The sequence below is a fragment of the Micrasema longulum genome, unplaced genomic scaffold, assembly GCF_059751315.1.
Source record: "Micrasema longulum isolate JH-2025_06_02 unplaced genomic scaffold, ASM5975131v1 h1tg000419l, whole genome shotgun sequence".
NCBI lineage: Eukaryota > Metazoa > Arthropoda > Insecta > Trichoptera > Brachycentridae > Micrasema > Micrasema longulum.
This window is the reverse complement of record NW_028277619.1, coordinates 174,341-246,429: the sequence shown is the minus strand read 5'-3', so window position 1 is coordinate 246,429 and position 72,089 is coordinate 174,341. Positions and strand designations below refer to the sequence as shown.

At 31.3% G+C, this 72,089-nt stretch overlaps 4 protein-coding genes across 4 annotated transcripts; 2 read left to right on the top strand and 2 right to left on the bottom strand.

The window, feature by feature from the left end:
* Window positions 1-50,145: 50,145 nt before the first annotated feature.
* Window positions 50,146-53,192, bottom strand: FRG1 (FSHD region gene 1). The gene is made up of 4 exons (XM_088226287.1): window positions 52,956-53,192; window positions 52,500-52,879; window positions 51,693-51,891; window positions 50,146-50,817 (listed from the first exon to the last, which is right to left on the bottom strand). Exons 1-4 carry the CDS (start codon window positions 53,012-53,014, stop codon window positions 50,670-50,672), a joined length of 786 nt encoding a protein of 261 aa, XP_088082413.1. The 5' UTR covers window positions 53,015-53,192; the 3' UTR covers window positions 50,146-50,669.
* Window positions 53,193-54,488: 1,296 nt separating this feature from the next.
* LOC148281695 (uncharacterized) lies at window positions 54,489-59,021 on the top strand. The gene is made up of 3 exons (XM_088226285.1): window positions 54,489-54,837; window positions 55,884-56,070; window positions 58,397-59,021. Exons 1-3 carry the CDS (start codon window positions 54,761-54,763, stop codon window positions 58,643-58,645), a joined length of 513 nt encoding a protein of 170 aa, XP_088082411.1. The 5' UTR covers window positions 54,489-54,760; the 3' UTR covers window positions 58,646-59,021.
* On the bottom strand, window positions 58,974-62,230 carry LOC148281694 (THAP domain-containing protein 1-like). The gene is made up of 4 exons (XM_088226284.1): window positions 62,004-62,230; window positions 61,707-61,923; window positions 60,745-60,867; window positions 58,974-59,862 (listed from the first exon to the last, which is right to left on the bottom strand). Exons 1-4 carry the CDS (start codon window positions 62,072-62,074, stop codon window positions 59,407-59,409), a joined length of 867 nt encoding a protein of 288 aa, XP_088082410.1. The 5' UTR covers window positions 62,075-62,230; the 3' UTR covers window positions 58,974-59,406.
* Window positions 62,231-62,299: 69 nt separating this feature from the next.
* On the top strand, window positions 62,300-63,636 carry LOC148281693 (nuclear receptor-binding factor 2). Its single transcript, XM_088226283.1, is given in 4 exon segments — window positions 62,300-62,453; window positions 62,614-62,704; window positions 62,707-62,790; window positions 62,793-63,636. Coding segments are annotated over 4 exon segments (909 nt in total). The 5' UTR covers window positions 62,300-62,429; the 3' UTR covers window positions 63,503-63,636.
* The last annotated feature ends 8,453 nt before the right edge of the window (window positions 63,637-72,089 follow it).

The window sequence follows — 72,089 nt, the reverse complement described above, 5'->3', positions numbered from 1 at the left end:
TCTGACTCAAAATGCATAACTTCAAATCAGAAAAAAACAAAAATACGGTTTGCGTATTATCTGTGTAGTGAAAAAAAGATTGAGGAGCGAGATGTCTTAAAAGATTTGTTCGAAATTTCATCCATCGAAAAGTTATTTAATTTCATGAATAACTTCGCGAAGGAATGTTTGCTTCTTAGAAACAAGTAAAGGCTTTCAAGATATTATTTTATGATAAATCGAGTAACTTGTATGATATTACTAATTGTCGTGAGAAGGGTTACTAGAACTATTTGCTAACTGTAAGTTATTTTAGAAGTCACATTTTGCTAAATGAATTTTCCAGAAAACAAACTCTTCATTAAAACTTACTTCTAAGTTATATATTGTTAACATCGGGTTAGTTTTAGATTAAATTGTTTTATTAAGAATAAAAAAATCTGTAACTTATGTGAATACTGAGTAACTCTAACCTAAGGTGACCTTTTTTTTGGACGAAGGAGTAACAAGCTACTCACAAGTGGACTATTCGAATCTCAGCTTACCAATTGAGACCGCTTTCGCATTACTTCAAATGGCAGCCATTCTTGTAGATTATCGACTTCTTCATTGTTTGGAGCCCCTATCGTATAATTAGTATTAGGGGTTCGGGACCAGACCATGCACTGCACGCTGTCTATCTCGTTCATCGGCTTCCTTTGCAGTCATGTTTTTTTTTCGCAAATATTTTGAATGTTGTCCATACAATTTCTTTGTTGGACGTAGCAACGTAACCTAACCTAACTTACACGTGAGGTATTTTAAAAGTCATTAAAAGCAAATAGTTTTTAAGTTATTTGTTATTAATGTCAGATTTGTTTTAGATATTATTTATTAAAATTACATAATTAAATTTAACAACAAAAATTCTTATTTTTAGGTAACTAATGTGAATTTTTTTACGTTTTAAGATAAAAATCTAAACCTATGTGAACATCCTTAAAATAATAATTCACAAATTATAACTTAATTCAATAACGTAAAAAAAAAAAACAGGTCAAGATAATTAGTTACGGTGATAATTAATGGTATTGGGCACACTGTTTTTTATTATTGTCTTTCAACTCATCGGAAGTTGAACCCTAAACCCCTGTAAGTGAGGCAATTGTCTTAACCGCTACACTACGGATACAACATTGCTGTAGGTATTTTTAAAAATAATAATACGTATCAAAACTTAAATGTATGGTTATGGTAAGAGTAATATTTTTTTACTCGGCTACGCTTCTATTTTAGACTCCGGATTCGATTTTCTGTAAGATCACAAGAATAAAAATGTAATTTTTCTCAAGCTTTCGTGTTATATGGCGCACTTTACTGCGGTATCTAGGCTAAAACCTGTTGTGTTACAAAAAAAACCAAAATACAATACTCGAAAAAATGCCTTTTACCAAAATTTCATCAACTGGGTCGGTGCCAAAAGCATATAAAATTATTTAATACGCCTTTTACTTTTTATTAGGGATTCTTTGTCATACATTTGCAAAAAAGCTAAGAAATTCTACCGCAAATAACATTAAACCTAGTCTCACGTGCGAGGTCGCCATTTTATACGAAGAAGATTTTTCCTTCGCCAGAAAGAATTAACAATTTTGACAGTTTTTAGTGTATCTAAATGTTTGCAGATACGGCTAGATTTAGTGGAATTATTGAGATTCAAATTTATTGCAACATGAAGGAAAATGTTTTTCAGAAAGGATTACGAAACTCTATTTGAAAATTAAAAATCAAATTTAGAGTGTTTTAAGGCATTGTCTAGAAAGTAAAATAATTAGGCCATATAAGTCTCACCCACATCATGAAAGGTTTCCGCTCTTTCACTTTACAAAAGTCAACACATAAAAGAGTTAATAAAATGTATATGTTTAATCATAGGCAGATTGGTAAATGTTACACAGTGTGTAAATTGTCAACATAAGCCAGAACGACAGGTAAGCCCTGTAATTATCTAGATGTTCATATTCCCTCAGAAATGTTTTCCCTCTCAGTTGCAATAAATTTATTTTCTATATCCACCTAAACCAGCCAATAGCAAAACTGTAAAAATGCCTGGACTTCATTTTTCCTTAATAAAAATGTTCTCAATCTCTGTTTTTATATGTTAATTTTTTAAATGTTCTTATAAATCCCGCCTTAATAAGGTAAAAGCTATCACGACTTCAATTTGCCACTCACTGCTAAGGAGGAGTAACAAAACTGGGGTGAAAAAGCTCGCCTTTGTTGAGAAAATAATCCCGTATTAGCAGATTATTTTCAATACGGTAAAGAAATACGTTCGATCTATTTTTATTATGCCTTATCTTTTTAATCAAGAAATCGAGGCGAATTTGTATTTTTTATATTAATATCACATGTGTTCATAAATTGTATTGACATCCTTGTGGCAACCATTATTTTGAATTTTGTATCATTTGAGTAAGTACCAAAAAAAAATGTTTTTAGACGAAATTCGTGAAACTACTGAATCATTGTGTACATTTATATATAACTATCATTTACATTTTAAATGTTAAGTTATTCATTTTTGACAGGCGACATGGCGCAGTTGTTAAAGGGGCCAATTGTGAAACTAGCGTCGCGGGTTTGATTCCCTCTAGTTACAAAAAAATTCAACAACGTTTTTATTTTCAATTAGTCTGGATTTTGTGGTGTATAATTCATAACTTTATCCATTTCCTTTCTTTCCTTTCTGCTGACAAAGTATCTCAAATAGAGGTAGAGCTGGTTATTCCTTTGAAAATAAAAATAAATATTACTGCCTGTCAAATTAGCATTAGCTTAGTGGATGATCATGACAAATCAGAAAACAGTTTATAGGAAATCTAAATTTTTGTGAATACGTTTAAATACTATTAAGCGTGTTGTCCAGATGCCCTTTGAAATATATGTATGTTTATGTAATAATATTTCATTGCTATTTTTGCTTTTATTTAATTAAGTACGTGCTTTCACTTTCCATTATTTTGTATCCTTACTCAACACAGGGCCCTTGGCCTCATGGAGTTTGGGATACGTTATTATTGTATTTTTTGTAATATTTATTTTATTGATTTAACTTTTTGTACATCATTTTATTCGTACGTTGGCGGGCCTTTAGCCAAATGGCAATTTCTTCCAACCAACCAATACATACATGTATTTGTATGAATAAATAAATAAGTGTTTCTGAGTGATTTTTTAAACTACGGTAATGTATTATGTTTTTAATAAGTATATTAATTTTGTTTTAGACTTCTAAAAACACTCGGAGATGTCGAGGATATTCATTCACATCATTTAATTTTTTTCTATGATATAAAAAAGACTTTTGTAAAAATTTCAGATTAAAAAAAAGATTTTAGGGGTCGCTACCGAGCTTTTAACTTTAAAAATTATTGAAAATTTTGGGTTTTCTTTTATAATTTTTTATGTTCATATTAGTTTATTTTATTAAAAAAACATACAGTCATACATAATTAACATATTTTTTTAAATCAAGACCATATTTCTACAAAATTAAATTATAAAGGTGAAGACTAAAGTTGTATTAATTGATTGATTTAGTTACTAAATTAGGTCGATACGTTATCCTCCATACTATTGCTATTTTACTAAAAACCTTTTCATTTATATTATTATTTAACACCACATCGTAATTCCTAAAAATGTAATTTCCTTTGCAATGGGCTCTAATTATTCTCTGACATGTTTGCTTTTTTTTAAGTTGTAGGAATCCATAAAATTATGTTTCAAAAATCAAAAAAATTACAGTAATTCTCTGTCACAGAGTAGATTAAAACTAAAGGGTGCCCTAAAGAAAATTAAGAAACTATTTTTTTCGCCTGCTTTAGGACCATCCTACTATACGCCTGTGTAAACGATGTTCATTCTATGCCAGTGATTCTACGCGTATATTTTAACAAACATAAAGGCAAAATGGTTTCTATGATGAAACGAAGTCTGCTCCTTGGAGAACGTTTACTCTTGTACAAGTCTCACAAAGATCCATACCATTTCAAAATATCACTAGTGATTCCTAAACCTACTATCCGTCTTTTTCATTATCTCTTTATTCATTCTTTCTCCTGGTCTCCCCTCATTTGAATGAGCTCCCCAAATCTTTTGGGTTATTTCATCCGAGAATATTTATTTAACATCTCAACGCGAACTACAGGCTTCAATGTCGAATAATAGATAAAGATCCTGTTTATTTTTTGAAAGAATGCGTTGGATAAATCGTTGTAAAATAAATTGGAAAAACATCAAGGCTTAAGTAATATTGGTTGATTTTTATACTACAGTATATAAATCGGACTGTATAAAAATAACACTGAAGTTTTTATTTATTTTCCTGAAAGTAATGTTTTCATGTGTAATTTTAATGTGGATTCTTGTAAAGTATTTTTATACGTTAATTTATTGAGAAAAAAAAACAATTTTCAATTTATTTAAAACATTTTAAAAACATAATTGAACTTTATTTTAAAAATTCGTGAAAAACATAGTTCTTATCAACTAACAAGTCATATGCGTTTATATTAATTGGATAATAAATTAGAACTAAGTTTATTCAGCCAATAAAAAAAACTGCTAAAATTAATACGATGTTGAAGAAAATAATTAAACTGCGTAAGTAATGAAAGAACTCATCCAATTTAATATGTTTTAATAAGCTGACCGTAGACCGATTGATTATTCCATAAAAGTCATCATATCTTACAATGCTAATAAAATAATAATTTACTACATAACACACTATAATGTTAAAGCCCATGTCAGTAATAGAATAAAGAAAATATCATTAATACGATTATTCGGTAAAGAAAGACTACGAAAAAAGTTTTTTTTTCTTTCGGTATAAACGTAAACCCTATCATTAATAATCGTACGCATTTAATTTCACAAAACCACTTTTTGAAGAAAAAACTAACCCTCATTATGTTCTTACCGTGAGGAAGATACCACCTGTTGGGAGCTTTTTACCGTGACTTATATAAAATAATTTTAACATGAAACGTTACAGTAAAAAGTCAATAATACATATTTTGGTTATTATTTTTTTGTAACATATCTACAACAATCTTCACCCAAAATCTGTTTAATAAACATGACAATATTTGAGTTTGTCCAAATGTTCGTAGACAAAAGACTGGATTTCACCCCCTCGGGAGTCATTAAGATTAACAAATTACAACAGGGATGGAGAATACTTTTAAAACGGAAATATGGAGGTCTAGGCATTTACAGGGCTTATGACCTGTCATTGGCTGGTTTAAGCGGCCACTTTACACACTATGTAACATTCACCATTCTGCCTATGTTTGAACATGAATATTTCTTCAACTCTTCTATTTGTTGATTTTAGTGAAGTTAAGGAGCTGAAACCTTTTTATAAGCCCTGTAAATGCCTAGACCTCCATATTCCCTTATTATAGTCTCAGTAGTTTGCTCGACCAGCGAGTATACACTACGTGAAGATGTTTTTATTCCTGCACTGCAGACTAAAATGTGGTGTAGGAAGTCGTCTGAAGTCCTAAATCCAACATCTCACGCGTGGCCCTCACTTTGCTCTTCAAAAGATTGCTTCAAACTTCATGAATAAAAGGAAGTCGGTACTTACATGAGTTTTGAACACTATTCATTAAAGCAAAAATAAAATAACGAAATATGTTTTAGAATATTTAACTAATAAAATTGAACGCTGAAGTAAAAATTATTAGAATGTTTTCTAGTTGGATCTTGGTAATAGGTAGCGGGCTACAGGGGTAGAAAAAAATGAGCGATCAGTTCGTAGGTGCTTTTATAGACTTACCTACGTCACTTATCCTCTTGGTTTTCAACCTGTCCTGTTTGTTGTCTATACTCATTACCTACGGTTAGCGGTACCTACTTCTGAGGCACTACTTTATGTAATAGATGCAAAAATTCCGAATAAAGTCAATAAAAATAAGTAGTAGTAAAACATTATTTAAAATTACCGAAAACATGGTTGAAAATGCGAACACAGCTTTATTGTAGTCAGTAAGTCGTTAGGTTCTTGCTTAAATTTTACGCTAGTTAAAAAGTTACAATATAATCTTGGTTGTTTCCACAGATACTCGTATTAAATTATCTATTCAGTGGTTGTTTAAAAAAAACTGTTTAAGTTTCATTCAACGAGTATTATCGTATTCAACGGAGGCCCTGTTTCATACAATAAATGGTGATACGTACAAAACCCATTTTTGTATGATTTCTTCTAGTATTAGCTTTCATATGCCGATTTTCCTTCATTTGAAATATAATACGCTAGTCAATTCAGAGATAGTTATATTAATGAACGGAGTCAAAAAGTTCCTTAGTTGTGTAGAAAAGTTCGAAGGACGTGTTTACCTTTTATACTGATTAGTCATTTTAGGCAGGTGTCCGCTCTCAAATGGAACAAAAATAATCTTTCGGAGCCTACCGATGTCTATTTTTAGTCTAACAATAATTATCTCTTGCTTAAGGCGAAATTTAAATGAGCTGCGAGAGTATATATTTGTTATTATATTCTCTTAAATTTAATATTTATATTTTCAATTAGTTAAATAACTTCTCTTTTATTTTTATGAATAACATGATAGAGCCACTTTAGTAATACCTCAAGGGCACTTTACAAAGTAATTTATGAATATTGATTTTAATTTAACCTAAAATGTATGTTAAACTTTTTACAAATGATTTCATTCGTGCAATAACATTATATTCTTAGCATAATACTTTTAGAGCGCTTTACAAAGTGATTATAAAAATATTCATTTAGATTTTTATTATGAATAAAGGATATAAATGAAGAGCTGATTTAATAAGGTTAAGAGGACAGATTCTTTAAAAGAGGCAAAGCCAAATTTACTACAAATGTAACGGTCAGCGACAGTTGATTGTTATTATTTTAAATGACAGATTATTCATCATTCAATTTTGATCGCTTATTAACTGAAGTTTTGCGTAGATATTTTATTATATCTGTGTATTTTGTGAAGTTTTGGTAGCATTACTTTAAGTAACATATTCTTCCTTACTTCATTTCAATTTTTCAGATTACCAAAAAATATATTGTGAGGCGTAAAAAGGAAATATTTCTTGGTGCCCTAGTTTAAGTCAAACGAGGCCTGAAGGACAATCAACATAGACACGAAGGGCCGAATTTTTCCAGCATATAACAGAAGGAGACAAATGACTGATTTCAGCTTGTAATATTATATCATTAGTGTAAACCATGACGTATCTATCCATATAAAAGCCCTAAAAGCATTTATAAATAAACAGTCTGAAAATATATAGCAAACGTGAATTTGCCATTTCATTTAATTCATTCTGGTTTTTCTTTGAGTTAAAAGATTTGCCTCTAAAATATTTCGAGCGGAGCCTGTTTAACATTTTTTCCATCTATCGTTTTCTTTGTCGCAGCAAATCTTTTGATAAAATTGTTGGTTAAATCTGAAACAACCCTTATTGTATCACTTATTTTTAAAGAAACTGAGAATCAAAAGACTGAATACATTACTATTGGCACGACAGTCGTTAACGTTCAGAATTACGAGAATTTTAGGCAAGCGTGTTTAACTGTCTCAGTAAGCATTTACAGTATGTGGTTTAGACAACTCTTGTTATTGATTTATTTTACAGTTTTTGCAATCTACAGAGTTTTTTAACCTGTTACCGGTTTCATCGCTTTCGTGACATCTTCAAGACTGACCAGAAAGTATCACTCGTCTTTTATTTCTTTAATAAATTACAACGGTCGGATATACTTCCGTGTTAGATTATCCAGATTTAATATTGTTTCATTGCAGTTAGTAAGAATTATGTAGGTAATTAAATGATACGCTATTACGTTTGCTTGCACGAGATTTGTTTTTCACTGAATTTACAATGGTAAGAATAATTTATAATCAAGAGTTTCAGAGACTAATCTTAACATTTTAGTTCGGAGGCTGTTGGCGTGGAAAATAAAACGATATGTTTTGTGTTCTTCTTTAATTATATTTTTAAAGCGCCCCTGGCTTCCCGAAATATATCATTAGCAAAAAGTAAAAATATAGTAATTCCTTAGAAAATGTAGCATGAACGTAATTTATTTTACCCCGTGGGTGTTCAAATAAACGATGGAATTCAATAGTGTACTGCGAACTTCGATCTACATGTTTTATATAATGTACATTGTACATACGCACTCGTATATTACACCTTTACTGCCTGGTGTTACCGAATTGGGGAAAGTCTGTATGGAAAGCCAAATGTGGAAACTTACGATAAAATGTTGCGATTATTTTCCTTTGTGGTCACACTCCGAAATATATTTTTTGGCATCTCTTAACGTTGGCCGTTTTTGCCGATTCAGCAATTTTACATAAAGGATTTTTCCCCTTTCACACAATTTACATTACTTATCACAAATATCACGTTGTTTCAATACCACGCACATACTTGTTTAATACCACGCACATACTTTACTAGAAAAATGTTCGTGACTTTGTTGAAAAATCTCAAAACACCATTTTAAATTTTAAATTTAACAGTGTTGATAAATAAAAAAATAATAAAAAAAAATTACTGTTAAGTTTTCCTTAGAAGAGATTTTCCTAGCGAGGGGGACTTTTAAATTACTTTTGTCTTTAAAATATTTTACAAAGTAAATACAAATATAAAAAAAATACCTTTAACTAACATAATCTCTATTTTGTATTTCAAATATTTTTTTAAATTGTATTTCATCAAATTTCTTATGGATTTATTTAAATTTAAAATTGAATAATAATTGGTCGATATTACATACATTGAATTTATGGAATCTATTGCGTAAACTGATGTTTTTCCATCCCATGTATGGGTGGAATAAAGCATACGGATATGTGTGTGAAATAAAACTAGAACCCTAAACGAGACTTAGAATTTTTATTTAATCTTGCCTGCATGAATAAAATAACAAGATTCGCCAAAACAATAATACCGATGCATTGTCTGTGCGCCATTATTCAGGATATTTTATTTTATTGTTAATTTTTTAAATTTAAATTTATTTTACTTTCTTTTATTTTATTTTATTTTATTTTATTTTATTTTATTTTATTTTATTTTACTTTATTTTATTTTATTTTATTTTATTTTATTTTATTTTATTTTATTTTATTTTATTTTATTTTATTTTATTTTATTTTATTTTATTTTATTTTATTTTATTATGAAACAGTTATACATATTATGTAACTATTTAAAGTCAACAAACAGATATAGTGTATAAACTCAGAACAAATAACAGATTTCCATAAAGTGTACTAAGTTAAAAAAGAAAATATATTACATAAATATAATATATATATATAAATACATATAAGTTCATACATATGAAAATGTTTATTTCATTTATTTATTTTTATAATCAAAGAAAATACTTTTTTATTTTAAATGAACAGTTATTGTAAATGGGGCGGGTTTAGGACAAGGGTGCATGAAATGAGGATAAGGAGGGGAAGGGAGATGTCCATATTTATTATTAAAATGTCTAATATATTACATAATGCATTTTTAGTGTTAATTTAAAATCTGACAGAGTGATGTTTGTATAGTCTATGACTTTAAATTTTGTATTGTACACTGAAAAGGTCCTACGAAAAAAAACATTTTTAACATACGATGTTTTACTTATTGGTACATGAAACAAGTCGTACCGTCTACAAATCCTGGTTGGAATATGTATTGTTATAAAACTAAGTAATTCTGCACTGTCAACTATTCCTGTCATAATTTTGTGACGCAGTTGTTGGTTCGCACACACTCTGCGGTATTATAGAGAAGTAATTCCATGGTAGGTGGAAGCAGCGAGAGTTGATACATAAGAAAGACCGATTATGTATTTTAGGAAAATTTTAATTTTGTTCTGAATGTTTTCTATTCTTGTTATATATATGGCATACTGGGGATTCCATATCTGAGATGCGTATTTCAAATGGCTTCTAACAAACGTATAATATAATCAAATTAAGGCCTTTTGATTATTAAAGTGTTTTCTCATTCGAATTATGAAATTTAAGATGCTTAATGGTTTGGAGGTAACTTTATTGAAATGCGATTCAAAAAAGTAGTTTAGAGTCTAAAACAATCCCAAGATCTTTAATTTCGTGCTTTCTCATTAGTTCATTATTGTTTAGTTTGTAATCAAAATTAAGATTTTTTTCTTTTGAATGTAACAGACACATATATTAATATTTAAAAAATGTTAATTTTTAATACAATAGTCAGTTAGACGACTTAGATCGTCTTGGATCACAATTAAGATCGCCTTAATCATGATATAAGAATAATAATTAGTATTTTAAATGTTTGTGAAAATATGTTATTTGCATACATTTTCATTTTAATATTTTTTCAAATCAAAATAAACACTGTGTGCACGTTGTACACATGTAAATTAAATCTACTTCATATAATATTTACATCTCCTTTGCATGTAGTATTACCAAACGGAGGAAACACATGGTCTATTATGGTCTATTACAGGCTATTTTAAATTATCGTCCTTCACCCTGCGTAAAATTTAGCATTATGCCTTGGTTTAACAGCTTTCGATTTTTGTGAACTAAAAAAGGTGAAGTTTTTATTGATGTACCTGAAATTAATCTGGCTAAATTCCTTCACCAACTAGGCAATGTACTTTTAAATGAAATAATTTCAGATTATGTCTAACATAATAAAAACCCGTATTATGTAAGAGTTTATGTAGCTAGTATTACTCGTCGCTAGAATAGAACCTGTAATGAAAATCAGACACGGAAGGTGCTTCATTGTTGGAAGTATCTTACAAATTGAAAAGGAATTTTCTTGCTTCTTCTACTTTCCTTGACTTAATGGAGGGGAATGAAAAACTGAAAGGGAAATTAATGGCTTGCAAAAATTAAGTAGAGTGATAGAATGTAAGAATTTCCTTAGTGAACTTTTTGTCGTTGTTTCAAGAAAACAGAGAAAACGATTTCTTCTCGTGTTTCGTCTAATTACATTCCACTAAAATGTGTTGAATATTTTGTTCACGTACAATGTTTCTTAAAAAACAACATTAAACATTCTACCCAAGGGCCATTAAATTTTATAATAGATTTTTATACTCTGAAACTGTGATCCTCATTATTTTGTTATACTTTTATCAACAATCTTATGATTATTGTTGTAATTAATGCTACTGAAAAAAAAACTACAAAATGTTTTTTTATTAAAACATCACTTTATTTATTAAATTTTAAATCTGATGAATTTTTTTTTTCTTTTGAATTAAAGACAATATTTACATATGTCACCGCCAAATCGTGAAATCAGCCACTCAATTGTCCAATAAATAGTCTAGCTATCCAACTAGGCTGTTCATGAAATGATGGAATTCAAATAAATGGCTAGGTCTTCCCTCTCTGTTGAAATAAATTTAAATATGAACAACTCCCTAGGGAGGAAATCCAGCCAGTCTGCAAGCATTTGGACATAATCAAACATTGTTGAATTACTACCTGGTAAAAGAAGAAGTATAAAAATAGGAAAATTGTTTCCAGGCGTTGCCTAGTAGGTGATTTGGTTCAGCCGGATGAATCTCACCCACGTGATAAAGGTTTCAGCTCTTTTACTTCACAAAAGTCAACAGATGGAAGAGTTGAGGAAATGTGGATGTTCAAACATGGGCAGAATGGTGAATGTTACACAGTGTGTAAAGTGGCCACTCAAACCAGCCAATGACCGGTCATAAGCCCTGTAAATGCCTATACTTCCATATTCCCTTCTCGAAAACTTTTTCCCTCTCTGTTGAAATAAATTTAAATGGCCAGGTCGTTTGTTGAATAAATTAAAATGGTTCAACGTTCAACGTGTTGGCTGGTTGAAAACTAGCCCTTTGGAAACTGCTGAGCTAAAAACCAACGGGCTGGGTTAGGATAGGTTGTATGAAGTTACGAAAAAAAACTAATTGATTTTCATTATTGAATTAACCCAACCGATCTAAACTTAAACATACTTAATATTATTGTTATATTAAAATTGAGAGGCTTGAGGAGATTTTTAGACCTTCGTCAGACGTTGCTTACAACATTTTGGCTAAACGTCCGTAAGCCATTCAATTAAATGCCGGCATGAATGAACAGCCTTGCCGTCCAATTGAGTGGCTGATTTGACTATTTAGCGGCGACATATACAAGTATATACCAAAATAATATTATAACCTCTCTGCATGTTTGTAGAATAATTTATCGTTCTTTGCATTTTTGGTTTATGCTCTTTTTTTGCTATGGAAACTATTATTGAAAAACTTATCTGAATTATATATTTTAATACGTATAAAATTTCAACAATGTTTTGAGTATGTCCAAATGCTTGCAGGCTGGCTGAATTTTCTCCCTAGGGAGTTGTTTATATTTAAATTTGTTGCAACAGAGAGGGAAAACAATTTAAAGAAGGGAATATGGGAGTATAGGAATTTACAGGGCTTATGACCTGCCATTGGCTGGTTTAAGTGATCACTTCACATATTGTGTAATATTCACAATTCCACCTATGTTTGAACATCCACATTTCCTTAACTCTTCCATTTGTTGACTTTTGTGAAGTAAAAGAGCTGGAACCTTTATCATGTGGATGAGATTCATCCGGCTGAACCAATTCACCTACTAGGCAACGCCTGAAAACAATTTTACAATTTTTTTATACATCTTATTTAGGTAGTTGATTCAACAATGTTTTGAGCATATCCAAATGCTTGCAGACTGGCTGGATTTTCTCCCTAGGGAGTTGCATATATTGAAATTTGTGGTAACGGAGAGAAAAAACAGTTCTCTTTCAACTTTTCAAAACTGAATTTTCTAACAAGTTGGGACATAAAAATGAAAAATTATGCTTCTGTAAAACTGCGTATTATGTGTTTTAAATAAATATAAGATTATATTCTAAATTTCCCACCATTTAAAGAGCTCAAATTTATTGTTATTTCTTGTTTCAATGTAATCTTAAAACACACTTACATTAGTTCTAAATAACTATTATATAAACAATATGTGATTTTCTATCACAATTTTACTATGCAAATTTATGCAAATCTTGTTTCGAAGTTTATCTTTTAAAATATTGACGTAAGACTACCTAAATGACGCCTATAAACACTATACAATTTTGCACCGAATCGATTGTCGGCGCAAGTCTTATGGAAATTATTTATGAGTGTGATAAGGGTTTGCTTTACGAGCCCCTAAAATTGTCAGTGTGATTGAATACAGATAGGGCATTCTTACCATTTTTCTAAATATATTTGAAGTCATAAAAAATGGCCTAAGGCCTTAAAAAGGTTTTATTAATACATAAATTGTCATGTTCCTGTCAGCCATTTTTCTTTTGAAAAATTTGAAAACGGGTCGAGATTTAAACATCAATATCATTTCGATATTGAAACATTTTTTTTTTTTAAATGAATAACCCGCTAAGCCTCTATTTTGAGGCTTGTCAGCAGGTGAGATAGAGGAGGTATGTAAAGAGGTAATGAAAAATACACCACAACACACAGACCTATTGAGGAAAAAACCAAAAAAACGGAAAAAACAACGGCGGAAATCGAACCCGCGACGCCAGTTTCACAGTTGGCCGTCTAACCAATTGCGCCACGGCGCCGACTATCTATTTTATTTTTTATTTTGTGAGGAATGACATAATAAGAGAACGGACGTAGCAAACTCCGGTGACAACTGTCGTCAAGCGGAGGCGATACGGTTGGCTAGGTCACATACTGCGGATGCCTCCTGGAGCCTTAACTACACTTGCCTACATTACAAGGCATCGGGTTCTTGGCATCCTAGACGTCCACTGCTGACTGTTTGTCGGCAGTTTATGTCAGAACTTCGGGACAAGAACCTGACATGGGAGGACACAAAAGAGGTGGCAGCCGATAGAGATAGATGGAGGATCTTTGTGGATACCATTTGCTCCAACTAGGGAGCGGACATGGAATGATGATATCATTTCTAAATACACCGTTTTTCTTATATGTAAAATTTAAAGTATTAAATAAAATTTTAGAGCCTAACATGAAGTGTTGCTGTAATATTTGCCCAATGAAGAATAACTGGTGAATTTAATGAATGAGAATGGCTGTTAAACAAAATAAATTAGTCTAGTTGGTATATGTGGAACACGGAAAGTTTAAAAAACTGTTTTCTGAGTTTTTTTCAGTTCTGTGTTTGGGTATTTTCCATTTTTGTTTTATTGCGTTTCTGGATTATTTCTATTTGGTCGAAATATTTTTGAAACATTTTCAACATTTTATTGGTGATAATTTCATTCTTTAAAAATATTTTTTCACCTGTTTATAATAAATTGATATTTTAAACCCCAAAATATTCGCTGAAAAAAACAGAAGTTCAAAAAGTGCTCTTAAACGTACATTGTTTTCTTATTTTAACTGAATACCTACAATTCTTAGATTTAAAATTCGTTTACCTAAAATTGAAAACATGTTTTGATCTAATGTGTACCATAGTAAGTATAATACAATGGAAACAGATATTTGTCTTAGGTAAATATTATTACGATGTCTTGAAATAACTAAAACCTTTCACAAATGTATAACAAAGCATTTGAATAGTAAAATTGACTCACAAACAATTAAACCGCATAATTCGTTGATGATATCAATTAATCGAAATAATCAGGTGCACCTTGATGGAATGGAAATCCGTTTGTCAATAATATCAAATTCTTTTTTCGAATTTGAATACATCAAAGCTTCTTTATTTTAGCAATCACCTAATCTCCTTAATCCCGCATAAAGCTTAAATAAAGTCTCTTGCGAGTACAAAGTTATGGGCGTTTCTTCACGTTCTTGTATGTCGGTATAACTAAGCCTAAAGTTGAACACGTTTGATCAGCAGTAAGCGTGGCGGGAAACCTCATTACTTGTTCATAAATCCTTAAGCTTCCCATACACAAACATACGTAGCACCTACGTTAATAGGACACAGGACCAGTGTAGGGCCCCCACTCCACCCTTTCTTGCTTGGAGAATATTGTCAAGCGCTGTCACTGTCTGCGGATCCATTAAAACGATTGGACTCGTTTTTTAATTCTAACTTGGACAGAAAAGTTTCGATTGAACACGATCATTTATGTACGAAAAGAAAAGGGAAAATTTCAAAGGAGGTTTGAAGAAGGTGTCAAACATTTTAAGTGATTTTGTCGAATTACTTTTTTAAACTTTTATTCTGATCCTAATGTCGCACTTACAAAAATACCTTGAGTTTTGCCGAACAAAATGTGCAAAAATGTTTTCTTAAAGTAGTAACCGGGTCATGTGATGCATTTATTTAAGTAGTTGTACAAATAAAAAATTTCACCTCGTTATACCTATGTTTGCTAATAATGGTCCCATGGCTAGTATTGCAGGCTCACGGATCGAAGGTTTGAGGTTCGAACCCCGCTTTACTACAACTTGATTCCCGTTTTCTTATTGTGGGTTATTTAAATATACCCCAAAATTGAAATATTTAGGTAAATCACACAAACGCAAATATACATTTTTTGTTGCGGATATCTACCTAAATTACACCACATAAGTACTTATAATTATCGGTGAAATATTTTGGGTAAACTCAAATGATCAAAAATGTTTAACCAATGAATTTTGAAATAATTCAATTTTTTTACTAAATGTGGACTGTAACCTGAATGATGAATTCCGCTAGGCCAAGGTAATGGTTTTCTTACATTATTGTACACCTAATGGATGAAACACTGAATTTTCCAATCGATTGGATTTTACGATTTGGAATAACGATTATTATTATTAAAATTTGTACTCTTATCAAATATTTTTATTTCAAATCAAATAAATGTTAACTCACTAACATGTACATTAAATAAATTTTAAACACTGATATAGAAAATTTTTAAAGTTTTAAATTATCATGTAAATGACTAATAATAAAACAAGCTTGGGGGAGGTTCAAATTACGGGGATCAATTACAATAGCGCCCTACACAGGTCGCTGTGACGTCAGGAGGTTATTTAGCACTGACATCTATGTTTAATAACATAACTAATTGAGACAAGACGATGACATGATATTAACTAAAAATGCTGGCATACATAAATACAATACCAGACAACATTATATCCACATTAAAAAAGTAAAAATAAACATAGTACAGTCAAAAATACTACACAATGGACTTAATCAGTACAATGCCTTACCTTTCTACTTAAAAAGATGCATTGGAGACAAATTTAAAATCAACCGGAAAAATCACATGATGACTAACTATGCTAACCAGCGGTGCTATTCTAAACCGCTTTCGCGGCCGTAGAAAACACATTTATCTCGCGTATTTTTTTGTGTAAAAGCTTTTTCTACGGCCACGAGAGTGTTTGGAATATCACCTCAGATGAGACGTAACAAAACTAAACATTATAATATGTTTATATAACGCTATAGAGTTTTTAAAAATAAATATCTGTTTTTAAAAAATCGAAACGATAATGAGGCATGTATACTTGATATAATTAACTGTCGTGTTTTCATACTTATAAATTACGTAGACAGTATAGTTAAGGCTAAGTTTCAAAGTTTAAATCTGCAAAGCATCGGACTCTCAATAATCACAAAATATTGCCTACAACCAAGGAATTTGTTAAATTATTTTTTTCGTATCTTGTTTTGTGTGTTTAAACATTAGAATGATTTCGTGATTTTGCATTGAATAGATTTTCCACTCTCACTTTCCTTCAATCATCCTTTACCACTCCTTATCAATTTCCTTATTTTCTTTTCCACTACCTCCTTGTTTTGTTCATATTTATTTTATTTTAAAATATAGTATATTTATTATTTATGTAGTTTAAACTTCAATCCGTCGTCGCTTTATTACAGTATTATTTAGTGAATACATATAATTGGATGGCAGGCCCTACTATGTATACATTTTATATAGGTTTTTTAAAAAATATACATTTAACCTGTACATCTGTTTGTATTCGAAATAAATAAAATAAAATAATCTTTATGATTACATTTTTTAACCTCATTCGATAAAATTGGACAAGTAGCTTAAGGCAAATGTGCGTATATCGCATGGTATAGGAGATGTAGATGTGTTTAAATTCTATAGACATAGCAAGGATGTTGAAATACTTTTTTTACTCTTTTTTATGTTCATATACGACCGTAAGCTGCCTTAACTGTGTGTCTAAAAGCGCTCGCGCTCGACTGTATGTGTAAAAACATTAGTTGGTGTGTAATTTCAAACGATATGTGCAAGCATGTCGGAACATTCTAGTAAACAACCATTACATCATAATTGTAGAACTAATATAATGGTTCTGTGAAGCGTAGTTCAAGTTAGTCAAATAATAGAAAATGAATATAATACCAAAGAAAATACAATAGAAAACTACCTGCTGTATAAATAACCTACTTTGAATGGTTTACCAAGTAATACTTTTCATATAAACCCAACATTAAATAATTATTTATTTCAAAATGTTCATTATTTATTTATAATATTGAATATCAACCCTAGAAAGTTAGGCATATGTAAAAGAACATTAAAGATGACCATACATTAACAATAGAAAAATAGGCATATACATTAAAGATTACCATACATTAATACTAGAAAGATAGGTATAAATGATTACCATACGTCGATTCGATGTGTACATGATTTTTTAAAATTTATTTATTTATTTATTTATACTTTTACATTGTTTGCATTCAACAATATTTTGAGTTTGTCCAAATTTTTGTAGACAAGGACTGAATTGAAGGAATGTAGATGTTCAAATATAGGCAGAATGGTGAATGTTACACCGTGTGTAAAGTGGCCACTTAAACCAGCCATTGACAGGTCATAAGCCCTGTAGATGCCTGGACTTCTATATCACCTTCTCTTAAATGTTCTTCATCTTTGTTTGTATTCTTTGTTTATACAGAATAATGTAACTGGGGTGTTCCGTGCCGAGAGAAACATTTTAAAAAATGTGAAACATGCCTAAGATTATCTATTTAACAAAATTTACATAATAATAACAATAAAAAAACCGTAATTAATCCAATTAACCTAATTATAATTAACATAATAAACAATTGAAGTCAGTAATATTTATAAAAAACATAACCAATTTATATCCACCAATATAAAAAAATTCATAAACAGTGCACATATTTTACCTATTTAGCTTGATCCACTCATCGATCCGTGCGCAACCCACCTCCACTATCCATTTCTTAATGGCAATTTTATATTGTGAGAACTTACTAATTGTCCTTATGGATAATGGAAGTAGATTGTACACTTTAACCGAGTAGTAGGCCAATACAGTTGTTTACAAAATACCAAATTACAAATGTTTTGTACATAGAGAAAAAACTCATATTAAGAGAGGGAGTTCATTTAACATGAATTATTTATAAAATTAGGGTTAAGAAAATCTTGTAAATTAGTGGGTTTTTTTTTAATGTGTACGATAGATCCTTTTTTATAAATAGGTATCATTTGAAGATATATCTAGTTCTTTTAAAAATGAGTTTAAAGGGTAATGTATCTCTGTGTTATAGAAAAACGAACAACAATAATTAAAACTTACTTTACAAATCAAAAAATACAAAAATACACTTGACGGAAAATTACAAACGCTTGTATATATTCAAGTTTTCAGGGGTTTTTTTAAAAAATACATAGATTTGGAATGAAATAGAAATCAAAATTGTAGAAATATGGATAATCAAATATTTATAAACTTCAATTCATAAAATACTAAATCGCTATTTTCTTACCTTTATCAAATATGAAGGGCAATGTATAGTTCGAATAATAGAGATTTTATGTTTTTTTTTTTATATTCTACTTTTACTACTTACCTAATACCTCTATCCTGATTTTAATATTATATTCCTTTGTTTATTTACCGCTACTCTTTTCTCATTCTGCGTGTATTATTTATTATTTTCATGATTTCTGTAGTTTTTAGGAAATGCTTTTATAAATACAATCTAGAAGATCGTGATGTGAATGTATAAATAAATAACAGGAAAAAAGGAGGATAGGTTAGAAACGTAGAATAAATTTAAGGGTAAGACGGGGAAAAGGGGAGTATTGTCTGAATATAATCATTATTCTCCAGTTGAAAATGAACCTTTCTCAGTGATAGTGAACTTCTTAGAGAATATTTAATGAATTTCGGTTGAAAAGACATTTTCTCTGTATCAAAAGGTGATCTTAACTACAGCTGAGAATTCTCAGACATGAACAGGCTAAAATGTTTCGTTTAAAACTGACGGTTTATTTTAAAACTTTTACTGAGAACACTAATTTCTTCAAGAAGTTTTACATTCTCATAATGTTTTACATCTTTTTGAAATTAAAAGGGGGTTATTCTATTTAAAACGCATATTTTGTAATTGTTTAACGGTTACGTTGTTGTTTAATGTTATATTTTATATAATCAAAATAATATACTTGAATGTAAACTCAAAATACAAGATATGGTACATAATAAAGACAGTTATAATTATTATTTATAATATTTTATATTAACGTTAAACTCAAAAATTTTATCGTTCTGTTAATTTAATGATAAAGTAAATATGGTAAAAATAAAAAATTCCTTTCATTAAGGATTATTATTATTAATGTTAGGGATCAGTGTTAATTTAAACAGTCACATGGATTTAAAATAAAAAATAGATAGTTTATCTACATTCATTAAGTAAAAAATATATATCATTTTTGTAATTACCGTATATGTAATACAAATACACAAAACTTAGATGTCACGACATAAACATAAATAGCTGGAAAACTGTTTTTTATTTCGAATAATTTTAATATTTAAATTAAAAAGATAAATTCATTTTATGTTTCCACTTATTTTGGTAAATTGGAAAAGCGTAAAGTAGTAATTTGTTTTAATTGACGAAACAGTCAGGGGTCTTTAAGTCACGTGGATAGGCTAAATAGGTACTCCGCATGCATGGGTTTCTCGAATTATTACGTTTATTTCGAAAACCCATATACTGTGTCACACGTCGTGTCTTGATGTCCGAAATCCCCTGACTCTGTCAAGCCAAGTCGTCGAAAGGGTCGATAGTTTCAAATACCTGGGACTATAATATGTTATGGAAAATGGCAGCTTTCAAAAAGAACTGGGAATGCTGAGTAAGCGCCGCATTCAACAGTATGAAGACTGTCTGGAGATCGGATATTTACTCAGTGAAAATCAAATGCCGCATTTATATCGCCTGCATAGTACATATTCTCCTCTACGGATGTAAATCGTGACACTTCACTATGACCCGAACCAATAAAATACTGTATCTATGTTTGAGAAGAGTTTTTGGTGTGTGGTGGTTTGACTTTGTGAGAAATGAAGTAAGGACACTGTAAACTCCGGTAATAACTGTTATCGAGCGAAAACGATATGGTTAGTAGGGTCATATGGCTCCTGAGTACCTTAATTATACATCCCTACTTTACAATGCATTAGGTTCTCGACGACCTAGACGTCCACTGTTCATCAGCAGCACATGCTAGAACTACAGGAGGCGAACCTGACTTGGGAAGATGCCTGGAGGATCTTTGTGGACACTATATGCTCCAACTAAGGAGCGGACATGGAATAATGATGACGAATATTTTTTTTCTCTCAATGCTGCTCAGTTATTTTGTAATTTTTTTTTGTACAAAAATAAAAAAGTAACCTTTGACTCTTTAGCGGTTCCCATACGAGCAATTCCACAATAAGCAGATTGTGAACTTTCTTCGGTTGTAAGAAAGAACGCAGACATAATTTTACTAAAGATAAAGTATTGTTACAAAGTGTGTTTGTAATCTATGTGCCCGAAAAGATCCCAAAGAATCCTTCAGAATTGAAAATGTGTTATCTTAATCGTATGTGGGATAAAAGGACCTCGATCGTTGAGACTTTCTTACGAGTTTCAGGGTCTAATATAAAGAGAGGACAAACCTCGGTATTGTGTTTTAAAAGGCTGAAATTTGCCGTTTCAACTCAAATAAAATAACATTATTCCCTTTCCGCACTTAATGGTGCATAGGACACTTCATCGGAACACCAACCGCAGCATATCTTGCTCATTTTTTGTTACAAGAAGGTAAGATGATCCAGCGAATATGAAATCTAGGGTAAAAATACCTTTTGAAATAAATGTTCATGTCAACCATGTCGAGAATGAGGAAGTTCAGCGGTTTTTTTCAAATTTTTTATTCGTTAATAGACTGTTAAACTAAGTCAATTTTTTTTTTTTAATTTTTACATATCGTATTATCGGCGCTGCGATTTTTTAAAGTTTTGTATTTCTGAAATAACTCCGCGTGTGACGTCAGAGGTTCATTTCCGCTTATTCCCATTCAGTTCTTCCTATTGGTCCAGAAGCGACAAGCAGACCGGAAATCTTCCATAGCTCTCAGATCATAGGTTGATTCACATGAACCAGCGACGTCATTTAAAGTAGTGCGTTTTTATCAAAATATTTTTTATCATTTTTTCTGTACATTTTCAAGAAACTTTGCCGTACAATTGAATGCTCTAATTTTTACCCCGCGTAAGAAAATATTTTTTGTATCCAATTTCCCGTAGGGCTGAAGTTCCTCATTAAATCCGAGACCTATCTTATGGTAGGCAAACGCGCTGACTTAAAGACTATTATGACGATAAATAGAATTATAAAACGTTGTAATTACCTACGTAGTTATCTGTCAAAAATTGAAAATTAAAACAAACTACACTTACTTGATTTAAAAATATTTCAAGTTTATATTGGATACAAAAAATCCAATGACGATTATTAATGGTATTTTCAACCATATTTACAACATGAGATTTTGACAAGTTTGCAATGTATTTTCTTTTTCGTACAATTTGAACAGAAAAAAAATTAGTTTTAAAAATACCAAAGCATAAGACGTTTTGATAAAAATCTTAGTTTCGCGAGTCAAAGGGAAGGAATAAAAAAAGCAATTCATTAAGTGACTCTTCTTATATCTTTCAATGTTCTTGAATGGCTTTGTAAAGGAAGTACTATGGTATATTAGAGAGCTGCTTCAGAAAAATTCAATTGACTGACTCCAAGGCATAAAATTCTTTTATCTATACGAAATTGGTGAAATTCGTCCTTCTTAGACAAACAAATAAAGTGGGTTAAAATTGATATACCATGATTTCAAACGCCAAATTGAGGTTGTTGAATAAATCTTGTTTGGGGCAGAGTAAACACATTTGTAAATGCGTTTTATTTAAAAATATTAAAACTAATAATTGGATACGCTAATACAGTGTTTTTTAATCTGTAAGTCGTGACCCAGGGGGGGGTCACAATGCCTTAATTGTTTACAGTCGCAATCACGGTAAAAGTAAAAAGCAAGAGCTTTCAGTCTTAATTTTTTTATCTGCGCTATATCAGGTCCCGCTGACGTTGGCAATCACTCTAGAGCAGGCAGCCCGGTCCTGCGCCAATTGGAACAGCGCCTCAACCCCGCTCACTTCCGTCCAGTTGCGGATGTTTCTCAGCCAGGACATCTCTTGGCTTCCAACTCCACGCTTTTTCTCGATCATCCCCATCATGATTAGCTGTAGAAGCGCATATTTGCTTTCGCGTATGATATGGTCCATATATGCGAGTTTTCTCTTTTTTTTTGAGGACAGTAGTTCTTTTTCGGCACTAGCTTGTCCACGGCACCTCCACGTTGTTAGTACATGAAATTGGTCTACTAAACCAAAATAGAAATTTAAAATGCCGAATACTCTTCTAGTGGAATGGAACGCCTGTTGAAGACTATCAACTTCTATATAAATATCAGCTTCTCCTGACGAGTTTTAAGTGGTTTCCTCATTTATTTATTCATTTTTTTCACACCATTAACGACCTCCGTGGTGTAGTGGTCAAGACGCTTGACTCACGCACGAACGGTTCCGGGTTCGATTCCCGGTGAGAACACAAAAATTAAAATGTGATTATTCTCAAGCCTGGGTATTATGTGATGTAATTCATCACTGTAATTGGGCCTACTGGCCTGTTGTTGCACAAAAATAAAATAAATAAATAAGTAAAATAAATATATAAAATATAATAAATAATAGAAATAATGTGTCCTCACCGAAGTTACCCGTGCCAAGGACACATTATACACTTTTTTCTATTTTTTTACATGTAAGAATATAAAAAAAAAACACTTAATATACTGTGAGAATATTTAATTTCTGAAAACCTTTATTATTTATATCATAAAACGCATAAAAAATAAACAAAAACATAACAGAAAACTTTACATTTGTGGATACGGTGATTCAATATTGGTTTGGGCAAATAAGATAATTCATTTTACTACTGCGAATTCTGGAGAAATTTCTAATAGGCCAGCTATAGAATATCCCTTCTGATCTCAACACTTTAAGATAAAATAAAAGCTCAATAAAAGCAGAAATTTCCAGTTTTATGAATAATTAATCTTTTACATAATAAGCGAGGCAAATAATAAATGCAACTTCCATATATTTTTTAAAAAATAAGCACCTCTACTTTGGTGACCAAATATGTCCTCCTTAATCGGTCCTACACTACAACAAAAATACAGTAATTTCAGTGAGAAGGCTTTACATATTAACTTTTTAACAATTTGTCAAATCATGATTCTATTTTTGAGACCCAAATAATCAACAATTTTTTTACCGGACAGTATTTCATAGATCTTTGTAACTTTAAATGTTCCTATTTTCGAAATTAAATTTAAGGCGACACAAGTAAACCGTGTTAATTTTCTCATTCATTTTGGAGACTAGGAACGTTTATATTACACTTTCAGTATGTTTGTAGTACAAAATACAGGAAGGCACGCAAGTGCTTGTACCGGGTGTACCGTTAACATAAAAAATGCATTAAAATTTTCTCCCCGCTTATTTTTCTATTCATAGGAGTAAAAGGCAACTCTGACTCTCATTTTTTCAGGCTCTTGACATTAACCATATATCGTGTATAAAAGACTACCTACATAGAGTCTTTTATGAATGAATTAATAGGTAACTAATGGACTAGTGCCAGGAGCCTGAGGTGGTATTTTATTTGGCTATTTTTGACATACGCATCGAACCCAAAAAATACGCACTGGACTGCTATTTATACACTCCGTATATTTTGTATCGTATTTTTCAAATTTCGGTATTTGCGTTGCCCAATCAAGGGTTCAATACCTATTTTGGGTCATTTATATTTTAGAAACTACGCTGGATTTGCGTTCGAGGTTTGAAATTTCCAAGTTTATCGAGAACGATGAAATGAGGAAGTTTAGTGCTACAGAAATTGGAAATTAAAAATGTTTTTTTCTTCGTCTTCTTTATTTCCTTCATTGTATTTACCTAATGATGCATAGGGCACTGCATTGATTCACCAATCGCAGTATATCTCGATCATTTTTTATAACATGAAGGGAAGATGATCAGTAGGGTGGGCCGATATATTTTTTTTCCAAATTTTGAAATAAAAGGGGTCTAAAAAGTTTTCCTTTGGATAACTCAGAAAACAAAAAAGCAATTTTTTAGACCCCTTTTACTTTGATGTCTAAAAAAATAAAAAAAACTTCATACATCATCGACCCACTCTAACGATTAGCCATACGCTTCAGGTGCCAGTCCAGGGACTGTGAAATATTCTAGTGTTAAAACACCGTTTTCAATATTTTTTCACATGAATCGTGTTGGGAATCAAACCCGAAGCCTCTTGCATGGCAGGCAAACGCGCTGATCACGAGGCCACGAAGTTTTCTTACACCCTGTAAAAATTATAGCATTTTATTGTACTGCAAATACTTGGAAAAATAATAAAAATGAAAAACTTTGAGACATCACAGGTCACGCAATAACAACCAGTAAATTAGAGCGTTGTGATAGATATCAGGTTTCTCTAGGTAGCCGTGTTTTCACTTTTAAATGTCTTCATATATAAATTCTTGGCGTCGCGGGTGGTGTAATTTAAAAATTTCAAAACTTAAAATAATCATAGCGATGATAATACAATACACAAAAAATGGGGCCTAAACGCTTAATTCATAGCCAGTTAACAAATAAAAATATATTGAGTTTTTCTACTGACATTTCTTGGTGGAACTGCATTTTAATTATAATAATAAAAATACTACTATCACATCTCGGAGATTGTAGTAATTTAATTAGTAAAATAGCTAAAAGAAATTAATGTTCTATTGCATTATATAACAATTAAAATATGGAGAAAACGTTAATTAATAATAAAGATATAAGGGAAAGGGATACTTACTCAGGCTCATATTTCTTACGCTGCGGTTCATGCGAAGCCGAGTACGTGGGTCAAACGGGAAGGTCGTTCAAAACTAGGATTAACGTACACTTCCAAAGTTGGAAAATAACAAGAAAAACTCCACGTTTGCGAACCACCTTATTGAGTCAAATCATGTTTTTGATAAAAATACAAATGTTCGATTCCTTCACACATGAAGCAAAGGCCAAAAATTAGATAAACTTAAAATTTAAGAAATAAACCGTTTAAAAAATAGCCCTGATAAAATAATATTTAACGATTAAGTAACACGTGCATTCTCCATTATTGTATCCATTAAATTACAAACAATGAAACTAATCGATAAGAATTAACTGCCGGGAACTTTTGCTTTCAGAGAATCACTTAATTACCCCCCGGGCCCGGAGACATACCTGTCGATGGAACTACCAACCAGCGGCCCCTGTTATAGTTTTAATTAATATATGTTTAATTAATATATGTAATTCAAATACATTTTTATTATAAAACTTCATAAAATTATATATTTTACACCAGTTTTTATTATAAACATTCAAACTAAACTTATATTCTTATAATTGTTATTACCTTATACTTAAATGATTTTAATTAAAATTATTTTATTAACATAATTATATAAAATCATGATTTAAAACCCCTGCTTGCACTTGTATATAACATAGAAATTTGTTTAGTCTCCCACCAGTCTGACGATGTCGGTCATGACGAAACCCGGTCACTGGTAAAAAAAAAAAAAAAAATATATAAATAAAAGTGGAAAAAAACTATAAAGTATTTTTATTATTAAAAATAAAAATATATTTAAAAAATCACTGAACTTTCTTATTTGTCTACAAAATCACGGAGTATCAACCTGCCTGAAGAGGATTTGATATTCTTAATTCATAATATACCTGGTGCACGATTAGGCATTGAAAACTGGTAAGAACCTGATTTATTTATTACCACAACTTCTTATAGTAATGTTGTCCCTTTTCAGGAATAAAAAGCACAAAAGGGCAGTACAAATATGCCTTTAATAACAACAAGGATGTGCTGTGAGACCTACAACACAATACTGATTTCAACCTAAAATGATACGAAACCAATAAGAAAGGAAAAAAGGAATCAAAAGAAATAAGTTGGCAATATTGAATTAAGAAACTTATTTCCCATATATTTATGGCTTAAGCAGTGCCATTTAATAAAATTTATTTACATTTTCACAGTTTTAAATTGAACTCAACACGTTCAACTATATTATTCATTCAAGCTTTCAAATTATTAGGTGTATTTATTTCTTAATTAAAATTAATTCAGCGTGATCCTGCGAGTTAACCAAGTTATAAGAGAAACGTCCGTGCGCCTAGCGCTAGGCAATTAGCGTAGTATTTTTAATAAAAACTTTCAAATACTTCAGCTTTTCTACGCCAACGGCAAAACAAACCATTCAATAAATTATCACTATTCAGTTAATTGTTTGCATTAAATAAACGCAAGACGAATAAGAATAGATAATTGATACTAATAATCCTGCCGGATTAAAATCTCTAATCTCTCGTTGAAATGTCAAATTATACTTTTTTTTTCTATGGTCAAAACGTTCCTTATAAGGTGTGGGGGCTTTAAAGCGGAAACCGGAAATACTACGCGTAGATATAAGGAGTGACGTCATTATTTACGATTTTAAAATGAATACTATTTTTAACACTTTTTATTTATTTTTGCGTGCGTTTTTGAAATATTTCATCCTACTCCAAAATTTTTAAATAATCACGTGTACACGAAAACATTCTTAAAGTTTAATTCTGGATTGGGCTGTAATTCCTCATTGTAAAAAATGCTTGATTATTCATTTATTTTTGAACGGTATTGTAAATTGACACAAATGCTGTTTGTGTGCAAATCTTTGCTTTGTAGACAAATAGTAAATTTTAATTCTCCATCTATCTAACTAGAACTGAAAAACAGACAAAATCGTTTGTGAAAACAATTATGTGTGGTTCAGTATGGATCATGAAAAAAAATCAAATTTACTAGTATATGCGCATACATACACACATAAATGTATGCATTGATGTACACGTACATAAATAAAAAAAATAGTCAAATAAATAATAATATAATAATAATAATATCACAAAAAAATCATAACAGTAGTAATATAATACACATATGTACTGTGCAGATATTGAGCCGAGAAGCATGCTACCGTCGCGGGATATTTGGCTCTTCTACTCCGACCAGCTGCCGGTCTTATATGATAATCAAAATGCTGTACATATATAGATATAAATTAAAAATTGTTGACATGCAACAATAATTAATGGATGGTGGGACTAAGATTCACCTCATATAAATGTAGGCTCAGTATTTACTAACCATTACGTTTATTATAAGAAATGCTAGCTGATATTATGCCATAGGAATAAAAATGCAGTATCCTATGCAAAAGCTAATGCGTATTTCTAATATTCCATTGCATAATAGCGGAGCAATGTTTTACTATAATTGTAGTGTTCAGTAGTTTAGATTCTCCGAATCCTATATTTCTAGAGTATGTGTTCTAATACAAGGGCCGTTTACATGTGAACAATATAATAAATATGACAGTATTGTCATGTCCCAGATCTGTGAACAGCCTAGACCGCGCAAGACATAACGCTGGGACAGTAATATTGCGTTCAAACCTATCCAAATGTTTCATTATTTTTAAATACAAATAGTCATTTGCAGTTAATAATAAAACAGTTCGATCCCTAGTTCAGTTATGCAGTTTTTGTAAAAAAAACCCCTCCAATTGTAGAGGATATGTGTTATTCAGGCATTGTAACATAGGCTGCATTATTTGATTTGCACTCAATAAATTTCCGATCATCAGACAGCCTTCATACTGTTGAATGCGAAGCCTGCTGTATCTAACTGTACTCACAGCTTCTTTTAAAAGCTGCCATTTTCCATTACATGTACTCCCAAAAATTTGAAGCTCGATCCTTTCGATGACTTACGGAGGTACAAGAAAGAGATAAATCTAAGTTTATCAATAATATTCTCATAATACTTAAAACAAATGACTGACATCCGTTTATTTTGAATAAATTACTAGGTAGTCCGACAAATATTTGCCGATTAATTAATTAATTAATTTCTAGTCTCTCCGGGAAACTAAAGTATCGTTTGCATGTGGACAATTCAATAGATGTGGCAATATTGTTTTGTCCCAGCTCCGTGACAACCTCGATCGCGCAGAAAATAACGCTGGTACAATACGAAAATTCGGGCACAGTTCACACGTGAGCGCTGTAAAAATGAATACACGACGGGGTTCATTACGAGCGAATTCACGAAAAATATTATTAATTTTATAACAAGATGTATAGGGATTGTTAATGGATGAACTAAATAATAAAACGATTTTTTTCTGTCGCCATTTTCTTTTTTGGAAGTTACGTTTATGATAAGCAAATCGCTATTGTCACAAGGTCCTGTCCGTATGTGTTCACACGAGGACAATGTGGCTGCTCGCTGTCGCTGTCGCGCGTGGTGGTGGATGTACTCATTGTTACACGGAGATGGCCTACTCGTCTATCTCGGTGGCAATGTCTCAGGACAATGTTTTATTCTTTAAATTGCCGTTTACACGCGGACAATGGTTGAGACCTGGGACAAAACTTAATGTATTATCTACGTGTAAACTTCCTTTATTAGTCTATTTAAAATATGTGTAAGAATAGCTTTCCGTGCTTACAGTAGATTTTAATTACATTAAGCGACACTTCTCCCGCCATACCATGCTATTATTGTGAAAACGGAATTACTAAGAGCATATTCTAACATTTTGCGGACACGGAATATTTATGAACGAATTTAAATATTCTTATTATAGTAAGAACAATTGTTATCAAATTTACGATACTAAAAATATTATCATTGTTTATTTATGACAGATGTAATTTTAATTAATTAATTTAATAATTAATTTAATTTTAATCAATTTAATAATTATTAAGTATTTTAATTTAAAGCAAGATGTCACCTGCAATGGGCGACAGTCTAGAGACTAAGCTCTGCATGATAAAAACACGCCTTAAATTAATGTTACGTCGATTTGGCGGAAATCAAACCTGGAAAAGTTAGGTCAAGGCGCCAGCCAGGCGGACCAAACTCTACCTTTTTTCAGATTTTTTATGTAAGAGCAGCCATTGAAACCTCAGATACGGTAGACAAATGCACTAACAAAATACAATATTAATGAAAATTTGAAATTTAATAAACATTTTAATTTATGTTTTGCTACGATATTAATTTACGTTAACTTTCAAATTCTAAAAAATACGTTCTTGCAAATGATAACAATTATGGGCCCACAAAAATCCTTCAAAATGTGTGTTTAAGAGCGTACTGGAAAGCTAGGCATAAAATTAAGCAGAGGCACGAACAAACAAGAAGTGGAAACCAAAATGCGTGGGATGATTACTTCGAGTGTTGGATCCCAACTCAATAGGGGATGTAATTGATAAATTGGTGATGAAGTCCTCTTCAGATACACCCGAAATCCCTGTTAAATTATTTTGAGGCAAGAAAGTTATTCTCTCGTGGCTAGGGTAGGCTGGAATGTACATATTTCTATAGAAGAGATGAAATTAAGTAAATAATAATATATTTCAAACAATCATGAAAACCACTGAATTAATTTGTCTCTGGATTAATATTGTATGAAACGGTTTAATTAACTGCTAATAATTAATCACTAACGAGTAATCTACCAGTGGAAGTATCCACTTAATTGCTTATCTTTATGGAATATTCTTTATTATAAACATTCAACTTTCTGGCTTAGGGTTTTCGGTTAATCATCATTGTTTAATCAACCAATTTGCCTACGTGTAATACAACAATGCAATAAACAGTCTGAGAGAAAAATATGTAAGGTACTGAGCCTAAGCTACAACTAATATTTTTTTACGGAAAATTTTCATATTCAATTTTTTTTTGGAGTAAATACAACGCACAAATGTCATTTTAGTATAAATTTATTATTATTATTGTATTGTAAAATACAGCGTCTTAAAAATATGATAACAGATCATTTTTCCAGTTACTTCGTATTTTTTATGGTTATATTTATTTATTTATTTTGTTCATTAACGCTCAAAAGGCATTTACAAAAAATGAAAATGGAATACATGCTAACATACTAAATAATAAACAGGATATACAGAAAAAAATTGTGAAATTAGTTAAAAAGGATATGATAAAAAGTTTTACAAAGTAAAAAAAAAAACAATAATAACAAAGGTATGCAAGAAAAAACAGTAAGCATATAAACAAAAAATGCAAAGATATAAGCTTATAAAATAAATTCTGTAAGGCAAACAATAAATAAAGTGTTACGGTAAGCAAGAAAGACATTTTTAAGTTAAATTAATTAACAAGCAAGCATATATTATCACGAAAAAATAAGAAATAAAAATATGTATCTATGAAATGCGTATTTGCCAATACTACAGTGCAATTTGATAAAATAGTAAAAAATAAAAAAACAAGTATAAGGTAATGAATATAAACAAGTAAGTATTATTTTTAATTTATGAAATTGAATTGTCAATAATAGTTTGACGAGCAGCTACAAATAAACTTGATATTGTGGATTTATAAGATGGTAAAGAATTGTACAGAATGTCTGCAGCCGTTCCATAAGTGTTACCTAACCTATGCAGTCTCGGTATCAATGAATTGTTTTGTTGGTTGGAAGAAGTACTGGAGCAATGAAACAATAAAGTACTCCTAGTGTTGACAGCAGGCGTAATACATCATATTAAGTGTTATAAGTAGTATAGGTGCGAAAGTTTTCACAGTCACTGTAATCAATATGTTTCTCTTTAAGGTGATACCGTGTGTGTTGGATTTGTTCCGACGTTTCGGCAATAATTGCAGGAGCTATTTTTAGGGTGAACGGAGAATTGTAGAAAAAAATATGTGTTTAAGTACTAGTAATTTGTAGCTCAGTCGGCAGTGACACATTTCTATTCGTTTTCGAAGTCAAGGAAATAAAGGAAAATGCATTATTGACTAATTTGTTCTAAAATAATAAAGAAGAATATATTATTGACCACTGTTAAGCTGTAATATTTCATTTGTTGTCTCCTTTTGTTTTTAATTGGAATAAATCGGACACACCTCATGTTAAGACCTATAAGATAGGTAACATGAGAACTATCTTCTTCTTCACGTGTCATGTCGGGTCCCCCGGACGTTGAGATACTTGGAAGGAAGCTATTCCTATCCTGAGTGCGAAATAGCTCCTCCACAGTTCTAATCCTGGTCCATGCTCGAATGTTTCGAAGCGAGGAAAGCTGTTTTCTTCCGACCCTTCTACGTCCCTCGATCTTCCCCTTCATGACAAGCTGAAGTATGGCATATTTATCACCTCTCAACACATGGCCAAAATATGAAATCTTACGGAGCTTAACAGTGGTAAATAGTTCTATATTAGTATTGGCTCTACGTAATACTTGATTGTTGGTTATCATATCGGTCCAAGATATTCTTAACATTATGCGGTGGATCCACATTTCAAATGCTTCAAGACGGTTTATAATATGAACTTTTAGAGTCCACGCCTCTACACCGTACAGTAAGACAGACCATATATAACATTTGACCATTCTTTGTCTCAGCTTAAGGTTTATATTATCGTCACAAAGAAGACTTTTTATTTTGTTAAATCCTGTTCGGGCCGCTTCTATTCTGCATTTTATCTTAATGTCGGGGTCTAGATTTTCTGTGATGGTGCTGCCTAAGTACCTAAACTGTTTCACTCTCTCAATATTGATACCTTTAAGTTGGAGATTTACATTTAGATGACTCTCTCGGCTAAAAACCAAAAGTTCACTAATGAAAACTATACACAAACGAATATAGTTAATTACCAATAAACGTCAAAAATTTATTCAAATCCTATAAAAAAAAAATATTTCTGTTTTAATCATTGAGAAATGATAACTACAAATCCGTAATAAATGTTCAGTGAGCTGTTAAAAAAACATCATAGGTCTGCGAAAATGGTACACCTACCTTTGTGTGGATAATGACTATATATCAAAGTTTTGCCACCACACACACGCCATGCTTAAAAAATCACAGATTTTCCGTAAATTGTGAGAATGTCTTAGTAAAAAAATTATATGTCGTATTGTCATAACACAATTGAAATAATTTTAACAACATTGACACATAGGCATGGCCTGAGCCCTCAAAAATAATGACACCTTAACATATGCCCAAACGCTCAGTCATCTTCTACGCGTATTTAGTCGTTTTTAGACCGCCGGCAAGGCATGACGTTCAGAATCGATATCAAAATGCCTACTTGTGTCATGAAAGCACGTAAAAATCTTTCGAATAAACATTGTAAAAAGGATTATGTAACTTTTTGACGGTAAATATTTGTTCATTTGAGTGATTAACAAAGCTTAAAACAATTTGTTTTCAAATATAAATATATTTTTTTGTAAACGTTAAACTACGTCTAGCGGAGCAATTGCTAAGCGCTTCACGTCAAACTACCTCAAGCAGTTTTATTTATAGGGCTACAATGAAAGGAATTTATTTTAAATATATAACAAATGTGAGTAATATCTGTACCTCAGAGGCAGACGGATGCAAATCCAAACGTCAAATGATCAACACAAGCCTAAAGAATCTACTTTCTCTAAATGATTTCTAATAATTCAGAGCATTAATTTATATGTTCAGTATCTTAAGACATCCATTCTTTCACTATAAGACTTACATTTCTTTAAAATTAATGGACATGATCATAAACTGGATACGAAAATCGAAATATCATTTCATCAAATTCTGAATTTGCATCTGTCTGCCTCTGAGGAAAAAAAAAATATTTTTGCATTCCCTTAAACCCAGCAAAAATAAATAAATGGGTCGATATTGTAACGAATTTAAGGAAAGCATCTGATTGGAATCCATCAAAAACTTAGATTGTTATCTTTAAAATACAAACTTATTTATGTATAAAAAATTTGTATTTTCTAATTTTTGGTAGCATATGCATGATCGTTGAATTAAACAAACTTACGAACTATGGGTGCATTTTCTTGTCACTACTTTTAAAAATGTTTTATTCTATGGGGCGCGTCTACGTATCAATATGTCAATGGTTAACAATAATTCTATAAAAATAATCTTGAACTCATACTTAGTATATATCACGAAAAAGTAAAAGGTTATTTCGTAAATCCCCTGTTAGGTAGTTTTTTCTCTAGGCACCAGATTTTTGCGGTGAATTGACGTCACTTGATAATCTCGCCTGTGTTGTTTTGAAATGATGTGATAAAATATGAAAACCAACTTGTCCATTTTAGTGAGGCCTCCGTGGCCGCGAGCACTCGTATTACATAATGTACATCCACGAACATGTACTTCGGTCTGTATGTACACGTGAACTGGATACATATATTGCCGGCTAATTATTTATTCAAATGGCCGCTTCACATAATCCACGGGCAGTGCTGGAAAAATAATTAATAAGGAAAATAATAGGATGTGTTCCTGTGGAGGGGAAATGGGGAACCCATTTCCATTACACGAATTTAGTATCCGGAAGCAATTTATCTTTTTTTCGTTAAGTACCGTTTCAACATTTTACCTTGATGTATCATTTTGCTTGTTGGTTACCTAAAAAAATATTGTTAAAGAATCGTTTGTGGCGATTTAATAATGCAATAAAATTTTATCATAAGGCTATGATATTGATGATTAGTTTTGTGAAATACGAGTAGGTACGTCATTAAAAAAAAGAGAAAAAAAAAGTTTTATTTAAATTTGTATCAGTTACTGCAGATAAAAAAATAATCAAAAATTATTACAACTGCATTTACTGCGTTTTAGTTGATTTTTAGAGAAAACTGATACTTTTTTTAAAATATAAGCAGTTTTAATAAAAAAACACATTATTTTTTTAAAAACCGCATTTTAGTTATTTTACAGTCAACTTAAGAATATACTTTTGACGTTTGCACGCTCATGAAGTTCTGTAAATATTGACAGTAGGAAACAAATGCCGTACTTTATTGTTAAGTCGCCGCAATATTTACGTACCATCAGAAAACCTCAAAAACTCAAAAAATCTTCATGTATCTAAATTTCGCCTAACGAAGTTTGGCAATTCCCAATTTAATAAACCGCCCGATTTAAAAAATGAAAAGTCAGATAGTAAATCTAAAAATTTAACAATTAAAAAATATTACTTGAATCATTTTAAAAGTGATAGTTATAATTGTAATTTCTATGAATTATGAATAATACTGTGTTTTGCACGTCAGATTTAATAACTTTAAAAAAAGTTTCATTATAATAATACACCATTATTTTTTGCTTACAAAAAGTGTCATTGAAAAAAAAAATATTGCTCTAATTTTATAATTGCTTAAATAACAATCTTCTAAATATGCAACTTTCTTGACGCAAAAACGGAGTCGTCTTTCAAAATATAAGCTTATGAGATTCTTATCACCCTCAAGAGTGTCATATTGATTTTTAAGAGTACTATCTCTTCTTCGGGGAGTTAGGGACGCGAGAGGAAGACGAAGAAAGATAGTGTACGCGTGTTGACTGATGAAGGAGGGCCCTAGAAATATCAGGAAATTACTCTCGCGAGATATCTCACCCGACAAACATTACATTAAGAAGCTATTTATGTTATCTAATATGACGTAATTCGGATTTTTAAAAAAACGTTTGAGTGTTAGTAATAAGATCATCGGCATTTCCCTATTCGCATCCAGCGGTGCATAGGAAACTGTATTGGAAGGTAATGTCGTTTGTCTTACGTTTTTGTGCCATTGTAGTAAAACTGATTTCGAGTGAGGAATTTCGACTGACCCGAAAGTTTTATTGTACGAGAATGAGCATGTATAAATGAAAGACTACACTTACATATTTATGGAGTTTATAAAAACAAAGAGAAATAAAATAAAATACGTGCTAAACCTAACCGTGATAAGTACGTGAATTTAATTTACGTTATATGTTGAAAGTCGTTGTTAATGATGTGTCAAAACAACCGAAATCAGCGCCGGGCGAAAAGAGTCAGAAACTAAGTCTTTCAGTTGCTGGTGACCTGCTGCGTTGCAAGTGTCCATACCATCAACAATATAGTATCGCAGTATAGAACCACCTTTCAAACCAACATTTTACGTCCACCCGGCAGGCAATCGCGCCAACCACTACACTACGTGGCGGACTTATCTCCTCTCGATTTTCTTTTACAGGATTGTTACATGAGATAAGGTGGACGTCGAGTTATTTATTTTGATATTATTTTACACTCTGTATTTATTTTTCATCCGCCCTGAGACAGAATAAGTACAAAGATGATGTATAATATCTCAATGTAGAACATTAGTGAGGCATGTAACTACGAAACAAATATCTGAATAAAAAAAACGATTTTCTTTTAAAGTAACTAGGTAATTATACTGAATTACCATTTTATATTTACTTCACATATATATAGTGAATAGAAAAATGACAAATAAATTAATTAAATCAAAAAGGAACCCTCATCTCATAATTTTTGTTGAAACATCGTATGAAAAATTAAATGTTTTTTTTATAAAGTCTGATAAAAAAAACAGATGATACCGCAACAAACGAAAAAAAACGATTGCTAGTATAAAAGAAGACCCCTCATAAGGGATTTATACGTCATAAAAGTTTTACACCGCTCAATTTGTAAAAATAGTTTGAAAACTAGCTAAGATACTAAAACCCTATTTATATTTAAATGTATTTTAGCTGCTTTCATATATTTTGTACAACATTAATTGTTGATCGTTTGTATAAATTGAGATAGAAAATATTTTGCATATAGAATTAAACTTTTGTAACTGAACAAATTCTAACTTTCCAAGTAGTAATCATATTTACTGACATTATTGTACAAAGACATATTCAGACTACATTTTTTGTCATTTTATTTTCACCCTCTTTATAACTTTTTCCCGTTGTTGGTTAAATCAATTTAGACGGCGACAATATGTATTTTGTAAAACTTTTTCAATCCCTTTGTAATTTTGTTTCTATCTCAAGCGAAGCGTGAACTTCTCTAAAGCCGTATAGGACTTAAAAATAAATCAAATCAAGGGTACACGGCAAAAACGGGGCCACTAACAAATGAAGAATTTTACAGGAAAGCAAAAAAAAATTATAAAAAGATTATTTGTGGGACACCAAGTTCATATATCTAATAAAATAGGTTTTCAATTAACGTAATGCATATTTTTAAATACGGTCACTGGAAATGAAAGAAACAAAGCGTCTTCTTTATATTTTTAAAAATAACTAGATTCTTAAATTGGCAAAAACAAGCTGCAGCAATTGTCACTGTGTTTTTTCAACCGTGGCCCCACATTTATTTCCTACAATATATTAGAAGACAGGAAGGCAAATTTTCTTAGTTTTTTACATTCCATTCAATTGAACTCGTTTAGTTGAAAAAATGGCATTGATTTCTTGAAAATTGAGAAAATGCAATGAACTCGTTCTAGCCGTGTACCCTTTAAACGTATAATGAGTACGTTGGAACTTAACTTTTTGTTTCAAATCGGATGTCACGATTTTACGAGACATCGTTTTCCGATACTTATAAAAGCATTAAAAGAAACCTCGGACAAATTCTTTGCAGTTCATCGTACTTAGGGATTAATCTTTAAGATGTCCGGGTGGATTTACGACCCTGTCATGTATTGAGGGTGAATGTAAGAAAAGTGGAAGGGAATAGACGCCATTACGGGCAATGGCAAAAAATGGTGACCCTTGTTAACTTTTCGCGGGCTCTCCGCAGCGCGCTTTTAGGCAACCGCTTTTTATCGCAAAACGGTGGCCCGACTGAACTACCTTTTGGGGAAAATGAAACTTTTTGTGGATCCAATTAATCGCATGAATACATATTTTGAAACTTCGTAAATTGAATCAATCAAGGAAAATCAATTTCATAAACGCAAATTTTTTGTTTGAAAAATACAATAAAATATATTATCTAGATATCGCGTAATATTCATTGCCCTTTTTTCAAATTAATTGTACGATAAACTATGACTAATTGTTAAAAACATAAACAGGTTTGTGAGAAATTACCCATTTTTTAAAGAAAAATTTATAAATAAATTATAAAATAGTAAAATGTTTATTTATAATTTTATTTGGTCCAAAAACGATCAAAATAATATTATAAACAGAAATATTCACATAAAAAAGACATCATATTTTTAACATATTACAACAGACATGAAGAACATTTTACAGAAGAGAATATATATGTCTAAGCATCCAAAAGGCTTGAAATAGGCAATAAAAATTTGTTAATTATTAGTTGCATAAAAATACTTTTAATTTGTAATTTTTAATTCCCACAAAAACGGAAATTCCATTGGCCACGCCCCTCATACGTCACGACTTATGTTTATTTGTTCCTGGCCATTGAAATTTGTTCATAATAATATCGCGAATCTTGACGTCACAATAACCAAGACCAAACACGTAGCATTTTCCTAGCAACGTATTTTTATTAAATTACTTTTTTACATTTATGTATGAAAACATTTCTCCACAATATCCATATTGATTTTGAAAATACAATCAATTATTCTTAATCCATTTCATATATTTTAATCTGTATTCGTAGTATGTGATATTTCCCTATTGTACATTACAAAATAATAGCAATTTTTTTAAAAATTATTACACAAACATATATTTCAATAAACATCTGGACAACCCGCTTAATAGTATTCAAATCAATGCAATATCTCGCAGCAGTCTCCTGCAATGGTCTCTTTCCTTAGACAAAATCCAAACTTATACATTCTTTCTGAAAATGGCTTTCACTTTGGAGAACTTAATGTGTTCATCCAGAACACTCTTGGGGCTACAAAAGAGAAATTCCTCTGAGCAAAAGTTGTACATGTTTTTTTTATTTCACAGGAAACGAACACATGCTTTTAGACGTGGCAGATTAAGGTACTAACTGCTGCATTGCGACGCAGTTATTTTATTTTTTGATCTTATTGTTAAAAACCAATGCATTTTTCTGGCGGGTTATTGAGGGAAAACATTAATAAAACACTTTGCTACTAAAGCTAAATAAGAAAGCGCTCAACATAGGCTCCATATTATGTATGTTAATGTCCGTTCTCCATAAATTCGTATTTTCTTTAAACAGTCGGAAATTTAAACGCCCGCGGCCCGTCTGTTCCATATCTTTAAAAACAATTATCTTTTTTACGCTAATGTCTGGCCTTATTTTGATTAATGTCGGTAAGTAAGTAAATTTCATGATTTTCTCAATTTTTTGTGAATACTAGGAAAAATTATTCACCACGGAAAAACTGTATTGTGCCCGTTATAAAAATACGCCTTATTCTTGAAGTATGATCAACTAATAACATATTATAGTAAGTGCTACTTATGTTTTTTTAATAATATTTTTTAAGGACTTATTTTTTTTTAATGAGATAATAATAGATACACTTGTATTTATTTATTTAACTTTTTGTACCTAATGTTAATTGTACATTGGTAGGCTCATTGTCAAATGGTTATTTTTCCCATCCCACCTATAAAATAAAAGTTTCGTTTTCATAATTCAAGTTACAAAACATATTCAATAGAAAATAAAATAAAAAAATATATAAAAATATAAATAACTGTGTTTGAATATAAATAACTAGTTAATCCGTGTAAATAGAATTCACCTTGCGTTTTGAAAAAAATAATTCATGATAGCGGATTATTAATTAATTCTCTAAACTGACAATATGAGCTACCGGATGCAGCCAACAATCTATTAGAAATGTACTCAGACCAGGGAAAATCTATATGTAAAAACACTGACTAACCTTGTGTTGAGACTTCCTTCTTCTCGTCAATCAGGAAAATTTGTGATCAGAACACTGCAGGCACACAATTTCGTCTGGAGGCGGCGGATGATGATGAACGGGGATGGATGATGAAATGTTATAATAATAATAGGCGAAGTTATAATAACTTTCACAGCGAATAGCGAAAATACTTCTCAACAATTCGAAATACGCGCGGACATAACTCGACAAAAAAGTGAAGAGAAGAGCGGGGGGGGAGCAGTGTAGCCAAACCAACAAATGTCCCGTCAGGCGTAGCAATCTCACAAAACCAAAATTAGCCAGTAACTACTTACACATGATTCTTCTAGCTAAAATACATCGAAACAAATTATCGGCTTAACCAATAACCTTAAATCAATACTATTACTCAATGGGAAGAAAGAAAAAACTTGTAGGTAGTCATGTTTTATTATTATTTTGCTCTGCATTTAAAAATGTCTATCTTAAAACAGATTGTACGTAGTTAAGCAGACTACACATAATCCATAGAAATCACCACAAATATGTAGCTGATTGTAGGAATGTTTATGTTAATAAACCTCATTGTTATGATACTCTTTAATAACTCTCTTAAACCGTCGTAAAAGATTTACACCGATTGCACTGCCGTATGGAGTTTATTAAGCATTGACCCTTTTCTACTAGAAATTTCTTAACTCGTTATTATAAGAAATACTTAAATCGGAAGCCAATTATATAATATTACAGCTATTTATCTACGAAACATTTGCTTTAATCCCAAAACTCTTCAATCTATTGTGAAGAAAGAAGGGATTAGAGGTTGCTAATAAAAAGTTGACCCGAATTCGGATCATCGGATATCGTGCTCACTAAAAACCTTTTGTGACCAAAGAAGCGTTCTTTAAAAAAAATTCGACCAGGTGCGGGCGGCAAGCTTTCGGAAAAAAATAAATAGGTTATTTGGGGCATTAAGAGGAAACGTGTTCTGACTTTTCTTCATGCAAACGATCGTATTTTTTCCCTAGATTATGGAAATGGAGAAGTATTTTTTTATACCCTATTGTTTTATATTTACCATTTGTTTGGTCATTGGTCTCTATAGTTCGACTTTTTTGATCAATTGTATCTTATGGGAGCTAGGACCATCCGAAAACCCATGAAAACACCCAGCTTTATCTGACGTCTTTGGACGTATGGTGCGGTATACAAATATAATACATGAGGGTATCAGAAGCAAACTTAGAAATCTCCACAAATTATATAAAAAAGGAAAATGAGTTATTGATGCCAAAATAAACTATACATAAATACCTACCTAGCTAAAAAATAGCGTAATTCAAATCCGTCTGTAAATCTTGCAAAAACATGCTTTAATTATACTACTCGACACCGCAAACGCAAGCCGCAGCGTTCTTTATTGAGTTAGTGAAGCATAATTAGAAATCTCACAATTATTTTTTCAAAGTTTTTCGCAAATATCTTAGTAACTACCACAATTAAGATTTCTAAGTTTGCTTTCTATTACTCTCACATAATTTTGAAAAATGGAAAAGAAACCGACAAAAAATAAAATAAAATATTCTTGTCCATTAATCTTGCCTTACAGTAATATCCTCTTCATTTTTGTTTAATTGATATTATTAAAATTAGTGTTCTCAATAAAAGCCGTGTCATGTTTTTTATATGCATTTTGGTTTCTTAAACAAAGTTATGAACTAGGAAGCTAAGAAAAGTAAATCGATTACCTATCACAGAGGTGGTACATAAATGTAACTTTGTGAAATGTACATTTGCTTTTATTAGTTTCGCTATTCATTTATGAAAGGTAATTATGTGTCTTTTGCAAAGTACCTAGTAATATTTGGTTTATTTTTTCTGGAATAAATAATGATTTATCTTTACAACAAACATTTTAATTTTTAAGAACTTAAAATTTACGAAGGAAAATAAAATAGTTATTGAGGCAAACTTAATTTCCAATGGTTATTATATAATCACTTTACATTTCCGTTATAATATAAAATTATGATGGTAATATTATTGGAGAAGTAAAGTGGTGCCTTGGCAGTTACATTTTTTAAAATAATAAAACCTTAATCGGTTTTAGAAACTATTTGATAGCGTCGTTGCAAGGAAACTTTGATTTTATTTATAGTTCATGTGGCGCAGCCAATATGCCACAGAAAAGTCATAAAAGCTCAGTTGAAAGTTCATGGATGGTGGATTTAATGATTACAGCACCCTGAAAAGTTATGAAACTATCGTAACATTGTCAGATACTACTTAACACTAAAAGATATGGATTTAAGTTTTAGCTGTAATAGTAAATAATACTGTCTTATCGGTACATGTGAACTAGTGGCATTGTGGGAAATTCCAGAAAAATTAAGATTCATTGGGTATATTAGTAAAAAACCGCGTTCTGTTATGGTAAATCCGAAGTTTATAAATTTTAATTTACTATACTATATAATGTTTATATTTAGCACATTTTAAAGATGCAATTGTTGTTATTATAACACAAGTGTCATCGTGGCCATATATTTTCCAAATCTGCATTTTCATGCATTAGAAATATAAAATGTTATCTGTTCTATGTCAACCGATGACAGGGCTCGAGAGATTGTCGTGTTTACGAATCAGGTCCTCAATTATGAACGCTATCTTCATCTGTATATATCGAGACGGTATACTCAACTTCTTTACTATCTGTATCTACCTCGGTATGTTCTACCTACTTGTCATATCGACATCGTATGATCGAAACAAACCAATGAATGACCGCAACAATTTAGTCCGCGTTCCTTACGTCATTAACATTTAAAATAGTTCTCATTTATATTTTAAATAGGCTTCTGATACTTTAAAGCTATTATAAACTCCAATTATTCCCAATTCAAGCAAAAATGCTCGCTTGAATATGATTTTTATATAACTTTATATAATTACCAAGACAGTCTGCTTAACGATCGTCTATCTTTATCTACCGAGCGATTTCAAAGAAGGCTTATTAAACATTTCGATACCTACACTACGGAAAATAGTAAAAGAGACTAAAAATAATGACGGGAAGAATCGAATTAAAATAATCGAAATATTCGATTATTAAAAAGATCGAGACATTTCGAAATGCTTACAACTAATCGAGTTCACTCGTACTAATCGGAAAAATAATCGAGATATCTTGAGTGAATTCATTCGAAATGGTTTTCCGAGACAATCGAGATATGAATTCGGACTTGAGATTTCGAGACAATCGAAATGTGATTTCGGAATTGAGGGTAAACATTCACAACTTTTAACATTTTTATGTGTCGTATCATCAGCACTATGATTTTAATTTTGATTTTATTTTGAAATTACTCTGCGTGTGACGTATTAAGTTCACCTCTGTTAGTTTGTTTCCCGGAAATAGGATAACTATCATCGTCATCATCATTCCCTTTCCACACCTAATGGTGCATAGGGCACTGTATTGGTAAACCAATCGCAGCGTATTTTGATCATCATTTTGTGTTACATGAAAGTCAGATGATTAGTCTTACGCTTCAGATACCAGTCCAGGGACTATGAAATAGTTTAGTGGGAAAACACCCTTATAAATAAATATTTCAAATCAACCATGTCAAAGACCTCTTGCATGGTAGGCAAACGCGCTGACCATTACACCACGAGACCGAAATATGACTATCACAACGCTATATTATTGGTTGATTTTAACGAACTTTCTTTCATACACTTTCAAGAAATTTACAATTTATTATTCTAATTTTTAACCGTGCGTAATAAAACATGTTTTATATCAAATTTCCCGTAAGGCTGAACTTCCTCATAATTATTTTGAAGTACTTTGTTATTACAGATGTATTTTTATCCCCCACCCAACAGTTACTAATGTTGTTGTTGTTGTTGTTGTTGTTTTTTGTTTTTTTTTTTTTTAGCCGTTTTCTTATTTTTCACGGTAAAAAAATCGATTGATTCGATTTTTGAATTCGATTATTTGCATGTCTCGAATGCGAGGCTCATGGATCACAACATGGAATGATAATGATGATGATGATGACATATCTCCGTGAAACACTAGTCTACATACAATACAAGACGTACGTGATATACCTCTCTTATTTTTTTAAATAATGAAGTTATTTACGTAATCTTCAAATGGGCATTTTTATACCGGATTTCTGTAGTAATATTTGTATAAATATGTAGGATTTCAATGCAAAATATATATATCCTTGCTACTTGCTATGCGAAGAATGAATGTGACGCCAATACAGCAATACATTTCTATAAGAGAGAGTACGAAGATAGAACTCATAACAAAGAAGACAGAGACGATGTTTTGTGGCCGGTGTTTGTGTGAAACAGATTCAGTCGGTTATTAGCAGTCGGCGGAGGTGCGCGCATACAGAACGACCGGCGTATTTATGATTTTTTATTTATTTTGCTATGGCAGGGCTAAATTTTATTTTTATAAATTACGGAAAAGGAATTATTAAACATTTGTCACTACGTTTTTTTTCAATGTTTGAACTTCAGATTATTCCGTTAGTTAATGTTGGATGCTCGATACCTTCGACCTCGGGACTGTAAACAAGGCCTGCCCTCTCGCGATACGCGTGTTCGAAGAAAACAGGGAACGTTTGATTTTAGGTAAACTAATTGACGTTATGGTTTTCAGTGTCAATCCTGGAATTAATGAAAGGAGTAAGGACTTACGGTTTCCTCCCTTTGGCACTGGTCCAGAAAGACACCGTTATCGTTTGCACTGGTCACTTTGCACGTTTTCTTGTATGTTGGTGATTCGAAATCACTGTCACGCTTGCGGTACGGTTTTCGCTGTTGTTCGCGGTACGGTTTTTTGTTGTGTTGTCACGCGTTGCTTTCTTGACTCGCCGTCAGGGAGAAGTAGGTATATTGGGATTCAAAACAAGGACCACCGGAATCAAAGGAATGGCTTGACACTTGAATAAAAGGAAATGAATCCGAAACAGTTAATTTAAAATGACCACTAAAATAATAATTTCGTTTCTTCTCTTCTAACCAGACTTTCATGTTCTCGCTAAGATTAACGTTGGGCGTACTAAACTTGTTCAAGCTTTTTATGGTTGTAACGCCGCTAATGTTTTACGATAGCCGAAAATTAAGTACCCACTCGGTGTAAACAAGATTCCGCAAGATATAGCGGAATGTAAATCACCCTAACACTCCGGCTAAATAAGTATAATCCTTGGTCTTATGATACTCGTATGGGATCAATTGTTACTACAGTTCAGACAATATAAGAAGCGTAGAATTAAGAATAGTCCAGAAACCGCATGCGCACATGAGTAGGTTTACGTTTTGACCCATTAGTTTCTTTGTATACGTCGCTCAGTACGCAACTCCTAATTTGAATTCAACTATGCCGTGTTGTGTTATTTAAAAGTGTAGAAATATTGCTAGGATCTTAAAGAAACAGGGTGCAATCACATTTCATGTGTAATTAGAAAATGAATGTGTATAAAACAAATGCATTACTTAAAAAAATTATTGTTATCAACACCATTTAACACCGTTTTCCTAGGAAACCACTCTCTAATCACCTTTACGATGGCTGTCCACTGCATCACCGTTCACTACGGCCGTTAAAATACGGGCACCGCTGTCCTAGGAAACCCTAGCTTAAGACTGATTATTTTACATTCTATGTAACAAAAATGATTGAGATACGCTGCAATAATGAAATCTAGTGGCTTTTAATAAAAAAATATTAACATATTACAACAGAGATGAAGAACATTTTAAAGAAGGTAATATAGAAGTCAAAGCATCTACAGGTCTTATAACGTGTCATTGGCTGGTTTATGTGGCCTTTACACACTGTGTAACATTCACCATTCTGCCCATATTTTAACATCTATATTCCTTCAATTCTTTCATCTGTTGATGTTTGTGGAATGGCAGGTCATAAGCCCTGTAGATGCCTAAACTTATATATTACCTCATACCGATCAATGTGGTTTCCAATGTGACAGAGTTTACCATACACGCTGTATTTGTAAAAAACTTTAACGGCTTTTTATTTATTTGATTATTTTTTATGTAACATTTGTTGTTTTTCCTAGTAAAAATATAATAATAAGGAGATAAAAAATAAATTAGATTCCGATAATTTCCTAAGATTTCAAGAGATTTATGAAACTTTTTTCTTCCAACAGGTGCCCTAATAATACAAACCTTGGTCACATCTACCTCAGCCAAAAAAACATTTATTATAATGACGTGTGAGCTTTCATTAAACGAATCATCATTTATCTATTTCTTTAACCTCTGTGCTGTGCTGTACCTTTGCTGAAATTAATGACTATTAGAAAACCTTTTACGCAGCCCTAGTTCTTGTATGTTCAATAGACCATTTTGCAAATTGTACAAAATACATTTTATTTGTTTTTAAAGTCAATTTAGTAAAATCATTAATTGGAGATTGGCACTCAAAGAATGCTGAACTATTTAATAAAAGGAAAAATTATCATTCTTTAACTCCATGAACGCACAGATAATGAACATAATATTGGCATTCATAACTCCTTTTTTTATGGTCTATTGCACACACAAGAACTAGGGCGTCGGTCGCGCTGGGAAACATTCACAGGAGTCATTCTGATTGGCACCCAAAATTGTGTTATAATTCTAACAATAACAATTCAAATATGTTGCGACTGGTGTGTATTCTGATGTGAACTAAATCTTTCGGAAAATCTGTGCAGGCTTATTTTCTCATAAAGCTTAAACGAATGTTACAACCGCAAGCCAAGTTCGACTTAACTTCTACACGTCTTGCAATGTCTCGAATAGTAAAACCCCACTCTTAGAAATATAAAAAATACAATATTTCTTCAAACAGTACTATAATGAAATATAAAATATTTGGACTTTTTTGATAACCTTCCACGGCATTGTTTTCTCGTGTATCCATTTTGCAACTTAATTCGACTATGTGTATATACGTCCAGTTCAGTAAACCACCTATATATATATATATATATATATATATATATATATATACATATATATATATATAGGTATGTTTTTACGTAAAATGTAATATTTATATAAATAGATACGTGTACGTACAAGCGGGTAGGTCCAATTTGCGTCATTAATTTTGTATTATCAAATAATATTCCATTTATAACAGCGGATCTATATTATAATGCAGGTTCAATAAACATAATCTACAATTTCTGACTTATACCTAATCTAATTCAGTGGCAGTTTTGGTACCTAATTTCTATTGAATGAAATGTTCTGGAAACAAGATTTTGATGATGGTGAGATTTCCAAAACATCATAACTTATAAAAAACTTTCGATTTTAAAAAAAGGTTTTTTTAAAAATAATAATAGTACATATTGAAATATTGTATCTGGGACTACTCACGTTTTTTACTATAAAAAAAGTGGACTTCACATTTTTATTTCTACATAAAAAAATACGTTTACGACAAAAATGGACTTCAGTGTTTTATTCATGTATATAATAACTTATTGCGATAATTTCTGTATTTTTTACTTCTAAACGGCAAAAAGTGGACTCCCGTGTTTTATGCTCTAAGGTACAAATAAATATTACATTATAATGATAGACTTTTAAAAAATCTATTTCTATTTCCTACATGTTCAATACGTTGCTAAATAAAAATTATAAAAAAATTCAGAATAAGCGTGGGTATGCCCTTTTGAGTTTTTATGAAATTACGAAAGTATTCATTACTAGCTACATACGTACTCAATGCCAAAACGCGGGGTAGTTCAGTTTCGCAGGCTCGCCGTTCGAACGAATTATGGTCAAAACGATTTCTCGTGCGTGATTTCCCTGAACGTTTGAGGCTCGTTTACTTTCGGCCTAACTGACTTTAATGCATTCTAAATTCAACCTTAAGTACGTTATAACAAATCCTTTTATTGGTAGCAACACGTGTTGTCTGAAGGAGTGCGACTAAACTAATAAACTGAAAACGTCGTGTGCATTGACTATGAGTTGCAAAAACTGCTTTTTGAACAAGGGAACAGGGTTGTCTTTGAGTAGATTTATTTTTTAAAAATAAATAAATATTGACGCTTTCTATTCAACGTGCCGCGTTGTAAATATGTGGGGGGGTGGAGTATGATTTTTTAGTGAAGCGGAGCCCCGCTTGCCTCAGCTGCAAAATCTCCACTGCTCTAATTACATATTTATGTAGGTAGGTATATTTATTTATTTTATTAGGTAACACACCATTTATACGAAATATATTGTCGATATTTTTGTATTATTAGTGTAGGACACCCATGCACACACCAAATTAATTAAATTCCTAATAACATCGGAAGGAAACAGTTTAAATTGCAATGGTTAAATTTAATCTGAAAATAAGTTCATATTCACTCTTGTAAAATGCACATTTCTTAAATAGTACATTATTGCCAGATCACCATCGACATGTGGGTAGGTACTCTATTAATTTTGATTTCACTTTTCTTAGTGCCTATAACTAACAATCGAACCTAGATACGAAATTTCCGGAATTCAACTATTGCAATAGTTCCAACCTATTGAATTATAGGCGATTAATTTCAAAATGAGCTACCCACTCCGAATAATTTTGCATTGATCCAAACATATATCTAGGCCCAGGTCATTAAATTTCAAAAGTAGCATATGCCATTAATTTGCAAGAAGGTTAATTATTTATATAAGAGGTTTTAATATAAGCTACTTATGTCGGTTTTTATTTTCTTGTTCTTATTGTACAGAACCTATGGTTATATATATTATCTATTATGTACATTGGCAGGCTAAAAAATGTACAAAATTGTTTTATTTTAAAAATTAAAAAAAATCACTTGCTTTTACGTTTGTTTTGTATATGATAATTAGTAAATATTTTGGTCTGTGAGTAATGAAATAGATAAATAAACATCTTCATTGTTGTAGGTACTAAAAAATGCTTAAATTTAATATAGAAATATTTTTTCCATTTTAAAATATTATTTTGTGCTATTTTATTCCACCTCTTGTCAAGATGTTCAAACAAATAGAGAACTTAATTGCAATGGTATTACCATGACTTTAAATTTGGTCAATAGATGGCATTGATATGAACGAAAATAAAAATAATACGTGAATTGCATTTATTTTTCCTACAAATTTATTACTAGTGTTTTTAGTGTTTCACATTTTTTTATATTATCACAAAAATAATATTAAAAAACCAGTACATACAGACTGCAGGGAATGGAAAAGGAAGTGAATATTATAAAATAACGAACAACAAAAGGAAAATATACAAATTTTCCAAAATTACAAATTTTCCAAAATTACAAAAATAATTACCTTATCTAATGCAATTTTCAATAGTTTTTTAAAGAATATTTAGTTTCACTAAAATGGTCTATCATACTTAAATTTGGTAGCCAGATGGCAGATGGAACCATCTGCCTTTTTAAAAAATGTTATGAAGAGCTGAAAGAAGACCTCGATCCAATCTACAAATCAAAATATTTTTGGGTTTCGTCCAGTTTTCAATAATAAACTACCTATTTAAATACTGGTAGTTTTTTTCTATGCGTATTTCTTCTTCTTTTTCTTTTCCACATCCAGCATGTGGACATCACCAGTTGCCTCCAGGAAACCCTATCGCCAGCCAGCATTTTCGCCTCTTCCCATGTCAATCTAGCGCCCCTTAATTCCGCCGAATAAAGTCGAAAGATCGTCATCGACGGCCTTCCAGGACAGCGTGAGCCCGAAGGTTTAAAGAAGAGGCAAACTTGGGTTTAGGTTCTTCTGAGGCAAGAGAATGTTACAAGAGATGTTACTACATTATCTCTGTTTAAATCACGTCTGAAGAAACATCTCCTTTCTCTTCCTTAATCTCTCCTCCTTTCCTTTTTCTCTTTTTTTTCCTTTTTCCCATTGAGTAATAGTTTTGATTTAAGATAGTTTATAAAAAAATATGTTTATTTCTATTTTTATATATTTTTAGTTTTTTAATCTTTTTTTTCTATTGAATATGTTCTGTAACTTGAATTATAAAAATTAAACATTTATTTTATTTGTTGGTTGGAAGAAATTGTCATTTGGCAATAAGCCCGCCAATGTAAAAATAATATTATGTACAAAAAGTTAAATAAATAAATAAAAAAGAGAAACACGTGTCCAAGCCAGGTCCACCGCCGCATCCCCAAGACGCTCGGTATAGGAGGCTGCTGCGTCCGCTCTTGGACTTCAATTTTAGTTTTAAAATCGAACCACCTTATACCTAATATTCTTCTCATGCACTTAATCTCAAAACTCAGAAGTTTGGTGTTTTTAGCTTTGGTAAGGTGCCAAGATTCGCACCCATATGGGAGTGCTGGCATTATACAAGAGTTGAATGATCGTCATTTCATTTTGACCGAGTATAGACTAGAGTTCCTGACAACACACATATTTACAAAATGAGTATTTACTGATATATTTATTAAAACCGTTGAAAACTAAAAACTTACAGGTGGTCCCTTCTGCCACCTTACTGGCGAATTATTGCTATATGAGTAGCATACTCAATCTATTTATTCTTTTAAACCCAGATTTGATTGTTGTAGAAATTACAAAAAAAAGGTGTTTTAATCCATTATTGAATCTGAGTATTCTAAAATTCTCAAATTGTATAAGAGATAGTAGTTCAGTGGAATCTATTCAGTTATTCAAAATTTTTAATAAATATGCCTGCTTTTGAAATATTTGCCAATCTTTGAGAATTAATTCCGTAGTTCTCTAATATCAAACCACCTGATAACCAAAATTCGCTGCAAGCATCTATTTAAAAAGCTTCCAAGTTTTGCTTTGCACTGTGTTGCGATGCCACTATTCACGCCCGTAAAGCATTGTTAGAATGCACGCTTTGAAAAGAAGACACTTGGTTTTTGTTTTTTTCGTAGGGTATCTATGTTTTATTTGTTAAAATTACTAAGTATATTATTTTAGTAAACTGGTTATTAATTATCGTGAGAACAAAGTAAAACGAATATTGTTGTTACTATATTATTATGTAAGTGGCTTCAAATGTGATTACAGAAATAGGACGACAATCTACCTTATTTTGTTTTTGTGATTTTGCACAAATTTTAAAGTACATATCCAGAAAACGCTGTTTCATGCATTGTGTCCAGATTGATTTCCAAGTCAACATAAAAACAATATTTGTAGTGAAATATCATTACTTTATGATATTATTATTTTTTGTAATATGTATCTGAAAATGATTTGTATAATACTCTTCAAGTTAAAAATCAAAGCCTAATAAAGATTAAGAAAAGCAATGTAAAAAGTTTATCTTATTTAGTTATAAAATCCTGTTCGCCACAACAACACATAGGCAAGAGAAAAATGTCTGTATTTTTAAAGGTTAATATTTTAATTTAAAGTAATTATTTGTTCACAATTATTATTTACAATATCTGTCAGCTTTCATTTTGCTTCTTCGATCTAAGAGAGTTTCGTGGAGGTTTCCTTCATCTCGTGCTTTCTTCAAATCATTCCTATCATCTGTATTAACGCGCAGTTTCTTATCTTGAAACTTCTGGAACTTTTTCCTAAAATAAACCAAATTCAATAAATAAATAAGCATAGTGAGATATTCTTAACTGGAATGAGAATGAAGTCAACATATAATTCAGGAAGGAGAAAACATGTCTTCTGACAAATACTAGGTTTGGATATTGCACTTTTTTCGTAGCTTGCACATCTGCTAAAAACCAAATGCCTTCACCCCTGTGCATCAACAGTCCCTATCGGTTTAGATTAAATTAAAATTATACTTTTCCATTAATCATACCCTTATACTCATATCAGCTTAGTGTAATTACACGCCTATGCCTAAAAGTCGCCTATATGGACCAAAACCATTCCATGATTATAAACCACGAAGTTAGTTACAGCTTACAGCAATACACCAGGTTGTAAGTACTCAGGTCGAGAATCGCAAGCGCAAACGGAAAATGTCCATTACATGATTGTTGTTAAACTAAATACCAATTCGAAAATTTGGAAGGCTTTTGTTCTATCGTCGGCCTCGTGGTGTGGTGGCAAGAGCTCTCGGGTTTGATTCCTGACATGGTTGACATTAAATATTTATTCAAAAAGGTGTTTTCATTCTAGAATATTTCATAGCCTCTGGACTGGTACCCAAACCGTAACACTGATCATCATACCTTCATATAACAAAAATTATTAAGATTGAGACTTAAGAGAATACTGAGATTGGTGTACCAATGCAATGCTCTATGCACCATTAGGTGCGGAAATGAATGAATTGTTTTATGCAATAGAACTAAACCGGCTTTAATAGAGAATTATTACTCTGAGCATATCAGATAGTTTTAATATGTGAGCCAATTAGTTTAGTATGTTACAAAGTAATACATAACATGAGTGAGATCTAAAAATTGAATTGAAGAATTAAACCTACACATAGTTGACTTCGATTTCATCAATATTTCCTTGCTCTTCCAGTGGAAGAAGAGGTTTGGTGTCCACTTCTCGACTCGCCTGAGATCTGATGCCACAATGTTCTTCCGGAGTTACCTTATCCCTCACAGTAACAAGTGAATCATCTTCCAAAGAAACTGACATGAATTTTCCGAGACCACTTAATATAGCCATTTTGCCTTGAAAAAAAAAACATAAATAATGTGTAACATGATAAATTTGGAAAAATTATTAAACAAAAAGGGAAATAATCAGGTTAAAATGTTGATGTAGTAGTTTCATAAAATCCACAGTGTTATTTAAAATGACGATAAGTAAAATGAAGGAATGAGTTGCAATATATTGGTAGTATTGCTGACTATGAAACAAAGGAGCAATTTCCAAATTTTCGTTCATATACTAAAATTTCATATTTATTTTCAAAAATGAATTTTACAAATTGTTGGAAACAAATATCCCCATAAATTGAAATATCAATATGAGAATGCTAATATTGATTTGTTAACAATTTACAAAGAGGTCTCCATATTAAATAAAAAAATAATTTTAATAAGTCTCAAGTTATCGAGTTTGTGCAATTAGTTATATTTACTTAACAAATTACAACAGTGATGGAGAACATTTTAGAGAAGGAAATATGAAACTCTGGGCACAGAGCTCATTGTTGAACATGTCATATGTGATCAAACATGATAATTATAGAATTATTTTTTTTATTTAAAAAAAAAAAATTGTTGTATTTTTGAACATTAAACTTGAAGAAATAAGTGTGATTATAGTTTGTTACCATCTTCCCAGATAGGTTCCCAGTGTTCTAAGGCTCCTACAGCATCAGCTCTTCCAGTCACTACTCCGTCCACATTGACGCTTAAATATTTGCCGTATCCGGACTTCAGGGCCACTTTAGTTTCTCCCACACCAAACACAGTAAATATTTCTTCTGGGGCCGGACCTTCGCCCTCAATGTGCGGAACTCCAAGAGTAAAGAGGCCATTATCTAGGGAAGTAATATAAGTCCTGTTCCCAAACTCAATCGCTATATTTCCAGTGGCATCTTCGATTCTTTCTACTTTCCACCACCCACCGTGAATGGTAGTATCTGGATTCTGGACTGGGGTCTCCGATTCCCTATCGCGCTTTGACTTTTTATGCTTCCGTTTCTTTGATCTTTAATTAAATAAAAACATATCAATAATACTTAAGAGACAAATTATACTGAATTAAAATGTTTGATAGTACTCACTTTGATTCATGTCCTTTCAGAACTAATTTTCCCCTTTTTACAGTATCATACTCGGACATTGTGAGTTTTACTAAACTGTAATTTAATAGAAGTTCTAATAAGCTAATTGTATTTATTATTTTGGAAATTAATCCCGTAGGGGGTGTAACAGAACCACATGAAAATGTATTGGCTATCAACAAACAACGAAACAACGCCGTGAAAATGACAGATAACGGAGACAGCTAAACCATAGATAAAATACTAACGTTCGTACAATTAATCCAACCCTCAAAGTGTAATGTTCTCATAAAAATTTAACTCTCTTATGGGTGATGAAGCTTCAATAAATGCCCCTTATTGATTTAATATACAAAGATGGTGTTGATTCAATTATCCAAATTGTCAATAAATAAAAAATGTTTCTTATTTGCAATACACAAAATATAATTCCCTACCCATTCATGGCGCTAAGGCGGAGTTGGTAAAATGGCATAAGATCGATTCCAGCTAGTAAATTTGAATGAAAGAAATTCAAGAAAGATTTTTTTCTCAATCGGTCTGGGCGTTGTGGTGTATTTTTCATATTTTCCTTTTATGCTTCTAAAATAACGGCTAAGTGGGTGATTCCTGTTTTAAACACGGAAATGAAAAAAATAATAAAATTCACATTACAACAAAGAAAAAAAAACCAAATACTTTAAATTTACCTCGGTTATTTGTTTCAAACTCCACTATAAATTAAAGAAAAAAAATTTGCTTGTCAAAACCCTTCATAAATTGAAATGATTTTTGTGATATGCTAGTTTTTTTGAAAATCTATTGTACAGATTTTTTAAAATTAACGACTCCTGAATTTGTAAATAGCTATTGAATATTTACTTTAGCACATTGATTTTTTTCATGCTGACTCATACATACATATGTAAATAGCTATTTAATATTAACTTTCATGTATTATTTTCTTTATACTGAAACTAATCAAAAGCACAAACAATTTTCAGTTATTATTCAGTTGATTCATTGCAAAAAAGCTCCCTGCGACATTTCAGTTATTCCTATTCCAAAAACACTCAGAAGGACATGGTTTTGTCACAATGATGATTACAAAAATCTCACCAACAAAGTCCCAAAAATATTTTGAAGAGACGTATTATTTCTGAAGTTTACATTTAAAAAATGGCTAGCATAAAAACAATGGAAATCTAAAATTCTACCTTTCACTCCATTTATATTACTTGTTACTTACTCACATACATGATTAACCAGAAAAAAAAAATAGGAAGCATTAAAAATTAGTTTGAAAAAAATGTGTACCTGAGAAATTTTGATAAAAAATCGTAACATTACTAAATATTTATAAAAGTTCTAAAGATGTAATGAAGTAAGTTAAGTTAACTTAATAAAGCATTAATGAATAAATAAATAAAATAAAGGGTGTAATAAAAACCTTTTTTAAATTACAAAAGTTGTAATTTTACAAGGGCGAAAAAAATTCATGAAAAAAAACAGTTTGCAATGCCACCTATATTCTATTGAAAGTGTTGCATGAACCACAACCGGGGAGTTTTGCATGAAGTCGATAATTTTAATTTTTCATCATTTGTAATACCATCGTTTTAACTTCTGGAACGTACTTTAAGAATGTTTGTAGTCTGTGGTTAGTTTTAAGTGAGCACATATAATTTTTTCTACGCTATCAGCTGTCAGATAATTAAATATAACAACAAAAGTGTTTATTTTAACTTTTCATTTCACGATTTGTTGATTTTATAGAGAATAGAGGTAATAAAATGCAAACGTTATAGGAACATCAACTTTTTAAAATGGTTCGGTGCTCCGTCAGTTCATGTAAAAATAAATCCAATGTTTTAAAACAAAGGGATGGTTTATCTTTTCATAGGTATGCGTTTAATACTTCTTTCAGCATAACTCACTGACATATTAATACACATAGACATACCCTAAGCCCTCAAATATGAAGATACTTAACTCATGCCCAAACGCTCAGTCAGACTCCACGCGTATTTAGTCGTTCTTCGACCGCCAGCCAGGCGTACTATATAATCTGTGGGCGTGACGTTTAGAAACGAAACCAATATGCCTGCTCGTGTCATGAAAGCGTTAAAAAATCTTTCGGATAAACATTGTAAAAAGGACTGTATAACTTTTCATTGGTAAATATTTGCTCACGAGGGATTAAAAAAGCTTAAAACAATATTAAAATATAAATATTCTTTTTGTAAACGTAAGACTACAAAATTGTGACAGAATGAGCCTGCAGCAGGCTCATTCTGTCACAATTTCACTTCCAAAGTTTGTTCGTTTGTCATATATCCATCTCATTCTAGCTCCATCAAAACCATATTTCGCTCTTGTTCCCTCTCATACCATACAAATTAATTTACGAAACAAATTAGTTACAGAATAAGGCCACAGCGCAATTGCAAAGCTCTTATTTACATGGTTGCACTGAAAGGATAACGTTTAAAAAATATAATAAGCCTGACTTGATATTATTTTTTCACTCGAACTCACGTTTGCAAATGGGTCGAAATTAAAAGGAATTTAAGGAAAAAATCTAATTGGGATTCACCAAAAAACGAATGTTGATTGTTAATGTTGAAATACATTTTTTTTATGAACCAAAAATGAATATCTTCCAATTTTTGGTAACATATACATAATCCTTGAATGCAGCCCTGGGAAAAAAAAAGTAACTATATATAAACTCAGTAACTATAGGATATAATCATGTCACTGCTTTTAAAAATATTTTACTCCGTAGGGCGTGTCTTTGTATTAATATGTCAATGGCATAATTTATTTCATCTAGCATTCTGTAACACTAAATAGAGAAAATGTATGGTTATTAGGCTTAGTAAAATTCTATTTATGATTAGCTTCAAACAGATTTAATTAAAAAAAATATTCAATTTTTTGTTTTAGATTTCCCAAGGATATATCCCATAGAAAGGCTTGGCTTGAAGGAATAAACAAAATAGATTGGGAACCAAAAAAGAATAGTGTTGTATGTTCAAAACATTTTGATGATTCCTGTTTTAATGTGTCTGAAACAGGTTTTAAAATACTTAAGGAAACTGCAGTGCCGGAAGTACCTGATGAGAACAATGAAGTAAATTATCCATAATTTGAAAAACAATATAACCCACACACATAATCACACCCTCTTACTTCTGTTCACTGCAATTCATAGTACTGACGCTCCTATATACCTTCGTGAAAATTTTCAATGCTTAAAAGTGCATGGTCAATCTCTTTCTTCTTATTCTCAAAGCACCCTCTTAATTCCCATCCACAATTCCTTCTTCTCCAACTAATCTAGTGTCCATCGGGCTAGACTATGGAATCATTTCCCGTCCATTACCAAAGGTTTTTCTTTTTCAAGGATTCAAAAGTTTCTACAGTATTTCTGTTTAAATCATACCTGAAAAAACATCTCCTTTCTCTTCGTCAATCTCTCCTCTTTTCCTCTCTCTTTATTCCCCTTTATCTAGAAGACTAGCATTAATATTAATTAATTAAAATAATTAGAATACATATTAGACCAACCGAAACAAGATTTTCAGCCTAAACCAAAACCGAATGTCGGCAAAATTTTGTTCTAGTTTCTGCCAAAACCAAAACTTTTATAAATAAGTTAAAAGTTACTTCAAAACGCCCGAAATTAGGCTTTTATTGTTAAACCTTACAAGTTCATTGAAATAAGTGTTCAATAAAATACGTTATGATATAAAAGGCATAAATTTAATGAGTCAATTTGTTTATTTTTAGCGCCTTTTGGTTCATTGTTATGTTATAGATATAACTCATACTCAGCATTTCTTCTATGTACGCTTTATGAAATTTAACTTACTAACTATTAAGGCATTACAAAAATAAGATCTCTAAGGCGAATATGTGGTAAAACTATGTGCAATAGACAATAAATGCACAAATGTCGAGATCCGTACATTATGTAGGCATTATCAACAAAATCAAGAAAGGAGCTCTGCGCTGGTTTGGACATGTAGAGGGAATGGACAGTAAAAGAACAGCTAAAAATATTTACAATGCGAATGTTGGTGGATGCAAAAATAAAGGAAAACCAAGAAAGACATGGCATGACCGAATCCAACAAATACTTGAAAATGGTCATGTCAAAAGTAAGAATAATCGGCGCGCATGCATGAGAATATATATGAATGTAGAGGAAGCGAGATCTTTATGTAAAGATAGTGATGTGGTGTTTTATCCTCTCTGCCTACCCTTACGGGGAAACAGCATGATAGTTTTTGTTGTTGTTGTAAATATGAAAGATCTTAGAACTACCAACTGTAGTCAACAAATCACAAAAACAGTCTAGTTTCAAATTTTTATTATTTATTTCTTTATTTTACTGAAACATAGTCAACAATGATTAAATTACGTAATTTAGTTAATGCAAAAAAAATACATAATGCAATTAAACGACATAATATCTGACTTCCTCATTGAAAAAAAGGAAACAAGAAAACTTCAAGTTAATATTCATGTCATAAAGATATATTTACTCCAATGTTCAAAATCTCAAGTCTACAAAAACGTAGAAATAACATTGACTCCATATTTATGTTCAATTTACTGAATGGCTTAATTGATGTACCATCGTTACTGGAACAAGTGGCATTCAATGTTCCAATCTGCCGGTTGCGAAATAATAATGTGCTGTTCCTCGATCAACACAGCCCAAACTATGGCTTGCATTCACCAATGTCCCGATTGTGTCATATTGTAAACTCGAGACAAGATCTGGACTTTTTTGGCGTAAGTCTTTATAGGTTTAAAAAATCACTAAGATAGAGCGGATCTTGTCTTGAGGTAGTAATTTATTTTTTTTCCTATCTTTAATTTTATGACTGCATAAGTCTGTCAAACAAATAAATAGTGGTACTTGTTCCTGTGCATAAGTTAAGCAGACAGAAAACATAAAATATTTGGGAGTAGTCATTGACTAACATCTTTGCTGGAAATCTCATATAGACACAAAAACTGATAGATTAAGAAAACTAATATATGTATTCTACGACTTAAGAAATGTGTTAGACTACAGAACAGTGGCAACATATGGTATAATAGGATCGAACGGTTGTGTTCAGGCAGTCTATAGACCGCTCATAATCACCCAAAAACAAAACTAAAAGTAATATATAAATATCCTCCTACCTTTTCATCTGATTCATTAAAACTAGCCGAAACCAAAACTTCGGTCGATCACTAACACATATTTCTATTGCTAGATCTATTTTATTATAGTACTCAATTTTTTCTCGCTTACATTTTGAAACTAAAATTATATAATAATCTTTAATTAAGAAATTTTCATCTGACAATTAGCCCGCCAATGTATAAATATATGCAAAAAAAATTTAAGTATATAAATAAAACAAGCAGATAATTTTAAAAAAAACTATTCATTTCAGGAAATTGCATTAGATATGTCATCTGATGAAGCGTTTGGATTCGAAGTAGAAGACTTTATTACTAAATATGCAAATCGAGAGAGACATCTTCAAAATAAAATAAGAGCGCTAAAAGAAACATGTACGGAACTGCGAAAAAAAGTAAAAATTTTGCTGCAAACTAAGAGACGCTACCAAAGAAGTTGCATTTGTAGACGAATCAGCGTACAAAAATATACAAATGATAACAAAAATGAAAATTTAAAATAAAACAGCCTGTGTTGAGCATATCAAAATATTGTCCAATGATATTGGAATGGTTTGATATCTGGAAAGAAAATATATACCTCAAGTATAGGTGTTGCTTAATCTAAGCGTACCGTGACAGATACATAGACATACTAACGAGTATTAGGTTCTATTCATTGGTTTCAAAGAAACATATTTGAGGATTGATCACAGTACATAATATCAGTAGCAATGGAGAAATTTATATAGCATCATGTAAGCTTGTTTGTGATTATGTCCAGCAATGGTTCGTGGGACTGAATCAAGTTCATGGGGAAACAAAGTATATTTATAAGAATGAAACTTCAACTTGCAATGATTGATGTATTATATACACATTAAACATTTATGATATTTTTGTTCATTTTTTCAATGTACCTGGGTACACTTTTATTTTTCCATTTCAGATCTCGAAAATTTTCTGTAAGCTGCTAGCTCCCGTATATTTGCACAATTAGGAGAGTGCCTGTATAATTGGAAATATAATAACATAAAACCTAATGTCAGTTGGCTTTTCTACATTGAAAGTTACACTCACCCGGATCTGTTCTAGAGGACTTGTGGCCTCTTTTAGATAAACGTTTTTTTTTTTTTTAATTTTCCTTTTCTACAAAATAAACCAAAAACAAATTTAGCTTAAAACTTGTCTAACAAATTGTGAACAGATTTTCCGTAAATATCCAGGTATGTGACAAAACCATTTGATATTTTTCATTGACAAAATATCATCGGTCAGGTGAACATTAATCACTTACAAATTGTTTTGTACTTTGTTTTCTCAGTAATGATCTGAAATGGGGTAATTGTAAATAACTCCTTACAAATTTATAAGCGATCGGGGAATATAAATACAATTTAACAGAAAACTTCTTCATTGCTTCACTATATCTTCTCTGTTTAGGTGTAACTTTGTTATTTCTGTATTGATGCCTGAAAAGTTCCGCAGAAAATCCATTAAAGTATTTTTTTAGCACGAGTTTAAGTTTTTCAGATGTTTTATCTTCAGTTTTGAGATGATAAATAACTTTCCTCATTTTGAAAATTTTCTCATTGCGTCTTTTCAATTTTTGTTGCAGTATTTTTATTTTTCTACGCCACAAATCTTTAGTTCCTATTAAGTCAGGGATGTCAAATAATGTTGTTTGTGTAGGTATTGTAGAATAATCTATTTTGTGTTGATGAGATTCGAATATTGTGTCCTGAAAAAAAGTAACATTTAAAATATTTATATCATCCATTTAATTTAAATGTTATTACTCTCAAAATATTTTTATCGAAAATAGTTAGTTGCCAGTACATTATGATGATAATGGTGATTTACACACTCTGCAGCCGGAAGATTTACAACTTCAGAATTTTTTATTTACATATTCTGAAAGTTGTCCTGCAGTGTGATGAGCCTGTTGCTGCACATGTTGTTGACCTCCTTGATGGCTTTGTTGCTGAGAAATCATCTGACTATTCTATCTATAGAAGAAACTAATATCGCAGTTCAGTATGCAAAACCGTAAAGCAAAATTTAACTAAACTAAAGGATGTAAAACTAAATGTCATTAGATAATCTCAATATTCAAAATTACAAATTAAAAATATTTTTTACGCTTAATAGAAAGAAAAAAATTTTTTTTACAAGACAGTATTTCATAGACCCTTAATACTTCTTAAAAAAGTTATATTTCCCTATTATGCTCATCGACTTTTTTATTATTATTGAAGGTATAAGAGGTAACTTTGAGAAGTTCATGCAATTTTTTTCTGAATTAAGGTTGAATAAAAGGATTAATATTTAATTCGTAGATCAAGTAGACCATTATGCATCTAGAAAAAACTTGTGATTTGATGCAAGTCTACAACGCTATTAAAATCAGCCAATACTAGGGCATTTTGGGGATACAATAAACTATTATTTCTTTAATGCGAAATTATCATCTATAGGTACTGGAGTTTATTGTACGAATTCACCAGATGATTGGTCACCTATGAATTTCGTTAACAGCCTTATTAGTGCATTTAAATGTACATAGGGTATTATTTATTTGCAACAATAATAATGGCATGGTAAAATGGTAAAATCTTCATACCTTTCTTTTCTTTTCTGGACTTCTTACGAGCAGGTCGTGCTCGGGATATTTGGAGTCTTCAGATACTATTTCATAGCAGCAACAATGGGTGAGTCTTGGATTTGTCTCTGCTTGAACTTCATTCTGAAATAAGAACAAATTTTATATTTTTGCGATCAAATATAATTTCTAGTAGTAATATTTTTGGGTATTTTGTGATTTATAAAGAGCTATGTATTATGGTCCTTTATCTTACAACACCGTGTGAGTCATTTTTACAGGATGGCAGAAAAATGGCATACTTTATTTAAAGCTTAATTAAATTAACATTAAAATTAAATGTTTATCTATAAACTGTGGCCTATTAAAATTTCTCTTCCATTTAGTTAAATAAGCAGTGTGTTTGTCATCCCGTAAAAATTACAAAAAATGACATACGCAGTGTTTTTAGATTAGTGAAGAAATAAGTTAATTAAAATAGCTGATTTTAAGCTGTTTATTAAATTTTTATAATATGTATAAAGCCTGAACTGCAAATATAAGGTTTGCAAATGTTATGACAAACACACAGAACTTCTGTGGAAATTTAACCTTAAAATATTTTTTCTAAGATAAAATATTTAAAAAACAAATGTTTCATAGTGAAATAATTTATTTTTTTTAAACTTGATATAAGTAGTATTTTATAATCTATAAATGTAAGTAAATATAATAAGGTTTTTAATTATGAAATACTTTGATTTACATTTATGAAATGAAACAGTTTACAATTGAAATATCTTTGATAAAAATATAGGTGTTTTAAGTAAATAAGTAAAATTTCCTCATGCCAAATTATTGTTCAGCGTTAAAAAAAAAAATTAAATTAAAATTCAATGTAAGTAATTAACATAGTATAATAACCTTGCAGTTAATACTGGGTTGATTAATAAATGATTAATAACTTATTTAGTGTAATATAATAAATAGTACATTTATGTCACCTCTACAGTAGGACTAGAAATGTTTATTGCATCTATTAGTTTGGTTGGTATGGCATTCGGCTTGAGTTGCATCTTTTTATTTGGAAAATCAGAATTGTAATAATCATCTAAAGAAAAATGAGCGCTACATATCCGAGAATGCGTTTTTGGGGTAAAATTCTTTAGCGCCAGAGCTTTTAACCATTTTTCGAGTAAGTCACCGTTAGTCAAGGGAAATCTGTAAGAAAGTGTTATTCTAAGAATTGTTTACAGATATATTTATTATTGCTGTAAATTTATCCAGGTAGATTTTTTAACCTATGAAATCGTAGATCGCTAAGTGGTTTCCAATCATTTGAACAGCCTCGTACGCAGCAACACACGACCATATTGTTCACAAATATCTTTTATATGGTTAAAAATCATATAACCTTCCTTTTTTAAACTAATTTTGTTTACATTTTTACAGCTTTTTTTACTATACTGACACTTGACACTTGCTTTCGAATAAAAAATGACAGAATGTTTTTTGATGAAATCATAGAAATTTAGAAAATATTTTCGATGTCTATGTCTAGATGAATAAAAAATAAAATAATAACGAATTATTGTCTGTGGATTTTTGTTTTGACAGCTCACTAGCTGACAATAAAAATATTGTAAAACATTTTGATAAATCCTGCAGCATTATTCAACATAGAATTCATATAAAAATTACATATTACATATTTAAATAAAAATTTAATGGACAATTCTCCCTTGAATGCGGTAATTTTTATATCCAACATACTTGATGTTTGCAATGCAGATAGTTAAATTACGGATTTAGCATTATGTTCTTAGAAAATATGCGTTTGCTTTTGTATTCTTATCGAATGTTTTTATAAATGATTGAAATGGCTTTTATTTATTGTCATTTTATTTTCAGGCACATCAACAACACAGACGCGCGGAAGCTAGTAAGAGATATCGCCGATATGATGAAGCAATCGAATGTCACGAAAAAGCTGTTCAGTATTTAAAGAAGCTATAAATCTAACGACATCGATCAAGGCTATTGAATCTATCAATCTCCAGTGTGAATACCATAAAAAGCAAAAGGATTTGGCAGTTTACAAAAAGAACAGTACGAGAACCTGAAAAAGAACATTGAAAAGCAGAAGCTAAGAATGGCAGCGAAGAATAATCAGATGGACCCGAAAGATATCACCACTGGGAGCCTGCATTTGGCGATTACCAAAACGATGGACGAAGCAGACTCAATTGTGGAACTTCTGTACAAGAGGAGTGCGAAGAACGACATCGATTCGGGGGATAACGATTCCATCGACAATGGAGTGGTGCAGTGCCATATGAGTGATACTCTGCTTGTGTCGGGGCTCAAGAAGCCCAAGAACGACAATGTTGTCATCGAGGAATTGCAGGTTGTCAATCACCAACTGCGTACATTTATCAACCAGCTTCTCATGCAGCTCGAAACCAGCGACTCGGAAGTCAAATTTTTGAAAAATCAAGTTGCGATCTTGGAGGGCGAGAGAAACAAGTTGTTGGGAGTACAAATCATCTCGCCACCCAGTCCGCAATTGATCCCGAGGCCTACAACTCCGATAGAAGTAATCAGCGACTCCTTGGAAGACGAAGACTCGTCTCAGTTCATCTTTTCCCCCAGTGACCTGAGCCCCAGTATTGGAGAAGACCGCGAGCTTCCGCCGTTGCCGCCGCTGGAAATGCCAGACTTTGATTTTGAATCTCTCATCGGACAGTTTAAACTAAAGTCTGTTATTTCTCAGGAATCGCAAAACCTGCTGAGAAAATAATGTTCCTTATGTTTTAATACTGAAATCAATGATTTTAATTTTCTACTACTTAGATTCCTTTGAAATCTATTAATTTTTTTAAATGATACTTTTATTGTATTTTAGAATGAAAATTTTTGACAATTTTATATAATCGCATTAAATTTATTCGTGTTTAATTTTTAAAAAAATATTATTTCCGTGATTAATTATAATGTTCTTTTTTTCAGGATTTTCTTGATATATTACCAATCCAGCATTGTTTATAGATTAGGATCATCGACATCAATATTGTATTAGCTTAGGTATTTCATGTCATTCATTTTTAATTGTGTATCGTTGATTATTGACAAATAAAGGAACTTGAACAATAATTCCTGTTTTATTTGCTTGCCACAATTGGAAGGGGTTCCATTTATTTTTTTTATTTTTCTTAACGTGTGGTTTTATTTTTGATATAATTTGTCTCTCACAATGAAGGCCGTACTTAATTTATGAGTTAAAAAGTATAAAATCTGATCGTAATAACTTACCCTTTCCACACACAGTGGTGCATAGGGTACAGAATTGGTACTTCAATCACAGTAAGTATTTATTATTTTTGAAAATTGTCATGAAAATTAACCACTATTAGGCTAGACTTAGCTTGTACTAAACTTTAAATGATAACATCACTTACTCGTTTCAGAGTTATTGATATTATATTAATAATATTTAATTAATAGATAGTTATTTATTATAAATATATAAATAGTAATTTTACTGCCATCTGTAAGAACTTCAGAACACTACAATGTTAATTTATCTTCATTGCTTAATTTTCGTTCGACAGTTGTATTTTTGTGTTCGTGTTGGTTACCTATAAGAATCATAGATGACGCTAAGCACCATATAATTTGTGATTTGTGTGAGACAACAACTTTTTACAAAAATGTTTACAATTTATTATGCAAGTATGATTGCTCAAGTATTTAAGGTAACAATAATCAAAACATGACGTGCTTTACTGTACGTTGTTAATTAAATTAAAATCTAAATATTAAAAGAATATTTTAACTTTTTGTTTTACTAACTTAGATAGATATGTTCTAATCATTAGACATTATATTAATATACTTTCTCGTGTTACTATTTACATAATAAAATATTTAAAAAATATATATTGAGATATATGCTCATGTTTTAATTTCTGAGGCGCTAGATGAAACTTGTATAAGATGAGTTGTAAATCATTTTTTGATTCTTTTACTGTAAGTTTCATCGTCTGCGTAGCATATGACGCTAACGACCTTATCTCCAGTAATCCTAGATTTACCACTTTCTTTATTCTTGAAAACGTTTTTATATTTTGTTTTTTGTAAAAGAAAAGTTTTTTGGTTTATTTAATGTTGCGGTATATTTAGTTATAAAGATGTTAAACTTGCTTTGTTTTCTTGTGTTTCAACACATCAACATGTGTGATTAAAAAAAAAAAAAAGTCTCGAATTGAGTTACAGTATCTCCTGGGAATGTATTTAATTTGTATTATACTTTGTAAACTATTTTCTATTATATGATTTATAAATAAAGAGATGTAAATAATGTTAGGAAAATATCAATGTACCTACCTGTAAACCATTTTATAAAGGAGTTTTTAAAAAACATTTTTCTATAATTTTATTTTTGCATCCATGTAAATTTGATGAATTTTATTTTCAATCGATTGATTATGGGAACTTTTCCGAAATTTTTTCTATTGTAGGATTTGTCAATATTATAAACAATGACCTTATGGCGTAACATTCAAAACTTGTCTACGAACATTTGAATTGGTTAGTAAAGCCAATAACTTGGTGGAAGACGTAAAAAACCGAAAAGCGGGTACTTAAATCGTTTCTAGTAGGTAAAATAATCTTAAGCGTGTTAATAATTTTTTTACTGTTTTTACTTAGCAAACATCGGCTCATGCGATGAAAAAATTGAATAAGTAATATGGATGTTCAATGAGGACGTTCAGTGGTTAAAAAAAAAACACTTTTTAATACACTGTCAAACTAAGCCAATAATGTTAAAAAAAAAAAATTTGTGTCGTATTATTTTGAAATTACTCCGCTTATGACGTCTTAAGGTCTATGCGAAATGTTCTGATTAGTGGGTTGGCTTCCCGGTAACCGAAAATGTGTCACAACACTCTGTCATTAGTTGATTTCGGAGAACCAGTGACGTCGTTCAAAGTAGTTCATTTTTCAAAAATGTTTTGAATACGTCCAAATGTTTAAATATAAAAATTAGAAAATTGTTTTCAGTCGATGCCTAGTAGGTGAATTGGTTCGTTCGGATGAATCTCACCCACATGATAAAGATTTCAGTTCTTTTACTTCACAAAAGTTAACATATGGAAGAGTCGAGGAAATGTGCTTGTTTAAACATAGGCAGAATGGTGAATGTTACACAGTGTGTAAAATGACCACTTAAACCAGCCAATGACAGGTCATTAACCCTATAAATGTTTTACCTTTCTGTTGCAATAAATTAAGTAATTTTTATAAATTTTTTCATACATTTTAGAGAAACTTCGCCATAAAATTAAATGCTGTAATTTTACTGCGCGTAAAAAACATTTTTTATATCCATTTTCCCGTTGCACGCAACCTTCTCATTGTTTAAACCTATTTGGAGTGGTCTTTGATGTTACACAGTTCGTAAAGTAGTTATTTTATTCAACGAAAAAGTATTCAGCAAAGTAGCTTACAGCTTTGCAAATGTCTAAATTTTAGGGGAATCTAAAGGTTCTCTATCAATGTTACAAGACGTATTATTTTTAAAAAAGACAAAATATATGACAATGTTTAGGTTGTTACTATCGAAGTGAACATATGTATAATATAATAATAATATAAGAAAAAGTTGGCCTAACTTTTTGGTTTTTCAAAAAAGTATTTAGAGGGTGTTGTAATATCGAAATACGAAAATGCACATAAACAATGAGACAAAAAGTATAGTAGAGAGTAAGCTGTCATTAAAGTTTAATATATTCCTGACGAACCAAGGACCCTTGCGTGTACGCAGTACCTACTAGTGATAAAATAATTAGCGTTAGCAATGATAATTTGCAATGAAATGTTATTCGCATTAGCAAATTATACAGCATTATGTGAATTTGTAACGTTCGCCTACCATGCAAGAGGTCTTGGGTTCGATTCCCGACGTGGTTAATATGAAAATATTAATTTAAAAATGTGTTTTTACACAAGAGTATTTCATAGTCCCTGGAACGGCACCTGAAGCGTAATACTGATAATCTTACCTTCATGTAACAAAAATGATCAAGATAGGTGAGAAGAGGGAATGATGTGAATTAATGTGAACACATACAGGTATAATTTGAATAAAGTTGTTTTAACCTTTCCAGGCCTAAAGGAGTTATTTGGGTTAATTTATGCATGAAAACATTTCTTTGCAATATCCATATTGATTTTGAAAATACAATTAATTATTCTAAATTCATTTCATATACTTTTATCGGTATTGGTAGTATGTGATATTTCCCTATTATTGTTAAATTGAAATATTTTAAGCTCATATTTTGTAAATAGATTATATAGGAATAATAATATGTATCTCAAATTAGTTAATTCCATAATTAATTCCATTATCACTTTTTGTTAAATGCGTATTTCCAAGATTTATGTGTTCTTCTTGAAAAACACATTATTGTGAGTTCTGTTTTGTTTCTAAATTATGTTATTACATTTTAAGATGTAATATTATGTTACAACCGATTTTCATTTTGTGCGAGGTTTTATCTGATTTCTTTGTTCTATTTGTTTTGTTTTCCGTAATGTTATTTAGCCCTCTCATAACATTAAATTTGTAGATATTGAATATTTACTTTTCTAAATGTAACCACAAGATGGTAAAAACCATACATTTTTTAAAACATGCTATGCTATTTCATCGGCACGCTAACAAAATAAAAAATAAAATGTAGTACGCACCTTATACCGCCATATGGCGGTAATAAAGTAAGCTTGAAGATAAGGGTGTGTCCACTGTGTAGGAGACACCTGAGAATTGTCTGAAATGCACTGTAAATTGTAAAGCAATCAGATTTAATGTAATGTAGTATAATTTAATGCTCGTTGCTTTGAATGAAGGGTATCAATGAATGAGGTCTAGGTAAGGAGGGATTTAGAAAATTTTTGATATTTTTTTTCTTCTATGATCACAAATCCCCATTTCAGATGGTTTTAAAAATCTCCAGGGCATGTTGAAATTACACAGGACAGATTGGTTTTACTGTGTTATAATTATTAGTATGGAATTCGAAAAATAATGTTGAAAGTAGGTTGATTGCAGTCTAAATGGGAAATCTTAGACGAATGTGTGATAGGTGCAAAAATGTCAAGATCTATGCATTATGCAAGGATGAGATAAGCATTACCGACAAAATTAAAAAAGGAGTTCTCGTTGGTTCGGACATCTAGCGAATGGACGGCAAAAAAGCGGCTCCAAAGATGCGAGTGTAGAAGGATGCAAAAAAAGACAGAGAAAGTAGTTTAATATGAACAAGTCAAAAATCGGAATAATCCAAGCGCGTGCATGAGAAGAAATGTGAAAATAGAGGAAGCGAGGTCCGTGTACAAAGACTGACATGGCGTTCTATTCTCTGTGCCTCCCCCCACGGAGAAACAGCGTGATAGTTTGTTTTTTTAATGAATTTAAAGCGTTTTATTTATTCAATGGTAGACAAACGCACTAACGAGTAGGTTATATCACGAGGCCGACTAAACTTCACTCGACTTCCCTTCCCTGGCTTTTTACCCGAGAGTATCCCCAAAAATATTGTAAGACAGTTTTTATTTTTATGTTATAGTTGGACGGACCTTTAAAATTAGTATTACCATTTAAAGAAAACCTGGTTCGGTCCGACGTTCGAACCCTGTTCTACCATAACTTGATTCTAAATCTACATCAATGAGTAAAGTTATTAATTTATGAAATGTCGCGAAATTCGACTGCCGATGAAAATCTCTTTCAGTGCCGGAATGCGGCTTTTATTGGAGAAAAACTCATACAAATAATTAAAAATAAAAAGAATTCAAATAACATGAAATAAAAATGAATGCTTATAGTATGAAGTAGGTACAATAACAATTTGACGTGTAAATTTTCAAAGCAATATGTAGGTATTCACAGCAGCTTCACAAGGTACAAAAATATCTGTTCTAAATCTACATAGAGTATTAATATAATTATTTTTCCTTATCAGAGGCCCAGCCCATCTGGTGTTGCCGCTCTATTAAATAATTTGACAGGTATTTTTTTTATGATTTCTTCCAATATCCCCCAGTATTAGCTTTAATCTGCTTATTCGGGGTCTATTGCTATCTTTATATTTTTACAACGTTATGCTAAGATGGTCCGACGATACAGCTGCTGTGGGGGGTAAAAATTGTCTGCAAGTAGCAACCAACTTAAGGATATGGAAGGAGCTTTTATCGAGCAGCGGAAGACAAAAAGCTGAAGAAGAAGAAGAAGATGCTAAGATGGCACGTAATGCAAAACGAGTCGAAAAGTTCGAAAATCGGTAAAAATATTTCGCGACGTGTTTTGACTGTTTTAATTAATTAATTTATTTTATTTAAGACTTTATGTATTTTAGGGTGGATCGATCTTGTATGGAGAAAAAAAACTGAAGTCATCAAAACGGCCCTATGCGAAAAAGATGTTCTATAGTATGTAGAAAAAGGGAAAAATAAAATAAAAAAATGTTTTTAAGGTTAAGGTTTGCCACGAGGGGGTTGTATTTCAGATTTTGAAAAAAGCAATATTTTGGTGTGACGATTTTAGATACCAAATGAATGTTTTTCTGCAATATAGATATACGTAAATTATAATCATAAGTTGAATAATACATTTCAATGGCTGTGATAATCAACCCTTTCCCCGCATCCTCTCAAATCAGTTCGTAAAACTGCATGAAACTGAGCAAGCGGCCGTCAGAATAGCATGCGCGACCGCTGTTCCCGATTGAAAAATTAGTATTTTATATTTTTGAATTGTGTGAGTCGATGAACTTAAACTAGTTTTGCACTCTGGCGGTATTGAGAAAAGACATGCTTTGCCATATTTTCGGGCCTGGTTGTGATATGCCACCAAATATGCTTTCTACCTGTGAAAACGTAATCTAGTACGTATTTTAGTATTTAAACCGACATACGACACAAGGAAGACATTTCTGCATTATGTAAATAACTTGTTAAGAAGTTAGAAGATATCATAAAACGAAATCCCAAAAATTAAGTACAAGATCATTTTATTTATTTATTAATTTATTTCATTGGGTAAACAAACGGATTTAACAGAAATATTGTCAATTTCTTTGTATATTAGTGTATAACACCCATGCATACACCAAATCAATTGTTTACACATAAGACAATAATTTAAATTATGTTAAATGTAAAAAATGTAAATGATAAGAGAAAAAATACGGGCAAATGGAACCACCGCGTGAGCGAGACTGCTGACTTTCCAATACCGTCAGATATTGTTGAAAATCTATCCTAAATTCTCAAAGACCTCACACTTGAAGAACATTAGATCCATATGGAGTTTCTAATTAAGCAAGGGTAGCTTTCGTGTCAGCTGCACTTCAAGATGTTGGCCTTATATCACTTAGCAACATGTCGAACGTCATTGATTGAATTTTAATTCGGCGTGAGAGAGCAAAAACAAGAACCACTTTACCATTTCAGCCAGTTGTAGCAAATTCTAATCTGATTAATTTATATTTTGACCGAGGTAATGATAAGACCACTATATTAAGGAAAATTTGAAGAAAAATCAAAACAAAAAACACATAAGTCTGGTTAAAAGAACTTGAGTCCGAGCATATTGGAAAACTATTTGAAAATGTCGGAAGAGATAGAAAAATTGTAAAACACAAGATAAGGTCTGATATTGTTCTCACAAAGCTGGTTGTGATAAGATTTGATGGAACAGTAGTTTTTGTACCAGTTGCATGCCAATAACGTTCCACATTGCCATATTTTGGAAACTACATTTAGGCTCAAAAAATTCACGGGAGAAATAGAAAAAAAATTAGATGGCAAGAAGCTGCCTATAGTTTTATTCCCCTCAATAGAAAGCAAGCTACCTGAAGTCACTAATAAGAAAGGCTTAAACACTGATCAGCTTTACTTAATGGACATTGTGAAACTATCAACTTTGAACATTGCAATTAAAGTCTGTCGAAGAGAACCCCTAGAAAAAATTGGCACTCGAGGTGGCCTACAACCGCAAGTAGGAATCATAAGCTGTATGCGTCGAACAATAATCTATCCGAGATTTAAGTGACATTAAAGATTTTAAATTAATTTAGTTATTATGACCTAGTTCAAAAAAAGACTTACTTTGTATCCTGAGAACGTTCTTTTATCAGTGATAGCTGACAAGAGAAGACACGTAAGAAAAAATGGTTTTCAGGAGAATTCCGAGAGTCTGCCAAAAAAAACGGACTACATTTGCAACAAGTGTCCGAATATTCTAATTGCCAGAATGTGAAATTTGTGCAACAGATTATGTGGATTTGACAAAAAAAGATAATCTGGCAGAGCCTCGAACGACTACACAATTTACCATCGAGACACATCGATTATTCAGGAGGCCACACTACCTTCCACGAAGGGGTTTTCCTGTCACAGTCAAGCCACACGAATTGTTGAAATAGTTACAAAAGCATTAGTTTATGTCTGCAGAAACTAAAAAAGAAACAGCTAAAAAAAAAGGCAAATATTAAGAAAATTAATGCCAGTGTTTAAAACTAGTAATAACCGTAATAACTGGAATTTTGATGTTTTTTTAACATAAAAAAAAAAACTGGAACTGCTCAATATTATTAAAAATAAAATTGCATCCATTTTGTTTAAGTTTTATCTTTGCAATAAATACTTAAAAAAATATTTGCCTTTCCAAAAAAAATATTTTTAATACTACCATGAAAATGTTAAAATACCTAAACTTCAACAGTCTTGCGGCAAATGTTATCGTTAAAATATGTTTTTTTGTTTATTTTTCTTTAATCTGTAGGCTATAGACTTCTTTTTCACATAAGGCCATTTTGAATTGCCGAAAAAATAGAAATCGAACCACACTAATGTACATATACATATAAGGGTGGACATATTGCCTTGAGGCAATTTCTTATTTTTTCTAATTAGTAATTCAACGACAATTCCCTACAGAAAGTTCATTCTAATCTCATATGTACCGGATAACTTAAATATAGTGTATAATCGACCTACTATAAATAAGGTGTAAAAAATTGAAATTCTTTTTATTTTTTTTAAATAATTTAAAAAATCATAACGTAAATGTCAGTTGCGGATTTTGGAAAATTCTAGAAGAACAATCAAAATGTCCAATTCACAGATTTAAAATTCAAAAACGTCCTTGAAGTTTATCTGTTCTGCAAGAAATTTCCACGTATGCGTCATGACATTTAAAAATCTGACAATGCCGCGCACCCGCGATCCTGGGGTGGAACAAGAAATGCGAGCTGGTTGCCATAGTAACGCCGCGACGCCTTCATCTGGCGTTCGTCTCTGGAAATCGGCGTCTGGAT

Excerpts from the sequence above, each read along its gene's own strand:
- FRG1 (XM_088226287.1), bottom strand. The coding sequence starts at position 53,014 with ATGTCCGAGTATGATACTGTAAAAAGGGGAAAATTAGTTCTGAAAGGA. Across the intron at positions 51,892-52,499 it reads GGAACCTATCTGGGAAGATG|GCAAAATGGCTATATTAAGT; the intron begins GTAACAAACTAT and ends TTTTTTTTCAAG. Across the intron at positions 50,818-51,692 it reads GAAATCGAAGTCAACTATGT|GAAAAAGTTCCAGAAGTTTC; the intron begins GTAGGTTTAATT and ends GGTTTATTTTAG.
- LOC148281695 (XM_088226285.1), top strand. The coding sequence starts at position 54,761 with ATGGTTCGGTGCTCCGTCAGTTCATGTAAAAATAAATCCAATGTTTTA. Across the intron at positions 54,838-55,883 it reads GATGGTTTATCTTTTCATAG|ATTTCCCAAGGATATATCCC; the intron begins GTATGCGTTTAA and ends TTTTTGTTTTAG. Across the intron at positions 56,071-58,396 it reads TACCTGATGAGAACAATGAA|GAAATTGCATTAGATATGTC; the intron begins GTAAATTATCCA and ends TATTCATTTCAG.
- LOC148281694 (XM_088226284.1), bottom strand. The coding sequence starts at position 62,074 with ATGGTCGTGTGTTGCTGCGTACGAGGCTGTTCAAATGATTGGAAACCA. Across the intron at positions 61,924-62,003 it reads AGCGATCTACGATTTCATAG|ATTTCCCTTGACTAACGGTG; the intron begins GTTAAAAAATCT and ends ACTTTCTTACAG. Across the intron at positions 60,868-61,706 it reads TTTCTAGTCCTACTGTAGAG|AATGAAGTTCAAGCAGAGAC; the intron begins GTGACATAAATG and ends TTCTTATTTCAG.